This window comes from Cetorhinus maximus, chromosome 16, assembly GCF_964194155.1.
Source record: "Cetorhinus maximus chromosome 16, sCetMax3.hap1.1, whole genome shotgun sequence".
NCBI classification, from domain to species: domain Eukaryota; kingdom Metazoa; phylum Chordata; class Chondrichthyes; order Lamniformes; family Cetorhinidae; genus Cetorhinus; species Cetorhinus maximus.
In genome coordinates, this window is record NC_135894.1 from 85,447,424 (window position 1) to 85,519,512 (window position 72,089).

At 41.2% G+C, this 72,089-nt stretch overlaps 1 protein-coding gene across 1 annotated transcript; it reads left to right on the forward strand.

Annotated features, from left to right (window-relative positions):
* Window positions 1–23,956: 23,956 nt before the first annotated feature.
* On the forward strand, window positions 23,957–56,028 carry LOC144691785 (uncharacterized). Its single transcript, XM_078560250.1, has 7 exons — window positions 23,957–24,713; window positions 35,471–35,541; window positions 39,154–39,379; window positions 41,759–44,502; window positions 49,767–49,988; window positions 51,291–51,415; window positions 55,771–56,028. The coding sequence occupies exons 1-7, from the start codon at window positions 24,281–24,283 to the stop codon at window positions 55,775–55,777; spliced, it is 3,828 nt and encodes a 1,275-aa protein (XP_078416376.1). The 5' UTR covers window positions 23,957–24,280; the 3' UTR covers window positions 55,778–56,028.
* The last annotated feature ends 16,061 nt before the right edge of the window (window positions 56,029–72,089 follow it).

A 72,089-nucleotide genomic window follows, 5' to 3' on the forward strand; every position in this document is an offset into this window, starting at 1 on the left:
AAAGGTGATCTTATTGAAACATATAAGATCCTGAGGGGACTCGAGAGGGCGGAAGCTGAAAGGATGTTTCTCCTTGTGAGAGAGACTAGAACTAGGGGACACAGTTTAAAAATAAGGAGTCTCCCATTTAAGACAGAGATAAGGAGAAATGTTTTCTCTCAGAGAATGGTGAGTCTATGGAACTCTGTTCCCCAGAGTGCCGTGGAGGCAGGGTCATTGAATATTTTTAAGGCTGAGTTAGATTCTTGATTGACAAGTGTATAAGGGGTAGGAAGGAAAGTGGAATTGAGGCCACAAGCAGATTGGCCATGGTCTTATTGATTGGCGGTGGAACATGCTTGAGGGGCTGAATGGCCTACTCCTGTTCCTAATCCATATATTTGTATATTTGTTTGATTCACAACCTGCCCACCCTGGTTGCATTGGAGGTGAACAGCATGAAAGTTTGGTGATCCCATATCATTGCCATGAGAGTAGCGGCTCCCACACTCCTAGCTTCTTTTTCACATTGCTAGCTGCCTCTGTGTTCAGCAGGGGCTTATTCAGCATTGTGCAAAGGACATGTGGTACAGCTATTCTGCTCTTTTTAAAGGAAGTCTGTCCACTTCAAAGGAAAGCTACATTGATTAACAGTGCTGAATTTAAAGCATGGAAAATGAAATACCAGAGCAGAGGGAGCATTCTAGAGAGATAAATGCAGTTCTGGGGGCATTAAAGGTGGGGGTGGGTAGGAAGAAGGGAAGCCTGGTTCCCTGGTGGAAGGGATGCAGGAGGCCCTGAAGAAAATCCTTAGAAAGGAGTGGGAGCAGGCGGTCAGGGAAGTAAACTCCCAGAGTTTGGACGTGAGGAGCTGGCAGCAGCATCACAAGAGATCTAATGAGCTCACATAGGAACATAGGAACAGGAGTAGGCCATTCAGGCCATCGAGCCTGCTCTGCCATTCAATTAGATTGTGGCTAACCATCTACCTCAATGCCACTTTCCCGCACTATCTCCATACAACTTGATGTCATTATTCTCCAGAAATCTATCAATTTCTGTCTTGAACATGCTCAATGATTCAGCTTCCACAGCCCTCTGGGGTACAGAATTCCAAGGATTCACCATCCTCTAAGTGAAGAAATTCCTCCTAATCTCAATCTTAAATGGCCTACCCTTTATTCTGAGACTGTGTCCCTGGTTCTGGACTCATCAGCCAGGGGAATTATCCTATCTACATCCACTCTGTCACGGGTGAAAGAATTTCATAAGTTTCAATGAGATCGCCTCTCCTTCTTCGAAACTCTAGGAAATACAGGCCCATAAATGGTTGGTAAAAGGCAGTGAATGCATCTTCACATGATATCACCTACCTGCCAAACCACCAGCCTCTCACGTTGCTCAATGCACCACACACCCATCACTTACCCAGAAGCATTCCCTGGCACTCAGGACCCATGCCTAAAGCTCAGGTACTCCACTTAACCCTCACACACCTACCAATGCTGCCAGCTTCACTTTCATTGCCTCCAGCTATTCAGCTATGGCATGCAAAACAGAAAATCCAGTACTACATAGTCATTAACATTATGTCTCTCTTGCAGGACAAGCTGGCACACAATAGAAGGGAGCAAAGCAGAACCGGCAGGGGACAAGGACGCCTGCATCTCCTGAGCCCTCTGGGGGAGATGGCTCTCAGCATTATAGGGCCAACTTCAACAGAGTCCATGACAACAGGCATCCCTATGAACATTAAGGAATATAATACGTTTCTGCCTCATGCCTTTTCTCAATTCGCAGAACACCCTCACCCTGCTATCTGGCATGATGAGCAAGCTGCTGATGGTTTGACCTTGGGCATCTTGCTTTACATCCAAATCCTTTTTCCTCACCCTAACCTTCTCCTTCTGATTTTCTTCTTTCAAATACCCAAGAAGTGCCATATGCCCACCCACAGCAGCCCAAGCAGGAAGCGAGAGAGCATCAGCACAGTACTAATGAAGAGGCCCTGTCATTTGATCTGTTAGCTGCAGACACCATCTCAGAAATTAAAACTGCACATACATTGTAGACTACTATCAAGTTGGAATCAGCACGTGGTCAGTTGACTGGAGACAAGCTGGCTGCAGCCACACCTGGGGTAAAGCCTGGTTCATTTGCCAGCTCATTGGCAGGTGCTGTCTTAGAAAATTCTACTGCAGAGGACTTAAATGAGAACCTCAATGGAGCAGCATACTGGAGAATGCTGGTGGGCATGCAAATTTCATCAATTGACTACCCTGTGTGAAAAATGTATTAGATTTGCCTTTCAGTAGTTTGAATCGATGCCCCTTATTCAACTGTTAGTTTAAAGATGTGCTTTGCATTTACATTTTACTATCCCATGCCTCCATAAGGTCATCTTTCAATTGCTTCTTTTCAAAGTATAAATTCTAAATTTCGGCAGAATTTCCCCAGTTATCTGATACTAGGAAGTAGCCCCATTACTCTGCTCAACAATCCTGCAGGACTTGAATATCTCCTCGTATTAGGAACTGGAAACAGTATGCAAGACGTGATCTGACCAAAACTTTGTACAGTTTAAGCATGATTTTGTTTGCGTCGTACTTTACTGTTTACTGTGTTGCTCAGCCAACTGACCCTCTACAGCGATTGAACAAACTGAGTTTTGAATCTAATAAAGCCTTAAAAGATAAATTCCCTGGCCCCAACTGAGATCTATTTATAAAAGAAACACAGGTAAGTGAATCAACCTCATTGTATTGCAGCCCTAACTCTGGCAAGGCAAGGTGCCCAGATAGGGGTGAAGGATCACTGAATTTATCCTCAGGTTTCTTTCAGCTACACCCTTATCTGTTTTGACATTATTGGAATAGTTGTGTTCAAATTATTTCTAAGTATAGCACTTTACACTTGCCTGTATTAAAGTGTATCAGCATTGTTACAACTATAATGGGGAATTAGGAAATGGCAGAGAAACTAAGCAAATACTATGAGCGAGATCCTAACTCATCATAACCTATCAGCTTACACAGAATTAAAATCAAGACCTTTGAATCTGTCTTCAAGGCAAATTGAGCCCTGTCAACCCTGCAAAGTCCTCCTTACCAACATCCAAAATGTGCCAAAATTGGGAGAGCTGTCTCATGACTAGTCAAGCAACGTGACATAGTCATACTCACGGAATCATACCTTACAGATAATGTCCCAGACACCAAGATCACCATTCCTGGGTATGTCCAGTCCCACCAGCAGGTAGACCCAGCAGAGGTGGTGGCACAGTGGTATACAGTCAGAAGGGAGTTGACCTGGGAGCCCTCAGAATCAACTCCAGACCCTATGAAGTCTCATGGCATCGGGTCAAACATGAGCAAGGAAACTTCCTGCTGATGACCACATACCTCACCCCACCTCGCCCTCAGCTGGTGAGTCAGTGCTCCTCCATGTTGAACACCACTTAGAGGAAACACTGAGGGTGACAAGGGTTCAGAATGTACTCTGGTGGGGGGGACTTCAATATCCATCACAAAGAGTGGCTCGGTAGTACCGAGCTGGCCGAGTCGCAAAGGACATAACTACTAGACTGGGTCAGCAGCAGGTGGTGAGGGAACCAACAAGAGGGAAAAACATACTTGACCTTATCCTCACCAATCTGCCTGCCGCAGATGCATCTGTCCATGACAGTATCAGTAGGAGTAACCACTGCACAGTCATTGAGGAGGCAAAATCCAGCCTTTACATTGAGGATACCTTCCATCATGTTGTGTGGCATTGACACCATGCTAAATGGGATATATTTCAAACAGATCTGCCAACTCAAGACTGGGCATCCATGAGGCACTGTGAGCCATCAGCAGCAGTAGAATTGTACTCGAACACAATCCATAGCCTCATGGCCCGGCATATCCTGCACTCTACCATTACCACCAAGCCAGGGGATCAAACCCTGGTTCAATGAAGAAAGCAGGAAGGCATGCCAGGAGCAGCACCAGGCATACCTAAAAATGAGCTGTCAATGTGGTGAAGCTACAACACAGGACTATATGCATGCCAAACAGCATAAGCAACATGCAATTGACAGGGCTAAGCGATCCCACAACCAACGGATCAGACCTAAGCTCTGCAGTCCGGCCACATCAAGTTGTGAATGGTGGTGGAAAATTAAACAACTCACTGGAGCAGGAGGCTCCACAAATATCCCCATCCTCGATGATAGGGGAGCCCAGCACATCAGCGCAAAAGATAAGGCTGAAGTATTTGCAACAGTCTTCAGTGTTACGATCCCAGCTGATGTTACTGCTGGATAAACCTGGTCCCAGGTTGCAACCCGGCTTGAAAGATCCTAACTTTTATTCTTCGTTTAGAAATGTGGAGAGTGGCTACTGAACAGAGTCGCAGAAGTCAGCTGATGAACTTTTGTGAGCAATTTTGGGCCCCGGATCTCAGGAAGAATGTGCTGGCCCTGGAGAGGGTCCAGAGGAGGTTAACGAGAATGATCCCAGGAATGAAAGGCTTAACATATGAGGAATGTTTGAGGACTCTGGGTCTATACTCGATGGAGTTTAGAAGGATGAGGGGGGATCTGATTGAAACTTACAGAATACTGAAAGGCCTGGATAGAGTGGACATGGAGAAGATGTTTCCATTAGTAGGAGAGATTAGGACCTGAGGGCACAGCCTCAGAGTAAAGAGAAGACCTTTTGAACAGAGATGAGGAGAAACTTCTTTAGCCAGAAAGTGGTGAATCTATGGAATTCATTGCCACAGAAGGCTGTGGAGGCCACTCACTGAGTGTATTTAAGACCGAAATAGATAGGTTCTTGATTGGTAAGGGGATCAAAGGTTACGGGGAGAAGGCGGGAGAATGGGGTTGAAAAACTTATCAGCCATGATTGAATGGCAGAGCAGACTCGATCTGCCAACCCTAAAATGACCCATTTATTTCTACTCTCTGTTTTCTGCCCATTTTCCAATATTCAATTCATGCTAATATATTATCCTCAATCCCAGGGGTCATAATTTTGCACAGTAATCTCTCCTGTAGCACCTTATCTAATGCTTTTCTGAAAATCCACACTCTGAAACCAAGTCACAGGCGCCGTTCCAAACAAATGCTATGGATCCCTCATCAGCTCCCCCCAAGATACTTGTCACCGTGAGCCAACCAGTCTCACTGAACTCCGTCTTTCACATGAGAGTTTCCAATCCCTACTCTCCAAGAACTCGCTTTGGAATTTTCTCCCAAATTGATTCTTTCTCTCAGATGCCTTCCACAAGGGTCCACCTCCAAGGTTTCGAACTCTCCTTCCAATGTTCCTCTTCCCATGTGGAGTGAATTGAATTGGCTGAAGACTGCATCTGTGATTCTGGGGACCTCCGGAGGAGGCTGAGATGCATTCCATTACTTTACTGATGATCAAGAGTAGACTGATGGGATGGTAATTGGCCGAGTTGGATACGTCCTGCTTTTTGTGGATAGGAAATACCTGGGCTATTTTCCACATTGCTGGGTAGATGCCAGTGTTGTAGCTGTACTGGAACAATCACATGCATTCAAGCTTTCTTCCACGCACTCTCTCTCACCGACTCAGCCGTTAACAGTACACCACTGCTTCACATTCACAGAATAGAGTTATAGACTTTCAGCTGTCTCTTTGGACCTTCTGGTCTCTTGCTTTAAATCTGCTTCTTGCAGCTTTTCTTCTTTTAAGCTTGAAGTTTGGAGCCTTCCTCTGCTCCTCACTCTTAACTTCACTTAACAGGACCTTTTACAGGCTCCTGACCTTCCTTTGACTAGAAGGTCTTCTTGGGACTTTCTCCTGTTCCACTCCCCTGGATTTTGGGGACTTTCTTCTTTTGCTTGGGACTTACTATCTGCCCCTTTGCTCCAGTCTCTCTCTCGAGCAGCTAATTTCAACTGAACTCAAACTGCTTTCTCTTTAGTTTTTCTGTGTGTGTGCGTGTGTGTTTGGGGTAAGGGGGTGGGGTGGGTCTCCCTCTCTGGATCCCTGTTGTTAGGCAACATCACAGTTTTTTCTATTCTTGTGTTTGATTTAACTTCCCCCCAAGAGTCATAAAACATATTAGAAATGGAAGTATACAAATAGCTTTAGACCTGCTGTCTCCCTCAAAAATGAAACTAACTCCCAGGTTTCACCATTTAAAGTGAAACTAAAAGTCAACCTGACCTTTTCTTAACACACAAATACAGAAAAACAAATCAAACAAAACTTTAAAGCTAAAATTCATTCCTAACACCCACAAATACAAATATAGCTTACTTAAACTGTTTCTATTTCCTAATATCAGCCGGAAGTGCTGAGTAGATAATCCATCTCGGCCTCCCCCCAGCATCACAGATGCCAGTCTTCAGCCAATTCGATTCACTCCACAATGATTTCAAGTAACGGTTCAAGGCACTGTATAGTGCAAAGGCTATAGGCCCTGACAATATTCCGGCAATAGTACTGCAGGCTTGTGCTCCAGAACTTGTCATGCCTCTAGCCAAGCTGTTCCAGTACAGCTACAACACTGGCATCTACCCAGCAATGTGGAAAATTGCCCAGGTACGTCCTGTCCACAAAAAGCAGGACAAATCCAAACTGGCCAATTACCGTCCCAACAGTCTACTCTCGGTCATCAGTAAAGTAATGGAAGGGGTCAACAACAGTGCTATCGAGTGGCACTTAGTCAGCAATAACCTGCTCACTGATGCTCAGTTTTGGTTCCACAGGATCACTCAGCTTCTGATCTCATTACAGCTTTGGTTCAAACATAGTCAAAAGAGCTGAACTCCAGAGATGAGGTGAGAGTGACTGTCCTTGACATCAAAGTCGCATTTAACAGAGCATGGCATCAAGGAGCTCTAGCAAAACTGGAGTAAATGAGAATCAGGGGGAAAACTCCCGCTGGCTGGAGCCATACCTAGCACAAAGATAGATGGTTGTAGTTGTTGGGGGGTCAATCATCTCAGTTCCAGGGCATCACTGCAGGAGTTCCTCAGGGTAGTTCCCTTGGCCCAAGCATCTTCAGCTGCTTCATCAATCACCTTCCTTCCATCATATTTATGGGGGAGGTGGTGGTATAGTTGAATTGTCACTGGACTTGTATTCCAGGAGACCCAGTAATTTTCTGGGGACCTGGATTCAAATCCCACCACAGGAATTAAAATCTGATGATGACCACGAAACCATTGCCAATTGTCGTAAAAACACATCTGGTTCACTAATGTCCTATAGAGAAGGAGATCTGCTGCCCTTACCTGGTCTTGCCTACGTGTGACTCCAGACCCACAGCAATCTGGGTTGACTCTTAAATGCCCTCTGAACAGGACAATTAGGGATGGGCAATAAATGCTGGCCTAGTCAGCAATGCCCACATCCCATGAACAAATTTTTTTTTAAATCAGAATTTGGGATGCTCGCTGAAGATTGCATGATGTTCAGCACCATTTGCAACTCCTCAGATGCCGAAGCAGTCCACACCAAAATGCAGCAAGACCTGGACAATATCCAGGTTTGGGCTGACAAAAGGCAAGTGACATTCACGCCACACAAGTGCCAGGCAATGATCATCTCCAATAAGAGAGGATCTAACCATTACCCTTTGACTTTCAATGGCATCACCATCGTTGAATCCCCTACTATCAGCATCTTAGGGGTTACCATTGACCAGAAACTGAACTGGACTAGCCATATAAATACTGTGGCGACAAGAGCAGGTCAGAGGCTAGGAATCCTGTGGTGAGTAACTCAGCTCCTGACTCCCCAAAGTCTGTCCACCATCTACAAGGCACAAGTCAGGAGTGTGATGGAATACTCTCCACTTGCCTAGATGAATGCAGCTCCAATAACACTCAAAAAGATCGGCACCATCCAGGACAAATCAGCCCATTTGATTGGCATCCCATCCACAAACATTCACTCTCTCCACCACCGACGCACAGTGGCAGCAGTGTGTACCATCTACAAGATGCATTGCAGGAACTCACCATGACTCTTTAGACAGCACCTTCCAAACCTATGACCACTACCATCTAGAAGGACAAGGGCAGCAGATGCATGGGAACACCACCACCTGGAAGTCCCCTCCAAGCCACTCACCATCCTGACTTGGAAATATATCACCATTCCTTCACTGGCGCTGGGTCAAAATCCTGGAACCCCCTCCCTAACAGTGCTGTGGGTGTACCTATGCCACATGGACAGCAGTGGTTCAAGAAGGTAGCTCACCACTACCTTCTCAAGGTCAATTAGGGATGGGTAATAAATGCTGGCCTACACCCACATCCCATGAATGAATGGAAAAAAAGACACAAAAAACATTCTGGAAATAGTGGTGAACCAATGATCTCATTAAAAATAAGGAACTTTGGGATATCATTACTATTGGAGAAATAGTATTGGAGAAGTTATGAGGCTTAAATTTGACAAATCCCCTGGACCTGTTGGCTTGCATTTTAGAGTTTTATAATAAGTAACTACAGAGCTAGTGGATGCATTGTTTTTGATCTTCCAGCATTCACAATGTTTTATAACCCAATGGTTTGGAACATAGCAAACAACACCCCACTATTCAAGAAAGGCTGTGGAGAAAAAACAGGGAACTCTAAGCTGAGCCTGACATAAGTAGTAGTGAAAATGCTAGAATCTATTATCAGGAACTTGGTAACAGGTCACTTGGAAAATCACATTGTGATTAGGCAAAGTCAACAAGTATTTATGAAATGGAAGTGGTGTATGACAAATCTTTTAGGGTATTTTGAGGATGTAACTACCAGGGTAGATGAGGGGGAAGCAGTGGATGTAACGCGTTGGATTTTCAGAAAAGCATTAGATAAGGTGCTACAGGAGAGATTACTGTGCAAAATTATGACCCCTGGGATTGAGGATAATATATTAGCATGGATTGAATATTGGAAAATGGGCAGAAAACAGAGTAGAAATAAATGGGTCATTTTAGGGTTGGCAGATGTACCAAAGCACTTCACAGCCAATTTATGCACAACAAGCTCCCACAAACAGCACAGAGATAATGAGCAGATAATTTTGTTCAGCAGTGTTGCAATAGGGATAAATATAGGACAGGTCACCGAAGGGAAATTCCCCAGCTTTTAAGGACCCGTAGCTATTTACAACCTATATGATTTTGTTGAGAGGATTGACTGTAACATTTGCTAATGATTCAGTGCAAGATGAGAAAGCAGGAGGAAGAAACAAAAGGATTTAGACAGGTGAAGTGCATAGAAGATGGTATATGATGTGGGGAAGTGTGAGGTTATCCAGTTTGGTAGGTAAAATGAAAAAAAGAACATTTTTTAAATGGTGAGAGACTTGGAAACATTGGTAATGTTGTTATTCACCTGGATGTCTTTATGCCTGAATTACAGAAAGTTGACACGCAGGTATAGCAAGACATTAGGGTAGCAAATGGTATGTCAGTCTTTATTACTAAGGGAAATGTTCTGATGTAAGGTCACAACCTGAAACGTTAGCTCTGTTGCTCTCTCCAAAGGTGCTGCCAGATTTGCTGAGTATTTCCAGTATTATCTGTTTTCATTTTATACGAATGGATTGGAATATAAGAATGAAAATATCTTACTACAATTATACATGCTGTACAATGTAGAGTTTTGGTATCCTTACCTAAGGAAGGATATATTTGTTTGAGAGGGAATGCAGTGTAGACTCACTAGGCTAATGCCTGGGTTGACAGGATTGTCCTATGAGGAGAGATTGAGTAGATTAAGCCAATATTTTGCAAAATATAGAAGAGTGTGAGGTTATCTTATTGGAACATAACACTCTTACGCGACTTGATAGAGCCAATGTTTTACCTGGCTGGAGTCTAGAATTCAGGGTCACTGTCTCAGAATAAGGGATCGATCATTAGGATTGAATCAAGGAGAAATTCCTTCACTCAAAGGGTTGTGGATCTGTGGAGTTCTCTACCCAAGAGGACTGTGGACATTCGGTCATTGAGTATATTCAAGATAGATTTTAGAATACTAAGAGAATTAAAGTAAATGTGGGAATGTGGAGTTGAGGCAGAAGATCAGCCATGATCATATTCAACGGTGGAGCAAGTTCAAAAGTTCAAAAGTCCAAATGGCCTACTCCAGCTCCTATTTCTTGTGCTATTTTTGTTTCACCCACCTATGTATTTTGTACCAACCACTAGTTGTTTCAATTTCACTGTCCGAGCTCTGGTTACTAGCAAAGGTTTGACAAGTTTCAGAACCTCAATTCAAACATTTGAATTGAGCATCAAGCATTTGATTTTGATTTTGACAATTTTTTTTCACTTTTACTTTCTTTGTCGTTCTTGCTGGGTAAAAGAAATTTCACTGTTAGCTACAGTTACTAATAAAAGTTTATTTTCTACTAAGGAAAGTCACAGAGACTGAAGGTATCTAATAAAAATATTGGGCAGGATTTTTCGTATGGCAGACGGGCTCGGCGGGAGCGGGCAAGGGCGGGTGCGGAGCCAATCGCCGCCCGTGATTGGCTCTGCACCGCCATCTTACGTGGGCAGGCCAATTAAGGCTTGCCCAGTATAAATCGCGGCTCCCGAGATCAGCGGGAAGGGCCGGGCAGCAGCGGGAGGACAATGACCGTCAGATCCAATGGCGACTCGGCGGCCTATTCAAAAATGGTGCAGGCAGCCGTCCTAAGGCTGCCACTGATTTCGGTCAGGAACATGATGGAAAACATTCTCGGAGAGCAGGCCAGGCAGGAGGGCAGGTCGGCAGGGCAATCGGCCCCGAGGTTCTCGGATGAGTGCCTTGCTGCCCTCCTCGAGGAGATGGCAGCTCGCCGGGAGATCCTGGTACCAAGGGCCGGCAGGAGGAGGCCTCCCCACCTAACAAAACGAGCCTGGGAGGAGATGGCAGTACAGGTCAGCTCCCACAGTGTGGTGAGATGCACCTTGGTGCAGTGCAACAAGTGGTTTAATGACCTCCTGTGATTGAGAAGGGTGAGTACCGTGTTGGCATGGGTCACTTAGCACAGCAGTTAGGTTGGCCCCTCCCTGCGTACCTCAGAATTTTGTTGTTTTATTCATTCATCCACAGGATGTGGGCTTCGCTGGCTAGGCCAGCATTTATTGCCCATCCCTAGTTGCCCTTGAGAAGGTGTTGGTGAGCTGCCTTCTTGAACCGCTGCAGTCCACATGGTGCAGGTACACCCACAGTGCTGTTAGGGAGAGAGTTCCAGGATTTGGACCCAGCAACAGTGCAGGAACGGCGAAACATTTCCAAGTCAGGATCGTGAGTGACTTGGAGGAGAAGTTCCAGGTGGTTGTGTTCCCATGTAGCTGCTGCCCTTATCTTTTTAAGTGGTAGTGCTCATGGGTTTGGACGTTCTTAAGACTGTGAGTGGCAAATGTGATGGAGGCAGCATCTGGGCAAGGGGGTCAACCCTGACTGCTTGGAATGAGTGTATTGCGGCTCTAGGGTCATGAATTGGATGAGCCCTGCAAGGCTTTCCTCAGGTGGGGTTGGACTAATCAATGCTCCTCTCTCCTTTCAGAAGAAGACAGCCCACAACAATGCAGAGCAGCTGCGGACTGGCAGAGGAGTAAGCCCACCTACTCATCATCACCAGGTATGAGCAGGAGGCTCTGGAACTGGAGAGTTGCCATATGCCGAGGTCAAGCGGCTGCGGTGAGGTTGGGGTGCCACTGGGAGGTAAGAGTGCCGTGCACTGAGGTCACAATATCTGTCAGTTGCAAACATTCCACTGTTGACTGTATATTGATTTCAGTCTCCAACATGGGATCCCCATTGATAATGGAAGCAGGAGCACATCCTGATCCAAGTGCCAGGTATGCACATTAACAGTGTAACGACTTCAACTAATCAAATCTCCTTGTTCTTCCTTTCAGCCTCACCAGAGCAGCCCGGTCTCAGGAGGCTGAGGGACTGCCGCTGACCCCTGAGGGCACAGGAGACATTAACACACCAGCATCACACCCTCTCAGCCAGGCAGGCACCAGCGCAGATACCAGCGCCTTGGTGGGAATAAGATCATCGGCTAGTACCTTGGTGCACAGTGGTGAGGGCACTTCACACTCGCTTGAGGTGCAGGCGAAGGCAGAGAGTGCCCAGGGCGCCGGCAGTCAGAGGGCTGCTGGGGACCAGGATGATGCTCAGTCGGTGGCTGATGATGAGCCTCTGGAGTCGTCCCTGAGGCAGCAGATGCTGGAAGTCCATCAGAGTGTGCGGGAGGATCTGGCGGAGATACATGAGGGAATGTATGCCATGGTCTCCGTGATGGATGAGTCCATGCAGAGCATGAGCAATGCAATGACTCTCAATGCCGAGTGCAATGCCTCCGCCATAGAGAGAGTGGCGAAAGAGTGGTGGCTCTCTTGGAGAGGCTAGCCAGGAGAACAATCAAGCCTTCCTGGGGTTGTGCAAGCCCTCACAGCGGCAATGACCTCAGGTGGTCACTGTCAATGTGGGAGATGGATTGGGCACCCACTATCACAGCTAGGTGCCCATCCATCAATGGTGAGCAGGGAGGTCCAAAGCGACCTGACGTTGGCACACAAGCTGCTTGTCGTCTCTGCGGGTTCTTCTCAGGGTGCTGCGGATGATGGCAACAGCTCCTCTGCCACTCTGCCAATGACTCTGGCATCTGATGAGGCTGTGGCGACTGGGGAGATGCCAGCCGTGCCACTGGTCACTCCCTCCTAGTCGGGACTAGCACAGGCTCCACAGGCCAGAGGATGCCTTCCGAGGTCATCAAGGCCAACAGAGTGACCAGGCTGTCAACAATGCTGGTGCCAGTGAGGAGGGAGCACCTGGACGTAGCACCCGCAAGTGTAAGCATAAATCACCTTAGGCACAACACGGGCTTATCACTCGTGGTTTTCTTTTGCTCCACTTTTAAGTTACTTTTAAGATGGTGTCTGCTGTTCAACACTTTTTAGTGTACTTTGATTTCTCTATGTGAAGTTGCCAATCATTAAATGTTTTGGTTCTCAACAAGCCTCTGGGTGCTTCATTAGTTCTGCAGTTGAAGGGGAGCCCATGATGTTATGAGAGACTTGTTTGTTATTGAGTTTTATTGAAATAGCACATGGTACATGTTGCTGACCAAGCAAATGTTGCAGGTATCAAGTATGGAGCCTGCAGCCCTGGCATGTGTTGGTGGTTCATCTTTGGTAGGCTAGTTGAAGGAGCGTTGGATCAAAGCCTCCCGGGTGTCCCTACCTCCCTGGAGGTTGCCCGGGCCTGGGTCTATCCCCTCAGCGTTCTCCTGACCGTGCTCATACTCAGACTCACTACTGGACTCACCGTCTGCTGCCAGAGCAGCTGTGTCTACACCTTCTTCCTCCACTGCGTCCCCCCCTTTCCAGCGCCAGATTGTGGAGAGCGCAGCATGCAACCACTATCAGTGACACACGATCTGGGCGGTATTGCAGTGCGCCCCCTGAATGGTCCAAGCATCGGAAGCACATCTTGAGAAGACTGATGGCTCTCTCTACCACTGCCCTTGTGGTGCCGTGGCTCCTGTTGTACCACTGCTCAGCTTCTGTTCTTGGATGGCGGAGAGGTGTCATGAGCCATCGTCTGAGGGGATAGCCCTTGTCACCCAGCAACCACCCATCCAGTCGGGCTGGAGCACTGAAGAGCCCCGACACCTGGGAGTGTCTCAGGATGAATGCATCATAGGAGCTGCCTGGGTACCTTGCACGGACTTGTAGAATCTGCATCCTGTGATCACACACTATCTGCACGTTCATGGAGTGGAAGCCCTTCCTGTTGACGAAGGCACCGGGTTCACCTGCTGGCACCTTGATGGTCACATGTGTACAGTCTATTGCATCCTGGACGCGGGGGAAGCCAGCAATCGCCGCAAAGCCTCTGTCTCGTTCTGCCTGGCTGGCCTCATCTGAGCGGTAGTGAATGAAAGTCAATGCACGCCTGAACAGAGCGTCTGTCACCAGCTTGACACAAGTGTGGACAGCTGACTGGGACACTCCACAAAGATCACCCACCGACACCTGGAAAGAGCCAGAGGCATAGAAGTTGAGGGTCACTGTGCCCTTCAGAGCCACTGGCATGGGGTGTCCACCCACACAGCTGGAGCTGATCTCAGGGCCGATCATCTGACAGATGGAGGTCACTGTTTCCTTGAGATACGGGGCCTCCTTCGGCACTGTACCTCAGACATATTGAGGTAGCTGCATCGCTGCCTGTATAACCTGGCAGCAGGATAGTGGCGTCTTCTGCGGCCCCTTCCAGCTTGGACTCCCTGTTGGCCTTGCGCCCCTTGTGCCTGCGCCTGACCTCCCACAGGTGGCTCCCCTGGAGACTGAGTATGGACTCCTCCCCCTTCTACCCCTCTCTTCCTCCTCAGAGGAGGTGCCTCCAGCGGAGAGCACAATCCCAATTCCCAGGGTAAGGGAAGGCTGTCTGATACCTGGAAGGCTCCAAGTGTTATGATTCCTCCGGAGTCCTGAACTGAAGCTTGCTCTTTCTGCCAAAGCAGCCCTGAAGCGAAACAAAGTTGTCCTGTTCACACAAGCAAGTAGCAGCAAGTAATAGACTAAAGTCCTAACAACTCGTGTTAGCAAACCCACTCACCCCTCTTATCCCACCTTTGGATGACGTTTTTAAAAATGTGGCCTACCCACCTGCCCGTTGTGCCCGTGCGACGCACTGAAAAATCGTCTTCAATTGCTGCCTCAAGGGCCTTAACTAGCCCGTTAATTAATGGCAGGTACGCCTTGGAATTCATGGAGCACCTGCCTTCCGAAATATCACAATGGCGCGCGGTGACGTCAGGACGCACACCCGACATCATCGCACGTCATTTTACACGTTGGCGTGTCAGGCCCGCCCCCACACACCAACCGGAAAATTCTGCCCATTGAATTGAGAGGTGTTTATGCTGGTAATCCAATTATTATCCATCGAGAAACACGGATATGCAGCTTATTTCACCCCTATTTTATTTTAATATGTTTGCAAATATATTTTTATCGAATATGTCAATTTGTTGAAATGCGCATTTAAATGTTTGTTTAGAATGGACTAACAAACATCACTGCAAGTGTGGACTATTTTCTGTTAATCCCTTCAGAAATGCGGTAGCAGTGTTATAGTACTATATGGTGCAATGATTTGTGTGTATGCAGGCAATATAACAGCAATTTTTATTGAACATCTAATAGTTGGTCAAGAAAGGTAATGCTTGAATTAGGAAATGTGCCCAAATTGTGACCCTTGAACTGCAGTAATTTTATAAACTCCTAACTGAAATCTACATTAAAACAGACTTATAGAAAATATAATCCTTGATTTAAAAAAAATCAGTTTATCATTCACAGATATATGGTGGTGTGGTAATATTTGAAAATTTGACTAATTGGGGTGAAGTTTATTTTTCAAAAAGGGTTACATATTTAAAGCAGTAACATAAGAACATGAGAGCAAAAGAAATAAAAGCAGGTGTAAAACATTAGGCTCTTTGAGTCTGCTCAAACATTCAACAAGATGATATTTGATCTTCTACCTCAACTTTCCACATTATCCCCATAGACTGGCCTTAGTACCCAAAAACCTATCTACCTCTGTCTTAAATATATTCGATGATTGAGCATCCTCACAGCTCTCTAGGGTAGAGAATTTCACACATTCACAACTCTAGAATAAATTTCTCCTCACCTCAGTCCTAAATAGCTGACTCCCTTAGACTGAGACGGGGACCCCGTGTTCTAGATTGCCCAGTCAGGGGAAACATTTTTTCAGCATCTACCCAGTCAAGCCCCTTGAGAATAAGGTCACTTCTTAATCTTCAAAACTCCAGGGGATGTAGGCTTAAGCTACTCAATCTCTCCTCTTAGAACCTCATTCCACAAACTAGACTAGTGAAAGAGAAACAGAAAATGCTGGAAACACTCAGCAGGTCAGGCAGCATTTGTGGAGAGACAAACAGAGTTAATGTTTCAGGTCGATAGTCATTCATCAGAAATGAGAAAATTTAGAAATCTAATAGGTTTTAAGCAAGTGAAAGGGGGAGAGTGTGGAAAAATAATAATAGGGAAGGTCTGTGATAGGGTGCAATGCAAGAGAGATTAGATAACAAAGATTTGATGGTGCAGGACCAAAGGGAATGATAATGGGACAAGTGAAGAAACAAAAGATGTGTCTAGAAGATGTGCAAATGGCAGAATGATGAACTGCTGCTATCAAAAGCCAAAAACAAGGGAAAAACAAGTCTAAAACAGGAGTGAGCAAAGAAAAAGGAAACAAACTGGGATCATAGGTTATGGTCTGAAATTGTTGAACTCAGTCTTGAGTCCGGAAGGCTGTAGAGTGCCTAATCAAAAGATGAGGTACTGCTCCTTGAGCTTATGCTGAGCTTCATTTGAACCATGCAGGAGGCCAAGGACAGAGAGGTTAGTGGGGGAGCAACGTGAGGAATTAAAATGACAGGTGACTGGGAGTTCAGGATCATGATTGCAGACTGAATGGAGATGTTCCACAAATGGCGTCACCCAATCTGCATTTGGTTTCCCCAGTGTAGAGCAGACCACATCGTGATCTATGATTACAGTATACTAAATTGAAAGAAATACAAGTAACCTGCTGTTTCATTTTGAAGCAGAATTTGGGGCCTTGGAAGGGAGGAGGTAAAAGGTCAGGTATTACATCTCCTGCACTTGCATGGAAAGGTGCCAAGGGAAGTGGAGGGGCTGTTGAGGATGATTGAGGAGTGTACCAAAGTGTTGATGAGGGAAAGATCGTTTCGGAATGCTGGAAGGGAGGGGAGAGGAAGATGAATATGGAAGCTGATTGGATGGAAGGTGAGGAAAAGGGGAACCCTATCACCATTCTGGGAGGGAGGGATGAAAGCACGTGCTGGGAATGTGTTGGACATGGTTAAGATCCCTATCATCCACAGTGGGTGGAGCATCCTTGGTTGTGGGAAAAGGAAGACATATTAGAAGTGTTAATATGGAAAGTTCTTCTTTGAACTTAGACCACCCTTCTTTGTCTGGCTGAACTTGTTCTCACAATGAACAACTTCTCATTTAACATCATTCCCTTCTTCCAATCAAAATGTATTGATATGGGTACCCATATGGGTGCTGGCTATGCCTACCTTTTCGTGGAGCATATGGAACATTGTTTGTTCCAGTATTTTTCAGGGCCCCTTGCTCACCATTTTTCTGGTACATTGGTGAGTGTAATGGTGCTCTTTCCTGCTCTTGCTTTGAACTGAAAACTTTCAGCAACTTGGCTTCCAATTTCCTCCCTTCTCTCATGGTCCATCCCTGACTCTTTCCTTCCCTTCCTCAACTTCTCTGTCTTCATTTCCGGGGATAGACAATCAATAAATATTCACTATTATCCCACTGACCCCCACAGCTACCTTGACTACACATCCTCACGCCCAAGAAACGCTACATTCCATTCTTCCAGTTTCTCTGTCTCTGTCACATTTGTTCTGATGATGCAACCTTTCCATAGGAAAATATCCCATTAGTTACTTATAACACTGTGCAGATGATAAAGCTGATTTCAGTGACTGCTTCAATCCTCATTAACATGTTTTTCACATTGCACCATATGGAGACGATGACAGTAAATGTATATTTGGAGGAAAGATTCAATACTTGCAAACCAGATAAATTGCACAAGATCTTTTCCATTCTGTAGAAATCAAGAAGACTTTCTTTTGCCTTGGTGCATAATATTATTCAATATAATTATTTCATACAAGGGGTGTAATTGGATTCTATTTTATAGTAATCTCACAGGGTAGAAAGATCAAATGACCCCTGAGCAACAAAGTGGAATGATTGAACAACATAGGCCTTTACTGTCAGTGAGCAACATTGGAGCCCTCAGGTTTCTCTGTGTGACACAACTTTTAAGAGGCCAGAGGCCAAAGATGGAATGGTTCACAATTGTATTTGTGTTTTCTTGATCAGCAAGTCTGAAGATTCTGCTGATTGCTGCTTCTCGCTACAATATATTTTAATATCTACTATGTGACACAACTTTATCAATATATTTTCAATACCTCAAAAAACGAATTAAAAGCACCAAGATAGAGTGGTATAATAGTTAAGTAGACAAAAGTAGACAAAAATTAGAGTCAACGGACTCTTGAAAATCATGTGCATTGTAAAATAGGTTACTGATTCACTATTACGCACTTCTGCCCATAGAGCCTGCTCACAGTAAACTTTCATTAGCAACAAAATAAACAGGACTCCAGCCATGTTTCCACCTTCTATTTCCACCCTCCATTATGGATGACAAAGGCCATCTACCCCAATTCATTTCATCCATCCCAGAATGACTTGTAAACATACGCAGGAGTAGGCCATTTGGCCCCTTGAGCCTGCTCTGCCATTTGATAACATTGCATGTACCACTGACTATAACTCAAAAATACTTAATTGGCTGTAAAGCAATAGGGATATCATGAAAGGTGCTGTATAAAAGTAAGCTTTGTCTTTCTTACATAACACCTGCATGCAGTAGACAGATTGACTGTAGCAATGGTGAAATTGGAGACCCAATGCTGATTCTCTAAGGATAATTAATCACAGAGCAATCAACTGATGTTAGGGAAATGGCTACAAAGAAATCACAACTTTTACAAAATAATTCAACTCTGTAGCTAATATCCCCTTCAAACCCCCTCCAACCTCCCCACAACACCCGCCCTAACCTCCCCCAACAACCCCTAACCTCCCCCAATCCACACTCCAACCTCCCTCAACCTCCCCCCAACCACCTCTAAGCTCCCCTCCAACCTCCCCCCCAACCCACCCTCTTACCTTCTCTTCGACCTCCCCCAAAGCCCCTCCCCGCTTCACACCCGACCCCCTCTATACCCCCTCCAACCTTGCCCAATCCCCTTCCAAACCCCCTAACCCACCCCACACCCACCCCACACACACATGCACATGCATACACACATAGCATCGAATTGGTTCTAAAATTGCAGGGATATCACTTGCCATTTTTCAAACAAGAGCACGCTCATGACAGTTTCTGCGCTGCTGTTGACCTTCGAGCGGCTCCTGTTTTCTGGCAGCCTTTCAAAAACAAAAATGGACCCATGAAGTTACCCAAAGGTCAGAAGCAGCAGTGCAGCAACTCAGTTGAATTCACACTGACACTGACAGACCAGCTTTAAAAAGATCAGAACTTTCTGGTTCCAATGTTTTTTAAAGCTGGTCTGTGGCTCTGGCTGCTCAGTCTGGACAATGAGAAGCTCAGTTTAAAACACAGAACCACCCCCCCACCCCAACCCCCATAGTCCTGGGCCCCAATGTTTGGCAAAGTCTACACACCCCTCTCCCAGGCCCTGCATGGTTGACAGGGCTCACAACCATGTCCTTACATTTCCTCTCACTCCTTCCCTTCCCTCCCAGACCATGACGTGGTTCTCCTGGTCCTCACCTTCCATCCAAAAGTCTCAATAGTCAACAGATCATCTCCCATCATTTCCACTACCTCCAGCATTATTTCACCATCAAACATGTCTTCCCCTCCTGATCAGCATTCTAAAGGGACACCCTGGTCCATTCCTCAATCACCCCCAACAATCCCTTTCCATGCAAGCGGAGGAGGTGCAACACCTGCCCTTTTAACTCATCCCCTCACACAGCTTAAGGCTCCAAACACCCCTTCCAGGTGACACAGTGATTTACTTGCACATTTTTCAAATTAGTTTACTGTATTTGCTGCTAACAACACGTTCTGCTCTGAGGAGACCAAATTCAGATTGGGTGACCACTTTGAGGAACATCTCCATTTAGTTTGCAGTCATGACCAAAGCTTCCAGTTGGCTGTCATTTTACTTCTCCACCTTGGTGTCAAGCTCACCTCCCTGTCCTTGGCTTCTTGCAGTGTTCCAGTGAAACTCAACATATGCTTGAGGAACGGCATAAGAACATAAGGATGTAAGAAATAGGAGCAGGAGTAGACCACATGGCTCACCAAGCCTGCTCTGCCATTCAGTGCGATTGTGGCTGACCTTCAGCTTCAACTCCATTTGCCCACCCATTTGCTATATCCCCACTTCTCTGAGAGACCAAAAATCTATATATCTCATCCTTAAATATATTCAATGATGGAGCATCCACAACCCTGTGGGGTAGAGGATTCTAAAGATTCACAACCCTTTACATGAAGAAATATCTCATCTCAATTCTAAATGATTGCCTCCTTGTCCTGTAACTGTACCACTGCATTTTAGGTTTTCCAGCCAGGGGAAACAACCTCGTATGTACTTTGTCAATCCCCTTCACAATCTTGTATATTTCAATGAGATCACCTCTTAATCTTCTAAGCTGTAGAGAATATACACCCAATTTACTCAACCTCTCCTCATAGGACAGCCCCCTCATCCCAGGGACCAATCAAGTGAACCTTTACTTTATTGCCTCCAATGCAAGTATATACTTCCTTAAATATGGATACCAAAACTGCACACGGTATTCTAGGTATTGTCTCTTTAAAGCCCTGTACAATTGTAACAAGACATCCTCATTCTTGTACTCCAACCCCATTGCAATAAAACCCAACATGCCTTCCTAATTTCTTGCTGTACCTGCATGCTAACTTTCTTTGTTCCTTGTACAAATACACCCAAGTCCTTCTCAACATCAACATTGGCAAGTTTCATATCGTTAAAAAAAAATTCAGATTTTCCATTCTTTTGACGAAAGTAAGTAACCTCACATCTCCCCACATCATACTCCATCTTGTTTCCCACTCATATAACCTGTCTATAACCCTTTGCATCCTCCTCACAGCATACATTCCCATTAGCTTTGTATCATCAACAAATTTAGATAAATTTTGTCTAGGTCATGAATACAGATTGTAAATAACTGAGGCTGCAGTACTAATCCTTGTGGCAATCCGCTTGTCACAGCCTGCCAACTCGAAAATGCCCAATTTATCCTTACCCTTTGCTTCCTGTCTGTTAACCAATCCTCTATCTATGCTAATACATTATCCCCAGCTCCAAGAACCCTTATTTTGTGTATTAATCTTCTGTGCGGCACTTCATCAAATGCCTTTTGGAATTCCATGTATACTACTTCTACTGGTTTCTACTGAAGGTAATTGTTAAAACTTCCTTAATAATAGATTCCAGCACTTTCCTGGTGATTGATGTCAGGTTAACTGGCTTGTAGTTTCCTGTTTTTTCTCTCCCTCCTTTCCTGAATAATGGTGTTACATTTGTTAACATCCAAATTGCTGGGACCCTTCCAGAATCTAGGGAATTTTGGAAAATCATAACCAGCGCATCCACTATCTCTGCAGCCTCCTCTTTTAGAACCCTAGGATTGTAGACCATCAGGTCCCAGGGATTTGTCGGATTTTAGTCCCTTGAGCTTCTCCAATACTTTTTCTCTACTAATATTAATTATTTTAACTTCCTTTTTTTAGCCCCTAGGTTACCCTCTACTTCTGGTATGTAACTTTTGTTTCTACTCTGAAGACAGACACAAAATATTTAATAATAAATAATAATAATAAATATAAATATAACCATTTTCTCATTTTCCCATGTCTTTGCTTCAAAGGGAACATTTACATGAACTCTTCTCTTCATTTCTATATACTTGTAAAAGCTCTTAAGTGTCACGACGCCTTAAAAGGTGTTTCAACAAAGTTGCCTGTGAACAATGTATTTGTATGTGTGTGTGTATATTCTTACCCATGGAGTGAGAAATTCAATTTTAAAATAACCTAGCAGCAAGCCTTTTTACTTAAAAAAGGAAAGGTTAGTTGATTTCACTCAATTGCTCTGGAAATTACCTAAGAAAAGATAAAGTTACTAACACATACACAAAGATTAGTTACAAATAAAGATAAAATGATACTTATAAATGTAAATCAAGGTAAGTCGAAATTAGGCGCAGGCCTGATATGATTTGAAGTTGAGGTATGTTGTTTGAAGTGCAGGTCTTGAGGTTGTAGAGTTGTCTCTGCAGCTGCGATGGTTTCCAATGTCGAATTGCCAGAAGTAGCTTTAGCAGGTGAGTTTAGTGGGTGGAATCGAGATTCACAGGGAGGAGAGAAAGTTCATTTCTTCTGGCGTGGCATTTTCAAACTGCCTAATTATTTACTGCAGAAGCTGTGGCTGTTTCTAGATGCCTTTCTGTCTCTCTCTGGGTTGAAGCTTCTTCAAGATGGTTCTCTATGGATCTCTCATAGCTTCCTGCCCTTTTCAACACTTTATGCAGGTAAGCTAAGATGGCCACTGTTATCATGTGACCTACACAAAATGCCAAGTCAATTCCCAAATAAGGCATTGACAGTTCAAACAACCCTTCTCCCACCCGTGGTTCTTAGCTTTTATCCTGGTCAAAGCACAATTTGGAATATATTGTAAACTAGAGTAATAATGGAGTCTGTGTCTATGAGTCTATGTGTGTGTGTGACTTAACTGAATTAAAGGCAGCTGGTCTGAAGGCTTTGATGTAATAGAAGATAACCTAGGTTTGAAATGTTAAGTAGGTAAAAATAGGTTCTTTACCTTTTTAGGTGGGAAGGTTGAACATTTAAGTCTTGTCAATTATTCAGATCGTGGAAAATATGTTGTTTTCCAAATTAAGGGCTTGATCTTTTAGGAATATTTGTTATTCTTTTACTAACATGTAACTTTTCCAATGACATTATTTGAAACAGAGTCAGCCATGGCTCAGTTGTTCGAACTCAAGTCCTACTCCAGAAACTTGTGCACAAAAATCTAGGCTGCGGTGCAGTGTCAGAGGTGCTGTCTTTCAAATTAAACCAAGGTCCTGCCTGCTCTCTCAGGTGGGCTCAGCAGATCTCATGTGAATATTTTGAAGAGCCCAGGACTTGTCCGTGGTGTCCTGCCAAGATTGATCCCTCAACCAATGTCACTAAAACAGATTATCTGGTCACAATCACATTGCTGCTTGTGGGAGCTTGCTGTACACCAATCCACTGCCATGTTTCCTACATTACAGCAGTGATTTCCTTCAAAAGTACTCAATTGGCTGTAAGGGCTTTGGGACATCTTAAAGTCAGAAAAGACACCAAATAAACGCAGGTCCTTCCTTCTTCAAACAGTTGAAGGATGGAAAGCCAGTGTATCTTCACTTTAACCTACATTTATTTGACAAAGCCTGTATTTGAAAGGCTAAACCACCTTTTACCAGCTGCTGAGATTTCAGCATTTCTGCTTTTATTACATGACTGATGGTCTCCAATTATCTTTAGACGGGTTTATGTTGCCCTTGCATGTGCGTTGGTTGTCTTCATTTAAGCTTTTCTTCAGGCTGAAAATGTTTATTTGGCAATGCACGACTGCCCTACTAAAAACAACCTTTCCTGCTGGAAACGCTCATCTGCTCCCCCCATGCCACTTCAAAAAAAACACTGTTGGTTTGCTCCCCTCACGTACAGATCTGCAAAAATCTCGAACAGTTAACGGTCCTTTCAGTGCAGAAACCTTTCCTTCCTTCTTATGTGAAATAACGAAACAACCAATGGATTAAATACTTTAAAAAAAAACTCTTCTACTTCAAGTAGTTTCTTTTGGTAAACAAAAACATATATGTGTACATTATTGAGGATGGGGTGTTGGGAAGTTAAGAGCAAACACAAGAAAAATGTGAAAGTTTTCCTTTTAATTTGCAGCATGGACAATACATTGAAGACTCAAGTCTACTTGACTCTTTAGCTGGCGCGTGGCGCCTTGTACCAAAGCAACCGGGACGAGTGCTCGACCAACCGACCTTGATAGTGGAGTGACGCTCGTCATTGATTTTTTTTTAAACCATTGGCCACGCCCCGTTTCTTCCTCCTCCCCCCCCCCACCTTCCCCTCACAGCCAATCGAAACGTGCAAACACCGAGGACGGTCCAATAGCCTCCTCGGAAAGGCGCGATTGGCTGGCGACCATCAAGCTAGGGTGATTCCCGAGGTTATATAAAGGAGTCGGTGGACCGGCGGCGGGGCGGCCGAGAGAGAGAAAAAAAAATAAGCATCAGAGTTGCCGAGGCCGAGTTGTCTCCGCGTCTTTTGGCCAGTGAGGGAGGTATTGAGTAAATTAATCATATATAAAAAAGAGAGAGACGGCGAGCGGCCGGGGTAGGGGGGGTTAGGGAGTGACCGGCGACATTAATAACTCCGAGGAGAAAGAGAGAGAGGGGGGGGGGAGAAACATTTTTTTTAATTTAATTTAAAAAAAAAAAATTTTTTGAAAAAAAAAAATAAAACACACCAAAGAAAGAAGGGGAATCGACTAATTTATTTAAAGTAGAAATAGGGGCCTGGAAAATGGCCGGCGACAGCGGCACGTACGAGGTGGTGACCGGCCGGTATTTAAAGGACAGGGATGAGCCGCCTTTCCCCGGCTCCGAGAGAGAGAGAAGAGGCGGCGGCGGCGGAGAGCTGGGGAAGGGCGACGAGGATGAGGAGGAGGAGGAGGAGGAGGAAGAACATTCTGGAAGGAAGCTCCTCGCCGCCTCTTCCACCACCACCGCTACCACCACCTCCTGGGCGGCCTCCGGCTACGAGCTGATCGACGGCACCTGGTACCGCAAGAGGCTGGAGAGAGGGGCGACCAGTTACACCGAGGTGCTGCTGGGCGCCGCCGACGAGCAGAGGCGGGCTGTCATCGCCGCCTTCCACCAGCAGCCAGCCCCCGGGCACCGCCACTGCACCATGGAGGAGACCTACAAAAATGTTTCAGAGAACTACTGGTGGGAAGGTGGGTGCACCCTCCCCTCCCCCCTTCGGACTCCAGTTCTTTTATTTGCCCACCTCCCTTGGCCGGGGTGGGGGGGGGAGGCTGATTAGTGGTGAAAATATCTGTGCTTTAATGTGACTTTTCTTTTAGAAAACATCCCCCTTTCCTGATGAATGGATCCCTGTGTTGGAATGCAAAGTCAAAATCTTCACCAGTGTTTCTTTATGGAACTTTTTCTTTCCAGAGGACCTGACTCTCCCTCTGCTGACTAGATCTGATGTTTTTGTCATGTGACTTTTTTTTGGTTGGTGGGTGGCTGGGTGGGGGGGAGGGCTTGGTTCCAACCTTGAAAGGTGGGGGAGGGGAGGGGGGGGGAGTGGGGGGTGGAATCATAATGTTTGTGCCCAACTTATGAAATTGGTTTGATGTTTTAAAATGCTTAGAAAAGTCACGGTGCGGAAGGAGGCCATTCAGCCCATCGGGTCTGCTTCTTGGCAGTCATGGCAACGCCGAGATTTTCTTTATTCGCTCCCCCCTCCCCTGATTTTTCAGCAAAGGAAGTGTTAAAGCGCCCAAGTCAGGTGTGAACGAATATTGTTTAGCACTATTTCAAAATTTGTTACCATAAACTTTAAAGTTACCAATTTTCTGGACTTTGACTTTAAATTCCAAGCACACTGTTAAACCGCTTGTCTTGCCTGTTTCCCCCCCCCCCCCCGGTCTCTAGTTTCCTTAACGTTTTTCAGACCTAGAGAATGAAGGACCAGGAAGATACCCATGCAGTGAACATGGGGCCATTGAACTGACTGCTAGAAATTGAACCAGAGAGATTTGAGCTGAGGCTGTTCCCCAGCTTGTTTCTGGGAAACTAGGCACTTCTCCTGAAGGCCTAGAAAGATAGAGAACTCAGTGGGGGCTGGTAGGAGAATGTATTGAATTGTAAACATTATGAAAATACACAAACAAGCTGAAAAACACAAAACTCTAAAATTCTGTGATGGAGGATATTTAGATTATTTTACAGCATTGAGTTGACCTTCCTGTGGTATGAAGGAAGTGATGTAGCTAGAGTTTGTGTGGGCAACTTGGGTTCATGGTGCCATGTTTGTTTGGAAGTCTGAGCCATCTCCTGTTCAAATAATACTTGCTCAATTTCATAATACCAATTGAATTCAGCTCTATTTCTGAAGTTCTGAATTGACTCAACTACGTTTATGTTGTAGAACTCTTGGCATTAATGACGTAATGTGAAGTTATCCAAATTTCAGTTCCTTTTTTATATAGTTGGCTTATTGCTTAGAAAAGAAAGTTTGCAGAATGTTTAAAAAGTCCATAGTTGTAGTACCTACTTCAGTATTTTTCATTGCTCGGGGGTTCTACTATTTGGGTAGCTCATTAAGAGCATCTAGTGGCAGAAAACCATTATTGCAGTATGATGGTAAAAGCTAGTTTCTTGTACAATTTCAATATTCATTGGAGCATGCCCATAGCACAAATTTTCAGGCTGCAATTTATTGCCCAAGGAGTTTGTGACCAGAAATATGCTGTGGAATGGTAAGTAGCACTTGAGTTGATCTACGATTATATGGAACCTGCATCCTTCAAACTTTTTGATTACCAACTTTTCTTTCCACTAAATAGCATGATAATCTGTAATACTAAATTTAGAAAATATTGAATATATACCATCCCATTTCATGTGAAAAACAGATATGAATGATCTTGGATTTGATTGTTTGACAAGTCTTCCAAGTAGGAGTCAGCACTGAGAATGAGTTGCCAGTAATGGTTCATGTAGAGAAATGGGCCATACATGCATCCCCCAAATTTCAGCACTTGCTGCAAAGTTTTGGAACTTAATTCCAAGATCGTGTTTGAGTGGGAACTCATTGATCATCAGTTGAGATACCATGTATTTAACTTTATTAATGCAAATCTCCAAGCAAATAACAAGCATGCAACAAATATTACATAACGCTTGGAGCATTTTACTTGGTGACAGCAAAAGATCTTAAAGTTGGAGAATGCAGGGAGAATTGCAGGAAAACCAAATAAAATCAGACCTAGATAGGTAAGCTGATAAGTGGCTAATGGCATTTAACATGGGCAACTGTAATGAAACTTGGGAGCGAATAAAACAATGACAGTTAAATCTAGATGGCCATAGGATTCAGGACATAACAGAGGATTTAAAGATATTAGTTGATTACTTCCTGAAACCAACATTACTATTGCTAATAACAGCAACAAAATCTAACTGGATGTTCAGATTTATAGCCAGAGCGATAGAGCACAAAATATTGGAGGTGATGAAGAATCTGTGCAAGGTGCTAGTATGACCACACCTGGATTAATGTATAGAGTTCTGGCCAACATATGACAGCAAATATATTCTGATATTCAAAACAACAGAGAAGACACCCAAAGTGAAAATTAATGTAAGACACGGATCTCTGAGGAACAGTTGAAGAGTCTGAGGTTCTTTGGTGGGGTGGAGGCCTGGGGAGATTTTTACCTATTTAAGATTCTTGAACATATTTACTAATATGTTTTTAGTTTGCTGTAGACCCCTAAAGCAAAGGACAGGAGATCAGCTTGGAAAAGTTTAAAATTAGTTAATTTATGCAGAGAGTGAGGAAAGGAGGAATGGACTCCTTTTGGTAGGAGAAAGATGGTATAGAAGCATAAAGAATTGGAAAGCTATGAGGGAGTGGCTTGCCCTCTCTTTTCCTATATTGTTATGAACAGTAAAGGCCAAGTAACTTTGGAGGCTGAAGCTTCTCTACAAAAAATATCTTAATTATCCACAAACTCCTACCATGAATTTACCACACTTGAAGGTGAAAAGGAGACGATTGCTCAGGCAAGACAACTTCAGAGTTACCAATGGAAGATGATGACCATGACAAATATTTCTGTTGTATAAAGAGAGCAAAGTCTTAAAAGAAATAGCAACAGAAGGATGAGAGAAAAGTTATAATCAATTCAAAGGCACGAGAAACACAAAATTCCAAGCTGAGTTATTTTGAAGTTCTGACCACCTAAGTAGGGATGGCAAACCTATTGAGTCACTCAGAAGACAACTATAGAATTGAAGTCAGGAATTGTGGGAAACAACATCATAAGCTTGAGTTAATGTAGAGAAGGATTGAAACAACCACTACAAAAACTGTTAAGAGGCTCCAAATCTGTAATTCTGCATTTGAAAGCCTGACATAAGTTTGATTCCAAATTGCATTGGGCCTAGATAAGTATTAGTCTGATGGAGTAAACTGACTGAATAGCAATGGCCTTTTTTCTGCTGTGTTGTAAAAGCAGAGTAAACTTTAGTATTGCTGAAAAAGAGACATCGATGTTTGTACGCTTTGTACTCAACAGGACAAAATCGCAAGAATACCAAATCTCAAAAGGAACAACAATTTATATCAAAGGCTGGTGGATTGGATCAAACAGCACATCTCTTTGACTGTTTACAACAAGCAAAGTACTGATTGTACTCAACCAACCCATGCTTGCAAAACTCAAAGCAGTGTCCAATATTAGATGTGATTCAGCAATCGGACAGCATTTACTAAACGGTCTCGATTGTGCGAAGAATTACACTAACAGCCGTTTTAGGATTATCAGTCGGGCTCATGGTATGGCTCATTTGTGTGTGCTAGAAGCTGCATATATTCACACACACAGCCCTGCCCTTTGCAAGCAGAAAAAAACCTGTCCACGCATCTTTCTGTGAAACATAAAGCTTGGGGGAGAGCCATTCCCTGGTTCATTCCCCATGGCAATGCCTTGACCAACCAGTTGACTTTGAATTTAAACAAAAGCTTGGCAGTTAACTGTTCCCAAGTGCGTTCTCCATGACAACGTCTCTATCAATCAGAGTCCACTTTCCGATCAATCAGCACCCTCTTCTCATGCAGTATAAATTACTGTTCCCTTTGAGATTTGGTATTCTTGCAATTCTATCCCGATTAATGAAAGATGAAAAGCTTCAACAGCATATCTTTTTTTTTCAGCAATACTCAAGTTCTCTACTACCAAGGGACTAAGGGTAACTTTGTTTCAAAAACCTGTGAATGCAGTCCTGATCAAATGGTGATGGAGTTTGAGATTAATGCTTGTTTTGAATAGTGTGGCAAAGGTCATATCACTGAATGTGTCCATATGCAGCAACACCTGTAAAACATTCGGGCTTGGGCTGATAAGTGGCAAGTAACATTGTGCATGGCACTTGTGTGGCACATCTCCAGCTTTCCAACAAGAGAAAATCTGACCATCTCCCCTTGATGTTCAAGGGCATTATCATCACTGAATCCCCCATTATCAATATCCTGGGGGTTGCCATTGACTAGAAATAGAACTGGACCAGCTAGCTGCAAGAGCAGAACAGTGGCTGGGAATTCTGCAATGAGTAACTCACCTGCTGACTCCCCAAAGCTTGTCCACCATCTGCAAGGCGCAAATCTAGAGAGTGATGGGATGTTTTCCATTTATCTGGATGAGTGCAGTTCCAGCCACACTCAAGAAACTCAACACCATATATGACAAAGTAGTCCACTTGATCATCACTCCACCTACCACTTCAAACATTCGCTCCCTCCACTACTGACCAGCAAACTGTGTACCATCTACAAGATGCATTGCAGTAACTAGTCGGAGCTCCTTCGGCATCGCTTTCCAAACCTGTGACCTCTACCGCCTAGAAGGACGAGGGCAGAAGATGTGGTAACGCTACCACCTGCAAGTTCCACTCCCAGTCGTACACCATCCTGACTTGGAGCTATATAGCTGTATCTTCACTTGGTCAAAACCCTGGATCATCACTATGGGTGTACCTACACCACATTGACTGCAACAGATCAAGAATATGACTCATTACCATCTTCCCAAGGGCAATTAAGGGTGGACAACAAATGCTGCCCTTGCCAGCTGCATTCGCATCCCATGAGAATATCTGGAGACTATCTTTTATGTATTTGAAACATGATGTTTTGAAGCTCACTGATGTCTGTTGAAATCCCAGAGTCATGGTTTAAGAAATTTCATAAGTTTGTGCATATTTCATTTCAAAGTCCCGTTCAATTTTAGCAACATTAAAGGATGCTTTAGGAACTCACACAAAACACGATATCTCGGATCTTGGATGTTGCGAATTTCGTCATTGGCACCTGTTGCTTGCGCTTGAGAGATTAGTCGAAGGACTGTTTCTGTTTTGATCAGACGCTCCTCTTTGGCAAAAAGTTTATATTGTGAAATTGTATTTTTCTTCCTGGGTTCCTTACTTCTGGAATTTTTTAATGCTCCTGAAATATGTAATCTACTGGAAATATGGAGCATGCAGCAACTGTTAAAATGAAAACTGTCCAATGAGGTGTGTTTGCTGCTATATTGTGATAGCTGCAGATTGAGTTTTCCGTTTTATTAGGGGTTCATTCATCTGCAGGTGCTGGGGAAGGGGTGAACCTCTGTATGACTCAGAAGTTCCAACTGTTTCATCTGAAATAATGTTATCTTTTAACCGTGCTCTCAGAAACATTTAACTTCAAAAAAGCTTTTATCTGAAATTTAAGGCTGTCTCCTGAAGGATTGGCTGATTAGAGGAAATATTCTCTAACCACTGATAGGATTGAAGATCAAATTCATCATTTTGTGTACAAGAAATTGTTGCTGTTGTAGGCCAGGATAAACCTACTGCTGGGATTCACAAATATGTATATATAAAACATGCTCACATGCAATGGATCTGTTTTGGAAAGTGAAATATCCAAGGTCGCTTATGCATAGGAATTTTAAGATTGACTAAATTGATCTTATGGAATCTTACAGCTACCAAAATGTGGAAATATTTGTATAGGTGATTAATACTGAATGTGTTGGTAATATAGTTAGGAAAATCAGGAAAGGAAACACCCTATTTCATAGTAAATTGTTCCAGGAGGCGCATTACCATCATACAGATTATAGTGTAAACAGTACATTTTTTAATAAACAAAAGGAACTTCAATGATGTGGGAAAGGAACACAATGAAGTATTATGATCTTTTGGGAGTTTTCTGCATAGCTGCAACCTTGAGGACCACAATATTACCAGTAAAAGCCATCACGATTATGTAGATAAATCCAGTAATGTATAAGTCCTGAAATAGCAATTGAGCTTTTAGCACAAATCAATATGAAGTGAAGAATATTTTTAAAAATAAGAACTTTTAGAAGTAAATGTAGAGAATCAAACAAAAAACATTGTAATTTACAAAAAAAAAATCAAATATGCAAAAATATGAGAGATGGAAAACCAGGAATGCTGTAAAATCTGTGGGAAATTGTAAAAGTGAAGAGAGGGACAGTAACTTGTGCCTAATTTTAGCTTTATCAAATAAAGCTTGATTGCAATACCAAGAATAATTTTACTAGAAACAGATTAAAAACTAATAATACGTAATGGAACACTGAAAATCCATAGTGCCAATCCACTGAACAATGCAATGGTTTTAGACATCTAAAGTATGCAATTGAGAATGCACAGATTTGAGCTGTTTTGCTGTTCTGTTTGTAAATTTCTTGACTTTACAGTCATCAGACAGAACCTCAAAGGTAATAATCTCTGGATTATTACCTGAACCACATGCAAATTGGCATAGGGCAAATAAGATTAGAGAGGCAAATGTGTGGCTCAAAGACTGGTGTGGGAGAAGTGGGTTCTGGTTTGTGGGGCACTGGCATCAGTACTGGGGAAAGTGGGGGCTGTACCGTTGGGATGGTTTATACCTGAACCATGTTGGGACAAGTGTGCTTGCAAATCGCATAACTGGGGAAGTAGGGGGACTTTAATCGAGAAGTGAAGTATCAAATTTGGGTGGAGGTAGCAATTCAAGGTGTAGAGTCAAGACAGTAGAGCAAAATGAGAACTGAGGATCAGAGAATAGCAGGGACAGAGGAAAAAACTAAGAATCCATCGACTTTTTACAAAGGTAACAAAGACACAACTGAAGGCTCTATCTGAATGCACGTAGTATTCATAACAAAGCAAATGAATTGATGGCCCACATTGAAGTCAATAAATATGATCTGATAGCAATTACGGCTGCAGGACAACAAAGGTCGGGTCCTTAATATTGAAGGGTACATGACATTCAAGAAGAACAGGAAGCTAGGTAAAGGTGGAGGGGTAGCACTGTTAATCAAGGAGAGCATTGGTGCAATAGTTAGAGATGACCTTGATTTAGGAGATCAGGATGTAGAATAGGTTTGGGTGGAGATGAGCAATAGTAGGGGGGAAAAGTCATTCGTGGGAGTGGTCTACAGTCCCCCCTAACAGAAGCCACAGTGTAGGACAAAGTATTCAAGAGAAAATATTGTGTGCTTGTGATAAAGGGATGGCAATAATCATGGGTGATTTTAATCTACACACAAACTGGAAAAATCAGATTGGCAGTAGTAGCCTGGATGAGGAGTTCTTAGAATGCTTTCGAGATAGTTTCTTAGAGCAGCATGTTCTGGAACCGGAGCAGGTTATATTAGACTTGGTATTGTGTAACATGACAGGATTAATTAATGACCTCAGAGTAAAGGCACTCGTAGGTAGCAGTGACCACAATATGATTGAATTTTACATCCAGCTTGAAAGGGAGAGGAGTGGGTCTAAGACTGGTATCTTAAATAAGGGTAGCTATGTGGGGATGCAAGCTGAGCTAGCTGAAGTGAACTGGGAAACTAAGTTAGAGGATAGATCAATAGGGAAGCAGTGGCAGACATTTAAAGGGATATTTCAGAGTATTCAGAATAAGTACATTCCTACTATAAAGAAAAATTCTAAGCAAAGGACCCACCATCCGTGGTTAACTAAAGATATTAAGGAAATATAATAGATAATAAGGAAATGGCAGAAGAAATGAACAAATGTTTTGTTTCTGTGCTCACTATAAAGGATACAAAAAACATTCCAGTAAGAGCAGCAAATCAGGTGAGCAGGAGAAAGAAATTAGTGAAATTGAAATCACTAGGGAAACGGTACTGAGCAAATTGATAGAGCTGCAGGCTGACAAGTCTCTGGGTCCCAATGGACTACATCCTAGTGTCTTAAAAGAGGTGGCTAATGAGGTAGGTGATGCGCTGGTGTTAATTTTCCAAAATTCGCTAGATTCTGGAAAGGTTCCACCAGATTGGAAGGTAGCAAATATTCCCTCTATTCAAGAAGGGAGGGAGACAGAAAACAGGAAACTATAGGCCAGTTAGCTTGACATCTGTTGTGGGAAGTTATTAGAATTGATCATTAAGGAAGTTATAGCTGGGCACTTAGAAGAGCTCAAGACAATTGGGAAGAGTCAGCATACTTTTGTGAAAAGAAAATCATGTTTAACCAATTTATTGGAGTTTTTTGAAGGAGTAACGTGCAGTGGATAAAGGGGAGCCTGTAGATGTACTGTACTTGGATTTCCAGAAGGCATTCGATAAAGTGCCACATCAAAGATTATTATGGAAAATAAAAGCACATGGTGTAGTGGGTAACATATTAGCATGGATGGCAGATTGGCTGGCTGGCAGAAAGCAGAGAGTATGCATAAATGGGTCTTTTTTGATTGACAGGATGTGACGAGTGGAGTCCCACAGGAGCCTGTACTCAACTTTTTATGATTTACGTCAGTGCATTAGATAAGGGAAGTGAAGACATGGTAGCTAAATTTGCAGATGAGACAAAGATATGTAGGAAAGTATGTTGTGAAGAGGACATGAGGTTGCAGATGGATACAGATAGGTTGAGTGAGTGGACAAAGATCTCACAAATGGAGTTTAATGTGGGATAATGTGAAGTTGTTCACTTTGGCAGGAAGAACAAAAATGCAGGGTGTTACTTAAATGGAGATGGCTGCATAATTCTGAGGTGCCGAAGGATCCAGGTGTTCCAGTACATGGGTCACAAAAAGTTAGCATGCAGGTACAGCAAATAATTAAGATGGCTAATGGAATGCTATCCTTTATTACAAGAGGGATTGAACATAAAAGTTAAGGAAGTTATGCCTCAGTTATACAGGGCATTGGTGAGACTGCACCTCGAATACTGTGTGCAGCTTTGGTATCCTTTTTTAAGGAAGGATGTAAATGCATTGGAGGCAGTTCAAAGGAGGTTTACTAGATTGATACCTGGAATTAGTGGGTTATCTTATGAGGAAAGGTTGGACAGACTGGGCTTCTTTCCTTTCCACTGGAGTTTAGAAGAGAGAGGAGTGGTTTGATTGAAGTATACAAGACCCTGAATGGCTTTGACCCTGAATGGCTTTGACAAGGTGGATGTCGAAAAGATGTTTCCTCTTGTGGGTGAGTCCAGAACTATGGGACATTGTTTTAAAATTAGGGGTTGCCCTTTAAGGACAGAGATGAGGAGAAATCTTTTCTGAGGGTTGTGCGACTTTGGAATTCTCTGCCTCGGAAGGTGGTGGAGGAGGGGCCATTGAATATTTTTAAGGCAGAGGTAGATAGATTCTTGTTAGGCAAGGATCAAAGGTTATCGGGGTTAGATGAGAATGTGGAAATCGAACAACAAGGAGGTCAGCCATGACCTTATTGAATGGTAGAGCAGGCTCCTGTTCCTATTTATTATGTTCTTATGTCATTTGGTTGTATAGGACTTGAATGTTGCTGAAAATAGAGACGTGTTGCTGAAGCTTTTCATCTTGCACTCATCAAGACAAATGCAAGAATGCCAAATTTCAAACCATCACAACAGTTTATAATACAGGAGAAAAGGGTGCTGATTGGTCCGCAAGTCAATTCTGGCCAAGGTGTTGCCATGGAGAAAGCAACTGGGAACTATAAGCACCAGGGTGCTTCAAAAAAGGTGCAAGGCTAGAACATATTCCTTTTGTTTGCAGAGAACGGGTCCCTGTGTCTGAATGTATGTCGCTTCTAGCATGTATAAATGGGCCATGTTACGAGCTTGACTGGTTATCTTAAATTGGTTTTTAATGTAGTTCTAAGTGCACTCAGGACTGTTGAGCAAGGGCTACCCAATTGCGGAATCCCATCTAACAAAAGTTTTGTTTTGGGTTTTGTAAGCACAGGCTTGTTGAATGCAGGCTGTACTCTGCCCATTATGAGCAACTGAAGCAACATGGTATTTGATTTGGTCAGCCAATCACATGGATATACGGACTACATACCTGGTATTCCACCAGCACTGAAATTCATACAAGATGTTGCTCAATTGTTGGCAAGCAGAATTCTGTTAGTGGAAAATATCATTCCCTGAAAAGTGCTCGGTCTATCTGAAATTACCCTGGAAAGGTGAAGTATTTCAAAGATTTGAACAACAGACTAAGCAAGGCTGCTACAATATAGTGGCAAGTATAGTATAAATTGTTGTGATCATTTGAAATTTGGTATTCCTGTGTTTGTCTTGATGAGTGCAACCCTTGTTTTTCAATAACATTAACTTTATTTTGTTCATTTAAGAATATTGGCATCCCATTGAGAAGATTATAGCAATCAAAAGTGTATGTTCACTATAACTTACACAATGATGTGATCTGGAGAATGAACAGACACAGTCTAGAAGAGTGGAATAACTTAATATGGGCTCAAAAGTTCTAGGAAATTCTTGTTCGTTGTGTGATTTTATTTCCCCTATAATACCATCAGAAGCTGCATGTAGTGTATGCGGATGTTTGACAATAAGACCCAAAGGAAGTAGTGTAACAGCAATTGTAACCTGATGCAGCTTCCTGTAGTGTAATTTGTTTAATAGTGTATATCACTGCTCATGCAACTTTATTAATCTATTTCAGGAATGTTTCCAGACATCAGAGACTACGTCCAGGGATGCAGTCAGTGTAAAGATGGGAAAGCGCATCCTCTAGTAAGTGTTGTGGAAATAAGCAGATATTAGATTTGATTATAAGAATTATTGCTGAAGGATTGGAAAGGCTATAATGCAGTATGATCATGTAAGTTTGTTTTTCTTAACCAATCATAAAAAATTTCCTCATGGTTAGATTGTGAGGCTGTTTAGTTCATAGTGTCTGTGTTAGTGTTAGATCTCAAGTTGCAGCTAAATATTTTTAATTCCGTTTCCCTGCTCTTCTATTTTCAAATATTTATCAGTTCTGTTTTAAATGAAGCTGTAATCTTTGCAATTACCACTTATGGTGAAGCAACCCATCTCTAATAACCAACAATAACTTGCATTTATATAGCACCTTTAATGTAGTAAAATGTTCCAAGGTGCTTCATAAGACTTGTCAAACAAAATTTGACAACGAGCCACATAAGGAGATATTAGATAGGCGGTCAAAGGTTTGGTCATAGAGGTAAGTTTTAAAGAAAAGGAGAAAGCAATGGAGAGATGGAGGTTTAGGGATGGAATTTCAGAGCCCAGGGCCCAGATAATTGAAAACATGACCGTCAATGATGGAGTGATTCATATCAGGAATGCTCCTAAGTCAGAACTGGAGGAGTTCAGAGATTTCAAAAGGTTGCAGGGCTAGAGAATGTTAGAGATAATGTGGGGAGAAGCCATGGAGGGATTTGAAAACAAGGATAAGAATTTTAAAATTGAAGCATTGTTGGAACATGAGACACTGTAAGACATTGAGGACAGAGTTGATAGGTGAATAGAACTTGGAAAGAGTTAGAATGGAACTGGGCAGCAGAGTTTTGGATGAGCTCCAGTTTATGGGGGGGAGGAAGGCAGTCAGATAAGACAGCATCAGCATATTCCAGTCTAGAGGTAATTCTGTAGGTACACAGCTCTTCTAATTTTCCCTTTTCCATGTCCAATGATAATCCTGAATCTAATGCATATTAGTGCAGATTTAATGGTTAGAGAAAGCATTCTTTCACTATCAACCCCTTCAGTAGTTTTTGACAGCTTCTATTGAGCCACCCCTTGACCTCTTTTCCAGAGGCAGAAGATCTCATTTTTGAACTATTCATCTGAACCAGAACCCCTTATTCTTGATACCTGCCACCTTATTTGCCTGTTCCACTAACCTAACTGTGATCTAAAATCTTCTGCATTCTCCCTTATAGCTTCTGAACAACTTAATTTGATTTCAGCAAAATTTTCTGCTGTCCCTGTCCCAGTCAGTATTTATGTAAATGGAAGCCTAAGAGGGAGTTTCAAATTAGATCCAAGTACATCGCTACCAATACCCAACAACCTGCAAAACATTTATTTACTCTTGCAGTCTGTTTTCTGATCACCAGCCATCATCATATTGTAACAAGTATTTTATGTCCCACCCTATCAAATATGTTCTAAAGATTCACATGCACATCCACCACATTCTCTTTAATCACTAATTTCTTTGAACTTTAACTCAATTAGTTAAGTGCAACTTGTCATTTGTAAGTCCATATCTTTCTAATTGTTAATTTTGTCTTGCACCAGTTTTGCCAAGATGAAACTATAACAGCCTGTAATTTCCTGATCTATCCTTTAAATCTTTGTTAAAGTGGTATATAACATTGTCACCCTCCAGTTCTTTGGCACAATTCCAGTTTCCAAAGATTACTTGGAAATTTATGATTAATTCTTCCTCCCTAACATCTTATCAGTATTCTGGGATGTGTGCTATCTGCCTGGTGATTTTCTAAGCAAGAAACTTCAGAGTTACAGGGAGAAAGCGGGAGAATGGTAATCAGTGAACTACTCATTTGAAGAGCTGGTGCAGACACAATGGGCTGAATGGCCGCCTCCTGTGCTGTAACAGTTCTGTGATTTTTTCTTTTGCTCATCAACTTCTTTAATAGTTTCTTTAGAATGTTTACACACAGTGATAGTTACATCCTTTTCAGATAATTGTAAAGCTTCATTTGTGTAAACTGAGGTGATTTAATTATAAAACACTTCTGTCCTGTCCTCATTCACATGCAAGGTATCAGTGCAATATCTGAAGGGCACATGTCAGATGATTGTGCGTTCAAGTACCACTCCAGAGACTTGAGCACTTAATGGAGGCTGACATTTCAGTGCAGTAATAAGTAAGTGCTGTAAAGTCCGAGGTTTTTGGATTTCGGATGAGACATTAATCCACAGTCTATGCACTCAGGTGGTCATAAAATAACCCAAAGCACTATTCAAAAGAAAAACTAGGGAGTTTATCCCTAGTTCCAACATTTGACCCTCAACTAAATAACTAGATTATCTGTTTTAATCATCATTGCAATGATGTTGGAACCTTGCTGCATGCAAATTGACTTCCATATTTTCTAGAGATAATGTTGACTACAGTACAAAAATTCTTAATTTGCAGTAAAGCTAAAGTGCTTTGAGATGTTCTAGGGTTGTGAAAAGCACTATATAAAATAGGGATTCTTTCTTTCCAAGTAGCCCCACTCATTCTTTGTGCATTTTACACATCTTAATAAATTGTCAAAGATTTTTAGAAGAACTATTGAAGGCACAACCACCAATGGTGGACCAATTAAAATTAGGGGTACTCGACCAGAATTAGAGGAGCACAAAGATCTTGGAGTAGTTGCAGGGGTCATGGAGGTTATAGAAATAGGGAGGGGCAAGATCATAGAGGTATTTGGAAATAAGGATGAGAATTTTAAAATTTTGATGTTGCCGGATCAGAAGCCAGTGTAAGATAGCAAGCACAGGGATGAAGAATAAATGAGATTTGTCATAAATCACCAAAATTCTGCAATGCTTTCTTAGTCTATACTAGAGAATTTAAAAATTTTAATTAGTGCAATGCTGTATTGAAGGGCTCCCATTATTGGAGACAGATTTGCATTTTTAGTGTCAAAATTGAGTCAAATCAAATCAATTCAGATATCCCTCAGCTTCAGGTGAAAAGAATTTCAGGAACATGTTTATTTTTACTTTGAAATTTTACTTTGAAGAACATAATGATCAAACCAGTTGAAACAAAAGGCTGATCATTAACATTCCTACAGAACTTTTATAGAATTGTTTACTTGACAAGCATTTCTTTTTATTAGGTTACAATAGTTGTATTGGTGACGCAAGCGGTGAATTTTTTAGATGTATCGCGTGTTTATATCATTTAGAGCTCAGTAAATATTAAAATTCAAAAACAATATCCAACAATTATCATAAGTTGCATCCATTGTAGATCATAAATTATACCAGGTAGCAATATCCTTGTTCCATTTGCACGTATTAACATGCTTCACCACAAAATGACATGAGGTTAGTTTGCGATTGTGATTTTTCAGTTGTGTTTGAGGCATTCTGGGAAGGCTGCTAGCAGAGATTTGATGATTTCTCAGATGGGAAGAACAGAGGGAAAATCTGTGGAAAAGTCAGTCAAACCCACTATTGTGTAGTATTAGACAAGTTGGAGCACCTGTGCAGGGGCTGTCAATGTATTACCTGCTCCCATGACTGGTGAATGATATTCTTGGAATTGGGAAAAGGAAGATGAAAGCAAAAGTGGCTCAGAATAGGGAAAAAAATTGTTGTGAACAGTTAAATTTATGTACCTTTTTTTGGCAGATTTCAGAAGAAAAGCATATAACTCGTGAATTGCCTACACACTGTACCAAAGTGCTTGAGAGATTGAACAGTCAACGCTCTAAAGGCCTTTTTTGTGATGTAACTTTGATAGTGGAGAAAACATCCTATCCAGCTCATCGTGCTGTGTTAGCAGCTGTTAGTGAATACTTCCAGGATCTGTTTTCAGAGAAAGGATCTACTTCTAATAAAATTGTGGATTTGAAAGGTGAAGAACTTTGAAATAATTTTCTTAGCTTGTTTTATTTCTAGTCTCAGCTTAACCCAGTGAACTAATGAGTTTGAAGGTCATGGATTCAAGTTCATGCTACGGAGTTGTCCGTGTAATCTATGCTGACACTTCAGTACAAAACTGATGGGACGTTGCACTGTCAGAGGGGAATTCTTTTGAATGAGACTTGGTTTAAAGTCTCTGTCTGCCATCAAGCGGATGTAAAAGATCACATTGCACTATTTGGAGAAGAGCAGAGGGTTCCTCCAGTATTCTGCTTAACATTTATTCTTCAGTTATCACCTTTAAGAGTAAAACAGATTAACCAGTCATTTATTTCATTGCCTTTTGTGAGACCTTGCTGTGGACAAATTGGCTGTTATATGCAAGATAAAACAGTGACTATGCTTCAAAAATATCAATTAATTTGCTATGAAGTATTTTGAAGCATCCTGAGGACATGAAAGGCACTACATAAATGCAAGTTCTCTCCTTTCTTTCTAGCACTTGTGCAAGTGTTACAAAGTGAAGCTTCAGTATACTGTGGCAACTGGTCAAAGCATAATTGCTGTTGTATAGCTATAGACTGGCAGTAGAATCGCCTGTTTTTAGTATTTCAGATTGTACTGATTAACCAAGGTTGACACCAAGGCTTTTGAGGTTTGACATTTTTTTCATCTTGGGTTGTAAAGGGCATATTACTTGTGCTGTTTGCCAAGCCAAGTATGGCTCGTGCAACCCTTATACTTGTAAGTTTGACTGTTGAAGGCCACCTAAGCCGATTTAACAAATACTAATTCAACCAATAATTTTAATTGGAAATTCATGGGAGACTTCTTTACTCGAGTGGTTAAAATGTGGAACTTGGTACTGCAAATGGTGGTTGAGGCAAATAACACAGATGCATTTGGGGGAAGCTAGATAAACATACGAGGGAGAAAGGAATAGAAGAATATGTTGATATGATAAGATTAATTAGGTTGGTAGGAGGCTCGAGTGAAGCATAAACACTGCATCGACCTGCAGTTGAATGGCCTGTTTCTTTGCTGTAAAATATCATGTGATATATACATAATTCAATTTGTGCTTGTATTTGTTTCTCACATATGTTTGAATTTCATGGGCCTGAGAAGTGCTGTTCTGAGCACTGTTGCCTCACTGGTGGATGAAGCCTGAATTAGAACATCAAGATCTGTTGGCATCAGCAACTTGAGAAAAATGTAAATTAATGAAAACATAAATTTGAACCTTTTTGTGTGACCTAAGGCACCATGTTGTGTGCACCTTTGTGGCTCTTCGTTATAAGCGAACTTGTTCTTTCAGTTGATTGTTTAGATTTGTTTAGAATGCCTTTTCTTATATTGGAAGGCCAGCAACTATGGATTTGTATTGTTTCTATAGTTGCTAAATCAAGACCGGTGTAGTGGGTTCCCCCAATTTGGAAGCTTTAGATTAAATAAAAGTGTACAAAAAACGATGAAAAACGTGTTTAATAACCAATGCCATGAAATCCTTTTTTGTGACTGAAGTATTGCTGTACAAAATTCATATTAATGAGACAATTAGTATTCTCGATGATTAATGCAGGAAATGATTTTCATAATTTTATTTTCTATACTGAATTGATTGCTTATGGTTTAACAACTATTAAGTCACAGTACTTTCCTTGTGATAAAGTAGTTCAACTGCTTTCATTGTTTAAACATTTCATTTAGTTTTGCATATAATGTTAGTAATTTGTATCTTGATACTTAAGTTTATGATTTGAACAAGGTACATAGTGAAAATCAATTGTGAAAGAATAGTAGCTCCCTTAGATGTATGCACAAGCTTAATGAAATGGAAACTGGATTGTGAAATGCAATCATTGGATGGGATAAGTTGTTACCTTAGATTCTACAGAACACCCGAAATGCACTGGAAACATAGATGAGAGCAAAGACTTTGAAGCTTTAAAAATAAGCTCAGTAATGAAATAAGGGCAAATTAGTACAAATTTTGCAGGAAAGAGTTAGTGTTGAAGAAGTCTTTAAATTGCACAGTGAGTGGGGGGGGGTCCTGAAACCACTTTGAGGTCACCTGCATATGTTTGAATGCTTGTCAAGCTACTGGATGAAGTCAAAATTTGTTGCTTGCTAATGGTGCCATCAAAACATTTTGGGCTATTTATAGCTTCTGCAGTTCAAGGGTGAAAAAGCTTTCCTTTGCCATTTTTTTTGCCTCCAGTGTTAATGAAAATTCAAACCTTAAATGGGAAAAGGTATTGCTTGTGGAAGCATCATTTGACAAACAGAGTGCCAAGGAATTCACTATTACAATGACGCAACTCACTGGACCAATTCTGCTTTTTAAATATTTTTATTTTTTGTGTTCTAGGTTTCAGCAGCAAGAGTTTCCTTCCACTATTGGAGTTTTCCTACACATCTTCGTTGTCACTAAAACCAGATTATTTTGCTGAGACATCTGCTCTAGCCAGGCACCTGCGGATTTGGGAAGTGGTTGAGATGTGTGCAGCATTGTACCAATTGCATGGAACAGGGAACAGTAAAGCACATAAGGAGGAAGGTAGCAAAGAAGAAAAAAAGGAATTTCCTTCGTTTGAAGTTTTTATTGATCATTCTTTAACTGGACCTAGACAGCATGTTTCAGATATTTGCTATAAGTTTGGTCAGTTAGAAGATGGTACAACACAACAGAAACTGGATGTTTTTACTGCAAGACCGCATTCAGCAGTGAGTCAAGGAGAAACAAAAGTCTCAGATTTTACTATTAAACTTCAAGAAATGCAGCCAAGACTTTTCAAAGACAAAGTGATACCAGTGCATTCTGAAACTTCTGTCGATAGCCTTGGAATGGAGACATTGGAAAGTCCAAGTAGACGATTTAAATTATTAGGCTTTTATGATAAAACTCCATCTAAAATCCTCTCAAAAGTTAAAACTCTCGTCCCACAAAGATGTTCATCTGCAAAAACGGCATTGAGTAATATTCCTAATTCGTTAGACCTGAAAGTTTCTGGCATGTCAAGAAATGCTGGCCATCAAAGAAAATACAACTTTGAGAAAACTCCTGTAAAGTCTAAACCGCGTACAAGAATGTCAAAGCATTTGGATCATAACATTGTAAGCACTCAGGACAACTCTGGTTGTAAAGGAGTGAGCACACTTCTCCGATCACCTGTTAGACAAATGACCACTGAAGAAGAACTTTATTCTCCTAACACAACCGAGAAGTACAAACTGCTTAGCGTATTAGGGTTGCGGAGAAAAACTTCTGTTACTGATGGTGAAGAACAGGCTGGTTGGAAACAAAAAAGGAGACTTCGACAGGCTAAAATAAAAAATTATTCACTGCTTACTGGAACAAAGAGAAGAAAAATAGACATTGCAAAGACTCAATTGCAAGAAGACCAGGTTAAAGCAAAAGCACTTACCAATTGCTTTGTTGTCATTGAAAAGATTCTACCACCAGTACAGAAACAAAAAGGAGACAATCAAAACTTAAACAAAAAATTGCTTGCACTAAACAAATCTTCAAGTCATAAAAATAGTGTGTCTCAGGGTCATACCAAAAAGAAAATGGTTTGCATTCCACCTAAAACACAAATAAGAAATCCTAAAACTCGAGGGCGATTCAGTTGTCTTGACAAGAAAACCCAACAAGGAAATAAATGTACTAAAGGCAGTAGCAGGAGAAACGGTCCTTTAGCAAAAAATTCACAACCGTGCAAAACAAATCCCCATATTTCCACAAAAGTTTCAAAAAATGGCGAAAAGCTTTCTGTCATTTCTGCAGAGCAAAAAGCAGTGTTATCAAAATCTCAGGCAAGTGACAACAAGGATACAGAAGGGAGCCCACTGACTAGAAGAAGCAGAAGATGTGCCACATATAAATGTGTAAAAAGTTCTTCCTTACTAGGAAGCACAACATGTAAGGTGTCACCTTGCCTGACAGATCATGGGCAAAGTGGCAGGCGGAAGACCAGACAGTCGTGTGATTCAACTATGAATTGTAGAAAGTGTAAGTTAATGATGCAAAGTTGTCCAAAAAATACTGCTCTTAGAAGATGTGTATCTAAAAGAACACTACCAAGGGATTTTATATCATTAGCACAGACTGAAAAACCAATTAAGTCATTTTCTGATGACACTTGTGTAGCTGTGTCATCCAAAAGTAATATGGGACAAGTTCTAGATGAAAATCCTTTAAACCAATTATCTGCAAAAACATGGGTAGATAATGCTGGAAAGTGTGAAGTGAAAAAACTAGTTCCAAATGTTTACCAAAATACTCCTGGAGTAGGAGACGAGCAGAAGGCAACAACTCGACTAGATAGGAAGCCAATAGGAAATGACCAGCCTATTTCATCACACTTGAGGTCTAAACAAGAGACAAAGAATCAAGAACAGTTAACTGCATTCAAGGATCCAGTGAAGCAGACTAGGACCTCTATAGGTGAAGCACAGCAAACCAGAAGAAAAGTAAAAAACACAGGTTGCCGATCTTTAGATGCTGAAAACCAAAATTTGGGTGCTTTTTTGCACAGTATACAAACAGTTGGAAGTATTCCTGTACTGGGTAAAAGGAAACGCATACCTACACAAAAACTGATTGAAGCTGGATTCTCGTTTGGATTTTTTATGTCCCCTCAACGTAAGGAAAAAACTGACAAGCTACCCCACCGAACTAACAGTAAACAATTTGATTTGTCTCCTAGTCGTACACTAAAGAGCAACCGTGCAGCTAAAGCAAAGGTGGTTGTGGAAGCAAATTCTAAAATGGCCATTTCTGCCAAACGCACACCGGTCAATAGAAGACTGAATTGTTGCTCAACTGAACCTAGCTTTGGAAGAAAGTCATCATGCTCAGAAATTTCAGAGAGGATGAAAAGAAGTGCAGCAGCAAAAATAAAGAAATTTAAACCTGTTGGCTTGTATGGAAAGAAGCTAATAAATTTGAACATTAAGAGCACACTGGGGAAAAAAAAGGCAAGATATCATGATGCTCATGTTAACACTATAAAGAAAGATAAACAACTGTCTACCTCGCAGAAGGCAATAAAGTTGCAAAGAGTAACCAGTGCTAGTTTGAAGCTCATAGGCTCCACGGACCTACCAAAGGTATGCTTCCTTTGTTATAGAGAATTAAGGGCAGTGTTTTCAATCTAAAGAGTTGGATGACAGGATAAACTGTGAAGTGAAAATTGAATGGTTAGTCATTTTATACCCAAGTTGATGGGGATCATAGTTAATTGAAAGCTTTATAAATAGAAACAGAGTTCCAAAGCCAAGGAAGTTATGCTAAATCTTTATAAATACAGATTAGACCTCAGCTAGAATATGGTGTCCAATTCTGGGTACCACACTTTAGGAAAGGTGTTAATACTTTGACAATGGTGCAGAGGAAATTTACTAGAATGATACTAGAGTTGAGGGACTTCAGTTAGATGAAGAGAACAGAGAAGCTGCGCTTGTCCTCCTTAGAGTAGAGAAGGTTAAAGGGAAATTTAATAAGGGTGTTAAAAACCCTGAAGGGTTTTGATGGACTAAATTAGCAGAAACTGTTTCCATTGGCTGAAGAAGTGGCAAACAGAGGATATAAATTTAAGGTCGTTGACAAGAGCCAGAAATGAAATGAGAATTTTCATAATTTAGTGCATTTCAGGTCCTGGCTTGCTATCTGACAGTGTAGTGGAAGCAGTTTCAAGAAAAGGGAATTGGATAAATATTTGTGGAGAAAATTGCAGAGTTAGGGGGTGCAAAGGAGTGGGAGTAATTGGATAATTCTTTCGAAAATCAAGTATGGTGAACTGAATAGCCTCCTGAGCTGTAATAGTCTATGTTTTTGTGTTTGCTTTAAAGTAGCGATCTGCAAAACCATTCTTTTAGCAACCTATAAGAACTAATCAATATCAGGTCAAGTATTGAAAAGGCTAAATGTAGAATAAATCTTGGTTCAGTGGCACAGCCACTTTCATATTAAAAAAACTGCTTATGTTGATATCAATAAACTTAAGGGTTAAGTAAAGCCCTGATGTGTCTTTTAACAGTCTGGATGGGCAGACCACTTCACAGTTCAGCTTGACACTGTGAGGGGCGTAGTTCTGTGCAGTCTAAAGTTGTATTAGAAAATGTTCAAATAGTCCTTTCGATCTTGGAGCTTTATAAACTTATTGCAGCTTACTAACCTTATGATGTAGATGCTCCTGTCCACTCTCCCTAACTAACAACGGGTAATGGGAGTTTGCAAGCATGTAAGGGAAATCGTGTTTAACAACCTGTTGGACTTTCTGAGGATACAACTAGCAGAATCGATGAGGTTCCAGTGGTTGTAGTATATTTGGATTTTCAGAAAGTTTTTGATTAAGTCCTGCACAAGAGGTTAGTAAACAAAATTAGAGCACATGGAATTGGGGAAAATATACTGGCATGGATTGAGGACTGGTTAGCGGACAGAAAGCAGAGTAGGAATAAATGGATCATTTTCAGGTTGGCAGGCTGCAACTAGTGGGATACCGCAAGAATCAGGGTTTGGGCCCCAGCTATTCACAATCTATATCAATGATTTGGATGTGGGGATTAAATGTAATATTCCCAAGCTTGCAGATGACACAAAGCTAGGTGGAAGTGAGTTATGAGGAGGATGCAAATATGCTTCAAGAGGATTTGGAAAGGCTAAGTGAGTGGGCAGAAATTTGGCAGCTGGAATATAATGTGGAGAAATGAGGTTAAGAGAAACAGATCTACAGAATATTGTGGAACTGCGCCAACCATATAAATACTGTGGCTACAAGAGCAGGTCAGAGGTTAGGAACCCTGTGGTGAGTAACTCACCACCTGACTCCCCAAAGTGTGTCCACCATCTACAGGGCAAAAGTCATGAATATGATGGTACACTCTCCCCTTGCCTGGATGAGTGCAGCTCCAAAACCTCTCAAGAAGCTTGACACCGTCCAGGACGAAGCAGCCCACTTGATTGGCAGCCCATCCACACAATCATTCACTCTCTCCTCCACCGACACACAATAGCAGCAGTGTATACCATCTACAAGAAGCACTGCAGGAACTCATCAAGGTGCCTTAGACAACACCTTCCAAACCCGTGACATCTACCACCTAGAAGGACAAGGGCAGCAGATACATGGGAACTCCACCACTTGGAAGCTCCCCTCCAAGCCACTCACCATCCTGACTGGGAAATAAATCACCATTGCTTCACTGTTGCTGGGTCAAAATCCAGGAACTCCCTCCCTAACAGCACTGTGGGTGTACCTACACTACATGGACTGCAGGTTCAAGAAGGCAGCTCACCACCACCTTAAGGGCAGCTAGCGATGGGCAGTAAATTCTGGCCTAGTCAGCCATGCCCACATCCCAAGAATGGATTAAAAAAAAAGATGCAAGAACGATGTTTCCGCTGGCTGGGGAGTCAGAACCAGGGCACGCACACTCAGAATAAGAGGCAGCTATTTAGGACTGAGATGAGGAGGAATTTCTCCACTCAGAGGTTGATAAATCTTTGGCATTCTCTGTCCCTGAGGGCAGTGGGGGCTCAGCTATTGAGTATGTTCAAGACTGAGAGCGATACATTTCTACATATTAAATGCATCAAAGGATATTGTGATAGTGCAGAAAAATGGTGGTGAAGAAGAAGTTCAGGCATGATCTCTTTGAATGGTGGAGCAGGCTTGAAGGTCTGAATGACCTACTTCTCCTATTTCTTATTTTCTTATGTAAGCTTGCACAGGTGAAATCCCTCTTGGCAGGCGGAGTATAGTTTTGAGCCAGAAGCAAGCCTGTAGCATAACTAGTGTTGCTAACTGCACTTTTCACTTTACAGCTGGCGTATCCTAATTTGTCAACTCAGTAGGCCTTTTCTGGCTTTGGCACAACCTAGTGGTACTGCGACAGTGTGCTTTCTCTGGAGAGTATAGTTCTTAAGTTGCTGTTCCCTATTCAGTACAACTTCCTACAATGTAATATTGATTGTTTCAAGCCAATGATTAGCTATAAGAAGTCACTTCTGTTAAATACTGTAACTTGAACCTTGTTTTTGAATATGACCTATGTGGGCTTTGCAACAATGAGATTTTACAATGTCTATTATCTTTAAAATCTTTCAATATTCTTAAACAACTGCGTATGCCAAGTGACACTCCTTGGGAATTTAAATGATTTGCAGGATTAATTTTTACCACATCAATTGAACTGATAATTCCTATTGGATTGACCTTATTTAGAGAACAAATTTTCAGAGGGTTCCAAGATCCAATCTTACCAGGATTTCTCAAGGGGACTCAAATACAAAGTGCAGGAAATTATGCTTCAAAACCTTGGTCATACCCCATCTGGAGTGCTGTGTTCAGCTTTGGACATTGCACCTTGGGAAGGATTTTCGAGGCACAAATAAATCAACGTTACCAGGGTTTAAAGGATTAAATTATGAGGACAGGTTGCATTTGTGTTAACTTGAGTATAGCAGGTTGAAGATTGATTTTATTGAGGTGTTTAAGATAGGTTAGATAGGCTTTATTTCCCTTGGTGTGGAACCCAGAATGAAATAACACAATCTTAAAATAAGAGCAAGGTTTTATAGAGGAACAACAACAACTTGTATTTATATAGCACCTTGAACATAGCATTCCTGTGAAGCGCCTTAGAATGTTTTATGAAGCAGAATTTGAGCCACATAAGGAAATATTAGGACAAATGAGAGTTTTCTTGGAGTGTATTAAAGGAGGAAGGAGAGACTGAGAAGGATTTGGGAGGGAATTTCAAAGCTTTGAAGCAGTTGGTGTGCCCCCAGTGATACAGCAATTAGGGAATGCTCAAATTCGAGGAGCACAGATATCAAAGAATTGTGGGGCTGGAGAAGATTACAGAGATAGGGAGGGTGACCCCATGGAGGAATTTGAAAACAAGAATGCAAATTTTTAAATTGAGGCTTTAATTAACCAGTAGCCTTTGTAGGTCAGCGAACATAAGGGTGATGGATGAACAGGACTCGGAGTGAGTAAGGATACAGGCAGCTGAGTTTTGAATGGGAAAGTTTATGGAGGGTAGAATGTGAAAGGATGGTGAGCAGTGCTCAGCAGCAAACGAGCTGATACAGTGAATAGGGTTGGGTAATGTTATAGAGGTAGAAATAGGCAGTGTTAGTGATGCTGAAGATATATGGCCGGAAGCTCATCATGGGGTCATAATATGATTTTAGTATATTAAATGCTAAAATTCCCAATATGCCCTCACTCCAGTATGCCTTTGAACTCCAAAGTTTATGATGTGATCCGAGATTTGCAGTTTGGCTCTGAAATCCTTTGGTCATGGAGTCTGCGTGGAGGAGTTTGAGATATTGGGTTGTCTACCTCACCATAGTATTGGCCTCCTTTGCAAGTGCTGTCCAGATGTTTGGGTGATATCACAGGAAATAAAATTGTTCCCTGACTGAACTCAACCCCAATGGAAATCCAACAGAGTTTTGCTATGTTCCTTTTTCATATATGTTACTGCCTTGAGAAAATGAAACCCTAAAGTTAGTTAGCACATGTTGGTCTGTATGAAAAATTTCTTGGAAAATATTTACAGCCTACTATTGTACGTTTCATAGCATGTGAAACTGTCTAGCTTTCATGCTGCTTGATGGCAGGAGTTCTGCTTGTTGAAGGCAAATACTGTAAGTAGATTTCTTGACCAACAGGTTAGGTATTGCTTAAGCTAAAATTTAGCTACTGCCATCATCTATGCTCAATATAGCTGACCCTTTGAGTAAAGTTAGTCCACTCAGAATATGTTTTAACTTGGGTGAAGCAATCTTGGCTTCAAATCGGTGCTATGATTATGCAGTCTGAATTGGCTTTCAAGGACTGAATTTACCTTTTGCCTTCTCCAGGAAACAGTTTTGTACCAATATTACTGTTGTGTTGTGAATGTATCCTTGGTGTTTAGAATAGCAGCTAAGACGGAGTTACAAGGCTACAAACAAATTCAAACCTCGTGTATAAAATGCAAGTGCTAAGCATTGTGTTAAGTTTTTAATTTCCTTTTAGCTGGATATATCAAATGGCAAGTTAGCCTGCTGAGCAATCTGTAAGTGATCTCTCTATTATACAGAAGCCCATCTGCTGCAACACCAGTATAAATTTGGTACTGAGGAAAATTGTCTTGTGAAAGCAGATACGAATAACATCATGGAATGGGCAAAATAATCATTTGCTATTTATGTCTTTAGATTCACTCTGAGATGCTGTTCATATAATGAAATTATAAATCTTTTAGCACAGTACATCCTTGAAAGGGTATATGCCTTAAGTTAGTGAAAGTGACATGCCCATGTGATCACATGATACCACAAATATATATATAGAAACATATATTTTCTTCTTTAGAATTTACGGGGAGCTGCAAAAATCCTGAAGAAAATACAGCCAAAAGTTAATGCAACATTAAAACTGACAACAAGAAGAGAATCAGTTGCTGGACAAAAAGTGAAAAAGACCAAAGCTTCAGAATCTCATACCTGCTATGAATGTAGCACAACATTCACAAATTGTGACTCTCTGTTTGTGCACAGAGTGAAACACCTTAAGGGAAAGAACTGGCGGTGTCTGGTAAGTACTAAGAACATTATCTGAACTTGCATAAATAGGATTAGTAAAAATATTTTGCTTTAAAGGGGAAAGAACCAATGAGAGTATTTTAATTCCAAGAACTCTCCCTTTATGCAAGAAAGGTAACCTCAGGAGAATTTTTCATGGTTTGGATGCACTTGCATTATGCGTTCTTCTTTGCTAGGCTGCCCTGAGGTCATCAACTGGATTATCTTGAAATAGTTCTTTAGTAAACACTAAACAACATGACTTTGGACCAGCTTCGCAGTTGCTATCAAAATCCTGACTTTCCTTTATAAGTGATGTGGTTGTCTTGAAAATCTACAGCCCCAGCTAGTAATGTAGTTTACTGCGTTACAGTTCCTTGTGGAGCTGCACAGAAATGCTCTAACATCCTAAAGCAGGCAAAGAAGGGAGACTCAACTCATGGGACTCCATACTGGCAATAACATTGAAATTATGATAAAATAAGAATTCTGAAACTTACTGTAGAAATTGGAGCTTTTGGAATAAGGAAAAGACAATGTCTGCTTTAAGAAAATTCATACAACTTTTAAATAATACTTTATAAATGTAATAAGTTACTTAACAGGTTTGAGGGACCAGCCATTTCCCAAAGGTTGGGATAGTTTTGTAATTTTTAAGCTCATGCATTGATTCCTAAAGAACTAATACAGTAATAGAGCTATGTCAGAAATAGTGTTATAAAATGCGCATTTTTTTAAAAATGAAGAGTATTTTAAATATGCAGTTCTATCCTCATCTATTTTTTTCGCAATTTGTTTTGCTATCAGTTCTTATCCCATAAAAATGTCTGTAACCAGATGAATGCCCAGGTATTGGTATGGTTGTGTCATGTTGTTTTCAATGATCTGAATTAAAATACATTTCATTGTTTTCCATTATAATGTAGATTCCCACATTATAGTCTTTAACTTAATCAGTTACTGTACACCATAAGCCCTGATTGCCTTAAATCACATCTCAGCACAAATTTTGTTTTGTCCATTACTCCTCTAATTTCTAAAAGCATTGCTTAAAAAAGAGACATGCTATTGCAGTTTTTATTCTTGCACTCAACAGGACAGATACGCAAGAATACCAATTGTAAAGGGAACAATAATTTATACTGCATAAATTTATATTTATGTTCTCGTTACAATTGGTATTCTTGCGTATCTGTCCTGATAAATGCAAGACGAAAAGCTTTGACAGTACGTCTCTTTTTTCAGCAATACTCAAGTACTGTACTACCAAACAGCAATTTCTAAAAGGTAACCTGTGGAAAATGTTTGTTTTTAGTTGTGTGATAAATCGTTCTTTCGCCAGAAGAATATCCAAGTTCATCTTCGTTGTCATAGTGAGAAGCTGTACAAATGTAAACAATGCATTACAGAATCAAAGAAAACAAAGTCATTTCAGTCCAAGTAAGTGTTAATATCTCTTGCTGTCTCCCTGGCTGTAGCTGTAGCATGCCAGATTAAATCACAATGAAATTAATCCACAGAAGGACAGTTCCATTGTGCAATACATAATATAAATCTATAACATCACAAGTTACAAGGCCTTTTGGCTAATGCTTGAAATTTTGGATTTTGTTTCTTTTATCTATCTTCAATTAAAGACACCCCCCCACCCCGACCCACCACCAGAACACTTCCTCCTTATTGGGTAAGTGGCAGAGCATTTTCTGCTCAGCAGTGAGATGAAGCTGAAGAATTTGCATTTATCCTAGTCAGTGCAATAACTTGGAATCATAGAATGCTTTAGCACAAGAGGCCATTCGACTCTTCAAGTCTGTGCCAGCTGCAATTCAGCTAGTCCCGCTCTCCCACTCTTTCCCCATAGCCCTGCAAACTTACTCTCCAAGTGCTTTTCCAATTCTCTTTTGAAAGTCAAGATCGACTTCTCCACACACACATGCAGTGAATTCCAGATCTTAATTACTCACTGCATTAAAAAAAATTCTTCATGTTGCCTTTAGTACTTTTGCCAATTACTTTAAAGCTTCTGATTCTTGCCTTTTCTGCCAATGGGAACAGTTTGTCTCTATCTACTCCTTCCACACCCCTCATGGTTTTTGAATGAGTCTATCAAATTCCCTCTCAACCTTCTCTAAGGAGAACAACACCAGCTTCTCCAATCTATGCAAGTAACTGAAGTCCCTTATCCTTGACGCCATTCTTGTAAATCTTTTCTGCATCCTCTCAAGCTTTCACATCCTTCCTAAGGTGTGCTGACCAGAATTGAACACAGTATTCCACTTGAGACCAGACCATTGTTTTGTAATAGTTCATCGTAAATGCCTTGCTTTTGTGCTCTGTCTCTAATTATAAAGGCCACGATCCTTAATGCCTTTTTAGCTACTATTCAACCTGCTTTGCCATCCTCAGTGATTTGTACAATATACCCCAAGGCCTCTTCTTTCCTGCACCCCATTTGGAATTGTACCCTTCAGCTTATATTGCCTCTTCTCGTTCTTCTTTTCAAAATATATCACATTACACTTTGCTGCATTAAAATTCATCTGCCACTTGTTTACCCATTCCATCAACCTGTCTATGTCCTCTTGAAATCTGTCTCTATCCTGCTCCAGATTATTTCCAGGTTTTCGGCCATCTTCAAATTTTGAAATTGTGGCCTGTGCACCCGAATCTAGGTGATTATTATATACCTAGAAAAACAATTCTCCAAGTACTAGCCCCCCCAAGGAACTCCACTTTATACCACCTACCTCCAGTCTGAAAAATAACCATTCGCCAATACTGTCTGCATCCTGCCACTCAGTCAACTTTATATCCAGGCTGCCACTTTCCCTTTTATTCCTTGGGCTTTAACTTTGCTGGCAAGTTTTTTATGTGGGACTTTCTCAAACGGCTTTTGGAAGCCCATTTCCATCACATCAGCTACATTACCCTTACCAACTCTTGTTGTTACTTCGTCAAAATAAAAACTCAAATCGAGTTAGTTAAACATGATTTACATGTGCTTTGTAACTGGAGCAGTGTTAGGACCCCTGTGGGGGAACCCTAAACCAAAATAACCAAATTTACAGAATGAGCCCAAATGAAGTACCAACAAGTTTCTACTTTTTGTAGTTTGTACTTTAACACAAATCAGAACCAATGCAAATTAACAGGCAAACGATAGTTAAAATAAAAAGATAAATTTTACTTTAAATAACCAATGCATCAAAGATGCATCTTATACAACATAGTGATTGCATGTGCATCACTCCCTGCACAAATGTGGCACTACATTGCTACACAGTTCCACAATATACTGTTCCTTATTCGTGCAGTGTATGTCAGGGTCCTGTTTGACAACAGCTTTCAATTTCGAGTTTCACAGTTACAATTCTTGTCAGCAAGACACACTTTGGCGAACCTTCTTTACCTTGGATCACCACAGTCCTGATGGTGTAGCTTTCCAGAGTTCCTTTTCAACCACCAACCAGTAACACTCTGGTTCACAGTTTGGCCACTTCTGGGAAATCGCCCAATTCTTCAGCGTCTCTGAGCTATCCACACAGCTTATCAAGTTTTAGACCTTTTTAGCCAGCCTGTACAAAACTGCCAAACAGAAAAACTGAAGTCTTCCTGAGAATGATTTACTGCTTCTCATCACAAGAATTCTGTGTTTTTCTCTTTCTCTGTCTGCTTTCATTCTGTGTCTGGAATTGTGTGCTGATTACCTTCACCTTCAAGCTCCTCTGCTTGAAGCTCTCCTTGTGTCTGCAGCTTTCCATTGCGTCTGCCAGCCACATGGCTTCTTTCTTAACTTCCTTCCTGGTGGTACTGCTTTCAGATCACCATCTCACGTAGACCAGTATTTCCTATTCAAGAAAATTACAGTTTATCCCTTACACTTGATGTAAACCCTTAAAAGTCCTTTTCAAACATTCTTAAAAACAATTATAGATTCCACAGACCTTTTAAAGAAAGTACAAATTTTCCTTACTGTACTGATTCCAGATCAAAGGTCGTCACAGCAGTGTGTTAATATTTGTGTAAATTAGAGCCACACCTTTTACCAAAAAAGAAGTGTTGATCTCAGCTAATAAGCTGCATTACTTCACAGCAGGGATATTAATAAAAAGCCTTATTATTCAGGTAATGTTTTAAAATAGGTCAAAAAAGGGGACAAACTATCCTGGTGATTTTAAAGCCACGATTGACCTTTGTCCTTTTATTACTCTCTCTCTATTTCTCCTGCTGACTTAGTCTCTTGCTTTATATCTAGAACAGGATAAAGGATTACTAGTGTAAATAAAGTGACATCTCTATTTAATAAATTAGTTAGCCAGTGATGTAGCTTTTTAATGAGTAGTGGATGATATTGTACCAGTCATTGAATTACATATTTATCAATAAAATAAAGATGCTGGAAATCTGAAATTAAAAAAAATGTTGGAAATACTCAGGCCTGGCAGCATTTGTGGAGAGAGGAGGAGTTAACATTTTGAGTTGAACATGACTTCTTCCCGTTCTAAAGAAGTCATATTTGACTCAAAATGTTGAGATGCTGCCAGACCTGCTGAGTATTTCCAGGACTTTCTGTTTTTATTACATAGAAATCAGTGTTGTTTATTCTTGTCCTGGTCTGCTCTGTTCCTAACTCATTATCTCCCTTTCCTTCAAATCTGTCCTTAAATGTTGATGTGGTCTCTGCTTCACTCACATTCAAGAAATACCTTCCACAGTTGCACAACCCTAACGAGTCTGCCCAATACCATCTCAATTGCATCAGCACTTCCTATAGTATGGAGCCCAAAAGTTTGCATAAATACAACTATTACAACTTCACTGGAGCTTGGAAACTGGTAACTTGATAGAATAGGAATCCTATTTGGCGTTGATCTGGAGATAATTACTGTTGTAAATATTATAGAAAAATGTATGTTCAGTCTCCAGTTAAAAGAATGTGGTTACCCATTTAACTGTCTACACTTAACTCCTAACTAGTGAACAATTGTATTTCGTTTAGTTTCAGGCAAACAATTGTATTTTGTTCAATTTCAGCCAAATTATCTGGGTACATGAAACTGATGTTCTTCTACTTTGAAAATTAGAAAACGTGTAGGTGAATCATTGGGGTGGTTCCTCCTGGCACCAAGAAACTAATTGCAGATACATGCAAATAAGTTGCTGGAAAGAAAAGTGTACTTTCATGTTAAATAAACTGTCCCATTTACATTGTGACTGGAAAAGTACAAATGAAACTTTGTACTTCCAAGTATCACTGATAGATGGTGCTGTTATTTCAAAAATTCAATGTAGCCTAAACCAATTTCTCTTGAAACCAAATGATTTAAGCAATGTGGAAACTTAAAACCCTATTTTCCAAGCAGTTTAAGAAGTGTTTCATGCAAGTATTTTTTTAATTCAAAATACACTAGTAGTTCGGAGTAAGAAAGAAAATTATGATTTTAATACAATGAAAATAGTAGGATAATGTATATTTATTTTTCTATCAATCTTATGTTTTGCTAATTTATATTATAAATTAGCATAGTTAATAGAAGGTGAAATAGTTTGCAATGTTTAACAGAAGCATGAAATTGTGTTCATGTAAAATTATTTTCCAGGTATAAGTTGAACAAAATAGTCTATGCTTGCTTGCATTGGTTAAGAATGTTTCTCCCCCCCTGCACCCCCGCTGTTTTTAGATTTAAATAAATAACAAAATTGAAAGTATGTGAAATAGTTAGAACTTTAACTGGAAAAATTCTGCTGTAAATAGAATCTGCTAAGATATGTAATTTGTTTTCCATTTCTTGCAGGCGATGAGAATTACTGGAATGGAGTATGGGCCAGGAGTTCTAATGGCAATAGTTGTGAGCTGGAGACTGAAACTAATTCATTTTAATACATCCAAATTTATTCCACCATTCAAAAATACAGGAATTATGAGAAGATGGGCTGAATTTCATGTACATCCTGGTGCTTACATTTCCATGAGTAGATAAAATTGAACCTCGATTAACTTAATCATCCCTCAATGAGCAAAACTGTTTGTGAAGCAAAATACTCCCCCTCCCAAAAAAAATTCAAGCCATTTTAAAATTATGTACTTAACTCTTAGCGTGCTATCTTCTGAAAGTAGGGTGATCAATTCCCAAAAGTGAAATCTCGTTTGACTGTACATACCTTGACTACAGCACTCTTTTTTTTACCCTGTGGTCAAGTTAATCTGGGATGGATTAAAACTGTGCCTTTGCGATTAATTGTGTACAATATAAGAAATATGGTGGTTACTAAAGTCCCTCAGTGGGCATAAAACAAAAACACAAATGATTTCTATGCACTGGAACTTGGAAACTAGTAACTTGGTAGAATAGGAATTTTATTTGGTGTTTATCTGTGGTTATAGTCATGTACTTGCTGATGTAACCATTACTGCTACAATGAAGCAATTGTGCAAAACACTGTAATGTTTTGTAGATAACTGGAGATAATTACTGTTGTAAATATTACAGAAAAATGTATGTTCAGTCTATATTTAAAAGAATGTGGTTGCCCAATCAACTGTCTACACTTAACTCCTAAATAGTGAACAATCTTATTTCATTCATGCTATAAATTTATATTTATGAAACTTAATGTATAACTGTAGTTTTCACTACTTGAATATTTTTAAGACATGTCTTTGATGTATATGAAACCGATGCATGTTTTGTCTCAAATAGAAGTGTACCAGCTATTTTTAATAAGCGAACTTTTTGAATTTTTGCAAAAGGGTGCTTACTGTTTTAAGCCGTGAACAGAAGTTTTAAACAGAAAAGGCCAGTTAAGGTTTTGGGAAGCTTTTTCATCCAATCTAACCAGTTCAGTAGTATCTGATATAAGTATTTTGAAAATGTATTCCCAGCCCTCTGAGCCTACGCGCAAGCACACGTCTGTGTGCGCACACGCGCACACACACTTTCTCTCCCACTCAGGTTTTGTTCAGCTGGATGCATTTTAGAAAATACATTAAGATGCAAGTTCGAATTTTTGTAACATTTCCACCTGCATAATTTCTTACAATTTTTTGAATAGCAGGTTAGCAATTTTTAATATTTTAATTGAGGTTAAAAATCATTGCTTGTCTGGAACAATCCCCTCATCTCAGTGTCATCTTGATTTTTAAGATGTTGAAACTAGCTAGGAAACTTGAACCATTTGTACTGAGGAATGGGGGTTAATTCTAAATAAAGTCTTTGCACCATATAATAAAAACAAGAAATGCTGGAAATCCTCAACAGATTAGGCAGTATCTGTGAAGAGAGAGCTGATGTTTCAACTGATAAAAGGTAATCTGGACCTGAAATGTCAACTTTGTTTCTCTCCACAGATGCTGCCCGACTTGCTTGCTGAGCATTTCCAGCATTTTTTTGCTTTTATTCCTGATTTCTGACATCTGCAGTGTTTTACCTTTGTATTAAAGTCTTTACACCATTGCTCACTCATGTGGGTCTAGTTTCCAGCCAGTTATATTATCTTGAACATCATTTGCTGTGCCCCTTTTTGCATTGTTCTAGTTTCTAATTAGACCACACTCTAAATCAACTTATTTGCGCAACAGGCAGTCTTGTGAAGGGGGAAATGAGATTGAGCCTCATAGAAATTGGACCTGTATCAACAATTTGTTTAAAAATAGCCACAGCTGAAGTTATATTAAATCAAAATGATTTTAGAGTCTATATAGTTTGCTTTTAAAGAAAATAATGCATTTTTAGCTTTTACTTTGTCAAGCTACGGGTAGCTGCTTAGACCATTAAAAGGGGATAGGATGGCCTTTTAATTTGAAATCTTTAATTCCAATTGATTGGATTAATTGAGCAAAAGAAAACTTAGTGGCATAAGTTACTTTTTGGTTCCAAAGGCTATATTAGAAACCCTCCTGACATAATGTGTTGGTTGTACTTTAAGCTAAATTTTATTTGAAGGGAAAGTTACCTGAATACTCAAAACACAAATGCTGAACAAAGTGACATATGTGCTTTTTAACATGATAAATATACCTCCAGTTTATCGTGTTTTTTTCTCCTTTAGTCTCAGGTTCAGTATATTCTGTTACAGGGCTTTATAATAAAAAAAACCTTAAATTTAAGCCACAATTTATGTAAAAATTGTTCTTAATGTAACTGGTGTGTTCCTAATGCACTATGCTTTCTTTTAACTTTTTTCTGGGAATAATGAGTACATTATTCTTGTATGTAACGATGTGCTACTGTATGGTGGCTTAGTTCCTTACAAAAAATAACTCCCTTGAACTGAGATTGAATTTGGTTCCCATTCCAAATATTTTAAACTTTCTAGGAATGTAAATTTTGTATGAACGTTAACATCTGAAATTTTGTACATAAAAAATTTTAAGGAGTTTTACAGAGTTGAGGTTTTTAGAATATAGATTTGAAAACCCCAATGAAAGATGAATGAAATGGTTTTTATTTTACTATTTTGTAATTTAACTTTTGGCAGGTAGATTCAGAATAGATTTTTAAGTAATGAAAAATTTTGATCTAATAAGGTACTTGTTACTATGTATGTTTCACAGATTTATGTATGTGATTTTCACCATTTTTAATAAAGGTATATATGTAATGGTGTATTTACCTGTTGCACACACTGTTCAAGTGCTATTTGCTACTTTTCGTAAAATAATATGGGACTTCACTTTTACCTCCACTACATCTTTGTTCATACTTATGCAATTATATAACAGCTGTAAAATATGAAAATGGAATTGTAATTTTTTAACTTTGCTTTACATTTGCTGAGTAGTATAAAAACACCTTGTAAATACAAACATAATGTGAAGGTATCCATAGAGTAATGTAAGACTTCAGTTAAATATTTGCATATAGTTTCTGTAGCTACAGTTTCAGTGAAGTGAAAATTGCCATATCCTCATAACGGCAGAATATATTTTGACCTATTTGTGAACTTGGTTTCCAGATGGAAGCTGATCCCTGTCTAGTTGTTTACTTTGTTCATTTTGTTGAGTGTATAGAACCAATAAACATTTTCCTGAAGTAATCTGTCTGTGGTTCTAGTTAGCTAGCAAATGGAGCTCTCAAATCACTTACTTTTTATCCTTTGTGCCCTGTCTCCCAAAATTGGACTATCATTATGACTGGCACCCATAACAGTCTCCCTGTCACAGATGCATCTGTCCATGACAGTACTGGTAGGAGTGACCATCACACAGTCCTGGTGGAGACAAATTCTCATCTTCACGTTGAGGCTACCCTCCATCGTGTTGTGTGGCAGTACCACTGTGCTAAACAGGATAGATTTAGAACAGATCTAGCAACTCAAAACTAGGCATCCATGAGGCACTGTGGGCCATCAGCAGCAGCAGAATTGTATACAACAGCAACCTGTAACCTTGTGGCCAGGCACCACCAAGCCAGGGGATCAATCCTGGTTCAATGAAAAGTGCAGGAGGGCATGGCAGGAGCAAAGCCATACCTAAAAATGAGGTGTCAACCTGGTGAAGCTAGAACATGGCTACTTGCATGTCAAAGAAAGGAAGCAGCATATGATAGACAGCCAAGCAATCCTACAACCAACAGATCACCTCTAGGTTCTGAAGTCCTGATACATCCAGTCACAAATGTTGGTGGACAATTAAACAACTAACTGGAGGAGGAGGCTCCACAAATATCCCCATCCTCAAATATGGGGGAGCCCAGCACATCAGTGCAAAAGACAAGGCTGAAGTATTTACAGCCATCTTCAGCCAGAAGTGCAGAGTGGATCATCCATCTCGGCCTCCTCCTGAGGTCCCCAACATCATAGATGCTAATTAATGCTAGCTAATTTGATTCACTCCTTATATCAAGAAACGGCTGAAGGCACTGGGCACTGCAAAAGCTATGGGCCCGGACAACATTCCAGCAATAGAAATGAAGACTAGTGCTCAGAACTAACCATGCCGCTAGCCGAGCAGTTTCAGTATAGCTACAACACTGGTATCTACCTGGCAATGTGGTAAATTGCCCAGGTATGTCCTGTCCAGAAAGACCAGGACAAATCCCACCTGGCCAATTACCGCCCTCTTGATCATCAGCAAAGTGATGGAAAGTGTTGACAGTGCAATCAAGCGGCACTTAATCAGCAATAATCTGCTCACTGACACTCACTTTGGTTTCTGCCAGGGCCACTCAACTCCAGACCTCATTACAGCCTTAGTCCAAACATGGCCCAAAGAGCTGAACTCGAGGTGGGGTGAGAGTGACTGCACTTGACATCAAGATAGCACTTGACCGAGTGTGGCATCACGGAGCCCTGGCAAAACTGAAGTCAAAAGGAATCCGGGGAAAACTCTCTAATGATTGGAACCATACCCAGCAAAATGAAAGATGGTTCCGGTCGTTGGAGGTCAATCATCTCAATCCCAGGACGTCGCTGCAGGAGTTCCTCAGCTTAGTGTCCTAGGTCCAATTATCTTAGCTGCTTCAACGATGACCCTCCCTCCATCATAAGGTCAGAAGTAGAGATTGTTGCCATCAGATGAAGAGGAGTGAGCTGGCTCCCCTTCTATTCAGCCACTTTGGTTGGTCACAACTGAGGTTTCAAAGCTTCTTTTCGCTTAAATGCCTTTTCCAATCCAAATGTATTTATTTGTTAATGAGGAGCCAATTGAACTAGGTTTTCTTGAGCTAAAGAGTAAGTTTATTATTTACTAAACCCAAGAAAAAAATAATAAATGTGCAATGACACAAAAATATCGGAAGTGGGAAACTTAGACTCCAATAAAAGGTCATATGAGTATATATGCTTAAGTCCTTTGCTTGTCTTTGGGGCGTAGATTGTTGATCTTTGCAGCCATATGAAGTTAGTTGGTTCCCTGTAGAATCCTGCAGCTGAGTTGATTCAGGTCTGCACTCTGCTGAAGACACTCTTTTAACTTGAGAGAGAGATCTTTTCTGCTGTCTTTCAGCAATGTTTTTAGATGACTGTGATGTTTTTCCTCCTCCCTTCTTCTATGTCTGCTTGGCAGAACTAGCTTTTAAAACTCCTGTCTGTATAGTCCCAGAAAGGAATTCGATTAGCATGGCCTACAACAATGACTGCAAGACAAGTAATCCCATTTTTAGATCTTTTCATCTCCAAAACTTTCGATACATTTCAAGATGGAAATCAACAGGAGATGGAGTTATTTCATCCTCCACAGGGGGTTTTGAATGTCTGTTGAGTATCTGGCTGGTTGGCAGTTCCCATTGTCTTGTTAGAGCTACAGCTTATCAAAGTGCAGCACTTGGCACTTTTAATACATTCCTTTTAAGGGAGTCCCTGTTTGAAGTGAACCTTGACTCTGATCCCCCCGCGAATGAAATTCCATGCAACAGGTCTGTAGTGCAATCAATTTGGAATCTTCCAGTGAAGTAGTCAACTTACAGAATCAGACATCAGGTGACTCAAGGCAGCCATTTTTGATCAGTGTCTTTTCTTGCAGTTGTTTTTAAAACAGGTCGTCTTTAAACAGTTCAATATGTCTCTAGTTAGCTGGCGAAGTAGATAGGTATCAATCAGTCACAGGTTCCTCTCGTTGTGATACCTGCCTCTGATGAAGAATGAAATAAGGTTCACTCACTACAAAGAGAAAAAAAAATATGTAAAACAAATACACTCGATCCCATTCATTCTCTTAGCCTTGGTCTGGGCTATACCCTCAGTTCTAACTGGATTCCTTTAAGCTCTAAACAAGGCGTCTGCAATCACATTCGATTTCCCTGCAACGTGGATGATTTTTAGGTGATACGGTTGGAGAGATAAACTCCAGCAGAATAGCCTTGCATTCTAAATTTTTTATTTTTCCACAAAGGTTAAAGGGTTGTGTTTGTATAGACTGTGGTCTCTCTCTATCCATTTCAGACATATATCTCAAAGTGAAATATATGTTTTCCCTACATGTGTCCTAGGTAGGTCACCTGAACCTTAGCGAACTTGCCTCTTTGCGAGATTGACCACTAGGCCAACTGACTGTACTTTCTGGAATAGGGCTTCCAGTTGCTCTGAGTTTCCCACGTGTCACTGTATATTTGGAGGTCATCTAGATACACTACGCAATTGGATAAGCCCGCCACTACCTGGCTAATCAGTCTTTGGAAGGTGGCGGGGGCATTTTGCAGTCCAAATGGCATGACTCGACACTGGTATAACCCATCCAGAGTGATGAAGGTGGAGATTTCCTTCGTATGTGCAGTCAAGGGAATCTACCAGTATCCCTTGAGTAAATCTATCTTTGTAATGTGGGCTGCTATGCTATCTATGCGGTCTTCCAGACAGGAAATCGAGTAGGGGTTGGCTCTGGTCACTGTGTTAACTTTTTGGTTGTTAATGCAGAGCCTTGTAGAGCCATCCGGCTTGGGTACGAGTACAACTGGGGAGCTCCAGTTACTGCTGCTAGGCTCTATTAGTTGGTGCTCCAGTATGTAGTTAATCTCCTCCTGAACCTGGGCCCAGCTTTTCTGGGCCGAGATGATAGGGATGTTGCCTTATGGTAGGGGCCTCTCCCACATCCACATCATGTAGAGCTAATGTGGTACAGCCTGGCTTGTCTCTACATAAGCTTTTAAATGCAATGAACAGTCTTGTCAGGTCTGCTCGCTGCTCTGCACTTAGTTGGGTGAATAAGGAGTCCAAGTTCGCAAATATTTCTGTACTTGTTAGCTGGATAGTAGGGGATTCAATGTGAGCCTCACCCACGTCTCCTTCTAGTTTATCCTCATTGTTACCCTCGTCCTCTAGATCGGCAGCTATAGGACAGACCTGACAGGTGTGGCAAGTGCTGCAAAACCTTACTTCGTCCCTGTGGAGGTATGGCCAGTAAAAATGCTGGCTGATGCGGGCTTGCGTTTTGCAATTACCAACATGCCCAGCCATCGGAATTTCGTGTGCTACCTGTAATATTTCCCCATAGTACCTCGGCGGCACCACTACCTAGTGCATCACTGTCCAATCCTCGTTTGCAGATCTGTGATGGGGTCCCCATTTCCTCATCAGCACCTCATTTTTAATGCAGCAACGTTCCGGGTTTGCCTCTGCCTCAGCTTTGGTTTGGGCAGTCTGAGCTAATGTTTTTTAACAGTGGGTCAGCTTGCTGAGCTGCCACCAAAGAAGATCTATTTATTAACTCCTTAGGGTCTTCTAGGCTCCTGAAAAAGTTTTCAGCTAATCAGGCATTCGAGCTATCTGTCGGCAGTGCCACTTCAGACGGAGCTTGTCTGGCCATAGACCACATTACCACAGTCAGGGAAAATGCCCGGCACTTCCTCCTGCAGCTGTTCTGTCTCTCTGACCTTGCTCGGCTCCTCAGAGACCACTGGAGATGCTATCACTTTTGATCCCACCAGGTCATTGTCAATGAGCATGTCGACCCCGTCCACAGGCAAACTGGCGACGACTGTCATGGTCACCGGTCCTGAAACAAGGTTGTACTCTAGGTGCACCCAGTATAAGGGGATGGGCATGTACGTTCCTTCAATATCCTTCAACACCGTGGCACTTTCTGGACTCTCTGGTGGAAAGGTCATGCCTTTTCCCAGCAGTAGTGTTTGGTTGGCCACTGTCTCCCTCAGTATCACGATAGGCTTACTCACCTCACCCTGAGGAAATGTGGCCACTCTTCCTTCTGATACAAAATCCTTTTAACTCTCAGGGATTTGTTTAAACTCACCCACACGCTCGGTAGTGCACCTATGGGGATTTGCTGCGCAGTCAGAGCCATAGCCTGGTTTGCAATGCTCTCTGACTGACTCCTATCCTCTGTGCATGGTTTATATGCCCTAATAAATCACACAGGTTTTTCCTGTAACCTCCACCAGTCAGCACGGAGGTGTCCCACCTGTCAGCAGTTAAAACACACAGGCTTCCTGGCCTTGCTTTTCTTCTCAGCACCACCCTTTCTGGCCTGAGGAGGGCCTGATGCATTTCCAGCTGTCCCTTCTCTCCCATGGGTGCTCTGTTTCCTATCACTCTCCCACCTTCTATCCTTTCCAGTTGGTCAGGAGTGACTAGGGAATGGTTTCCTTTAGGATGAGGGTTTGTGGATCAGCTCATAACCATCAGCCAGCATTGCTGCCTAACTTACCCCTGTTACTCTCTGTTCCTCTTACTGAGAAAGGTATGGAGTTTATAAACTCCTCAAGGAGAATTATTTCACAAAGGTTTTTGTAGGTGGCTTCTGTTTTAAGTGCCCATACCCACTGGTGGAAAACAAGCTCCTTAAGCCTTTCAAATTCCAGGTACGTCTGGTCAGGCTGTTTCCAGAGGGTACAGAATCTCTGACCGTACACCTCCAGCACTAACTGATACACACTTAAAATAACCCTTTGTGCTGCAGTGGCACTTTCCTTAGGCAAGAAGGAGTAAACCTCGTGGAGTTTTCCTGAAAGCTTACTTTGCAATAGCAGGGACCAGTGTTGAACTGGCCACTTTAACTGCTGTGCTGACCACGCGAAAGAAGGGAAGAAGGTGCTCACCTCTGCTTCATCAAACTTAGGGATTAAATGGGCAAACTTGATTGTCTCAGCCCTTAAGCCTAAACTAGTGGTGTCTTCAAGGGACAGAGTGGGATCCCTTCTTCCCAGTTCGAGCTGTTTTAAATTAAACTCGCTTTCCCTTTCCTGGAATTGTCTCTCTTCTCTCTCTTTCTTTTTCCCTTTCCTGAAATTCCAGTTCCAATTTCCACTACTCCAATCTTAATTTCTCTTCTGCTAATTTATCTGTTTCAGAATCCTCAATTTCCACCTCTAGGTGTTTGGCCACTCCTCTTAAAATATCTGATTTTCTAGCTCTGAGGAAAAATTCTAATCCGAAGTGCCTAGCTAGCCCTTTTAGCTGTTCGAGGGATAGAACTTTTAAATACTCATTAGTAATCTCCCTCTCTTCTAGAAAAACACTGGCACCAAATGTGGACCGTTTTGCAGTTTAATATTACAGGCCCAAGAAAACCTTTTACGGTTTTTAAATTGTTTTCGGAGGAACAATTTATTTTCCCCACTTGAATTGTTTTGCTAGTTTGTGGGAACAAATCTCAGAATCGAGTCCCCAATTTTGTTACAAGCAGGTGAGGAGGAGTGAGCTGACTCCTACTTCTATTCAGCCCCCTAGCTTGGAGGCACCAAAGGTTTTAAAATTTCTTTTCCTTCATAAATGAACTTTTCCAATCCAAATATATTTATTTGTTAATAAGGAGTGATCAAATCAGGTTTTCTTGAGACAAAGAAAGAGTAAGTTTAATAGTTACTAAACGCAAGGAAAATAATAAAAACACGACACACGCACACAGATCTCAGGAGTAAGAAAGCTAGAGTCCAATGGAAAGTTAAAAAGAATTTATAATTAAGCTGTTTGCTTGTCTTTGCGGTGTAGATTGTTGAACATTGCGGCAGTTTGAAGTTAATTAGTTCCCTGTAGAATCCTGGAGTTGACTTGGCTTAGGTCTGCACTTTGTTGAAGACATTCTCTTAGCTTCAGAGAGTGAGAAAGACAAATCTTTTCTGCTCTCTTACAGCATTGTTTTTAGATGACAGTGATGTTTCTTTCCCCTCCTCCCTTCTTCTCATCCTGCTTGGCAGAATCTTTTTTAAGATTCCTGCCTGTATATTCCCAGAAAGGAATTTGATGAGCCTGTCTTGCAGTCATTATTGGCATTTTTTGATTTTTAAATCTCAGAAAATTTTGACGCATTTCAAGATAGAAATCAATAAGAGACGCAGCTATTTCATCCACCACAGGGGTTTTGAATGAGTATCTGGTGAGTATTTGGCTGGTTAGCAGTTTCCATTGTTTTGAAAGAGCTACAGATTATCAAAGTTCAGCACTTGGCATTTTTAATGCCTTCCTTTCAACAGAGTCCCTGTTTGAAGTGGACATTGACACCTACCCGCACTGCGCCCACAGCCCCGCACAACCCCAGGGTACGAAATTCAATGCAACACGTCTGCAGTGCCATTCAAAAAGAAATTTTCCAGAGAAGTGGTCAGCTTACAGTATCAGATATCAGATAGTTCATGGCAGCCATTTTTAGATCAGTGTCTTTTCTTGTATTTGTTTAAAAACAAGTCTTATTTAAACAGTTCAATATATCTCTGGTTAGCTGGTGAATTTGCAGGTAGACCTCACTCAGTCACAGCTTCCTGTCATCATGCCAAGATATTCGCTGATGATTGCACAATGTTCAACACCATTCACAACTCAGATACTGTAGCAGTCCATGTCCAAATGCAGCAAGACCTGGACAATATCTAGGCCTGGGTTGACAAGTGGCAAGTAACATTAACACAAGTGCCAGGCAATGACCACCTCCAACAAGAGAGAATCTAACCACCTCCCCTTGATGTTCAATGGCATTATCTTCACTGAATCCCCCACGATCAACTTCTTGACCAAACACTGAACTGGACCCGCCATATAAATACTGTGGTAGCAAGAACAGGTGCCAGGCTGGGAATTCTGTAGGAGTAACTCAACTCCTGACTTCCCAAAGCCTGTTCACCATCTCCAAGGCACAAGTCAGGACTGTGATGGAATACTTTCCACTTGCCTGGATGAGTGTAGCTCCAACAATGCTTAAGAAACTTGAAACCATCCAGGGCAAAGCAGCCCACTTGATTGGCACCACATCCACCACTTTGAACAGGTCACCAAGGTTCCTTCGACAGCACCTTTCAATTTGCAACCTCTACCACCTGGAAGCACAAGGGCAGCAGGTGCATGGAAACGCTGCCACCTGCAAGTTCCCCTCTAAGCCACTCACCATCCTGACTTGGAAATATATCGCCGTTCCTTCACTGTCGCTGGGGCAAAACCCTGGAACCCCTAAAAGCACTGAGGGTGTACCTACACCACATGGACTGCAACAGTTCAAGAAGGCAGCTCACCACCACCTCCTCATGGGCAATTAGGGATGGGTAATAAATGCTGGCCTTGCCAGTGACACCCGCATTCCATGAAAAAAAAAATCTCACCATACCCTTCTGTGCTTCTTCTCCATTTAGCCGATGTCTCTCATCCCTGGTATCTGACAAATATCTATACCCTCTCCAATGCCTCCTTCCTGAAGTCTAGAATTGGGCACAGTACTCCAGCAGAATCCTAACCCGTGATTTATAAAGGTTTAACATAACTGCCTTGTAGAAGATTGTGGGCAGAGGTTCAGTCCACAATCTCAAATTTCCTTAAGTATGGAAATCATGCCAGAGGACATGAGGGCTGCCTTTCAAAAATGCTTAAAGCAGGTAACTATAGACTAGTCAGCTTAACATTGGTAGTGATTAAGTTGCTACAGGCCATCATATGGATCAACAAATAACCAGAAAGGCATGGGTTAGTTAAGGACTGCAGCATCTAGATATAAAATGCAAGTTGTGTCTAACAAATCTAATAGTCTTTTGAAATAGGGAGTGTAATGACAAAAGGAACTGCATTGGATGTGTATGAATTCTTGAAGCCATCAGTGACTCAGTTGGCAGCACACTCACCTGAGGGTCAGGCGGTTGTGGGTTCAAGCCCCACCCCAGGGCTTAAGCACAAAAATCAAGGTTAATGCAGTACTGAGGGCATGCTGCACTGTTGCAGATGACTTTTTTGGGGTGAGATATTAAACTAAGACCTCAGGTGAGCATAGAAGATCCCAAGGCACTACTTCAAAGAGGAGCAGTAGAATTATCCCTGGTGTAATAAAAGCAAAGTGCTGGAACTACTCAGCAATCTGGCAGCATCTGTAGAGGGAGAAAGAGAGCTAACACTTTGAGTCAATATGGCTCTTCAGAATCGGATCTGTGTCCAGAATTAGTCATAGTCACTCCTGCTGAGTCCTAACCAGTGATTTATAAAGGAACTAGTAATGTATAAAAGAACTCCAGTTCTGAAGAAGGGTCATAATCCCTGGTGCCTTGGCCAATATTTATCCCTTAAATCAACATCACAAAAACAGATTACCTGGTCATTATCACATTTATATTTGTGGGAGCTTGCAGGGTGAAAATTGCCTGCACTCATTGCATTGGTGACAACACTTCAAAAGTACTTTATTGGCTGTAAAGCACTTAGAGACATCCTGTGGTCCTGTCAAATACCAAAAAGATGCTACCAAAGGAGGCTCATTGATAAGATTAGGACGCAGGTATTAAAGGGATATGGAAGGTCTGGATGAATTTTGATCTTGAGTGATGTAAATAATGGAATCCTACAGGGATCAATGTTGGGATTAGTGCTGTTGGCCTTTGATTATCGGAGTACAATACTGATATTTGCAAATGACCAACAATATGAAGTGTGAAGATCTGTGAAGAAAATTGAATTATTTCAGGAAGATATAGAATAGAAGATGGATGCCAGCTAAAATTTAAGACATAGGAACGGAAGTAGGCCATTCAGCCCCTCAAGCCTGTTCAACCATTCAATGTGATCTGGTTGATCCATAGTCTAACTGCATCCATTCCTTCATACTGTATCCTTTAATGTTATTGGCTACCAAAAATATAATAATCTCATTTAAAACTCTTACATGAGCTAGAATCTGCTTTTTGTGGGAGAGCGTTTAGAACTTCTATCACTCTATGTAGAAGTGTTTTCTAACTATCTCCTGAATAACTTAGCTTGGACTTTAAGGTTAGGTCCCCTTGTCTTAGACTTCCCCCACCAGTGGAAAATATTTCTACCTAGAAATGTGAGATGTTGCATTTTAGGAAGAAGAATGAGACAAATACACTGAATGGCAAAACTTCTTAAAGATGTAGAGGGCCAGAGGAATGTAGTGGCTCAGATACACATGTTGTCAGATGTGGAAGGATAAGCTGATAGCTTTGAGACAACCTAATCTGGTTTGAGTAAAGTGAAGTGTTATGCGACGCAACCTAGAAGCAAATGCATTAACAACTTCATCCTCTATCCATTTGAACTACAGTACTACATCCATTTTGAATCCTCTTACTTTTGAATTGCCTTGTTACATGACCTCCAGCATCCATTTCAGACTATCCATAAGAAGGAAACTTGATCTTGTATTCTGTGTTAGATAAGGTGCTCATAGCCATTACTATGTAAATCAATCATATTACCGAGGGCAAGTTCAGTACCCAAAAATGCAATTAAGAATTCTGGTTCGATTGGTAGCGTCCCTGTCACCAAAAAAAGCTTTGCTTCTGTTCCATTCTGCTATACATATAGGTATTATATTGCACATTACTGTATTCAACAGAAAATTATACTTTTATAGATGGTTTAATATAGAACAATATCCAGAGTCACTTCCCAGAGATATAGTCAGGCAAAAGTGGACATTGAGACAAATAAGATAGCCTGAAATACTAGAAAGCATGATCAAATATGTAAGTTTTAAGTGGGCCTTCAAGAAAAGAGGAGGCGAAGGGATTTAGAGAGTTAATCCTGGACCATTGAACATACAGACACAAAAAGAGTGAAGTTGTGCAAAAGGCTGGTCAGAAGAACAGAAAGTCGGGGTGAGAGATTGTGGGGCTGAAGAAGGTTATAGAGGTAGGGAGGCGCAAGGCCATGGTAGGATTTAAATGTGACGAAAATATTTTTTAATTTGCCATTAGGGGATCGGGAGTCAATTTAGATCAATGAGAAAATGGAGATGCATGAGCAGAACTTGGTGCAGGATAGGGTATGGGCAGATCACCTTTGGAATAGCTGAAGTTTACAGAAGATGGAAATAAGAGGTTGTCCAGAGGAGCATGGGAATAGTTGATGCTGGAGGTTACATAATTATGGATGATGATTTTAGCAGCAATTGTGCTGAGGCAGGAGCAGAAAAAAGTTGAACGATTACAGTTATAATTGCATGATAGGATGTTCGCATTGGATAATCTCGAGTAATGATTTTGTTAGCTGTGTAGTCAAATCAATAATCTCAATAAACCAAGCTCATCTTACCAACAGTGATAAATATCTAGTTCATTGTTCATGGTGATATTTTAGGGGTAAGTTGGACTCTATTACACTTAAATGGTTGGGGCCATGTTGACTTAAGGGGCTAACAGCTCGTCAGATAAGAGCCATAAAACAGCAGGTGGACTTACTTAGCAGGAGAACTGGAGACATGATGTCTGCATTGCTTGCAAAGAAGTGCAGTTCAGAGAGAGGTTTTTCTTTGGGTGTTAGAACTAGATTAGTTTAAAAGTATTCAGTGAACTCTGAAACACTATGTCATCATGGAGATGGGTGGAGCTTAAGAAGGTTCTCTGGTTTCAATTTATCTCTGTGCTTGCTGGGAGAGGGGGTTAGTTGCAGTTTGGGCCTTGTGCAGTTTGCAGCTCACAGAGATGCCTTGGGGAGTCATGGGGAGCTGAGAAGGTGGTGGAAAGTCATTAGTTCCATGCTAGTTCCAGGTAGTTAGGTTCACTGAAGCCCCAGGAGCCATTTATATGTCAGTGCAGCCGGGAGACTTGAGTTCAGAGGAACTCAGGGCAGTGCCAGCTTAGTGAAGCTAGCAGCCTGAAAAAGAATTGGAATTGTGCCAGTAATTAGAGCTGGGAGTGCAGCATTGTGAATCCTGTGGAACAGAAGAGATTAAATTATCGGGAGGTGAGCTGCTGTTGAGGCAGTGCAAGTCAAAGTAGTTTTTGAGGGAATTCAGAGGCTATATCTTTGAAAGTGAGGAGTTGAAAACTCTTGTGAGAGAGACAGAGTTTTAACAAGATTTTGTGACCCACAGTGATCACTGATGCCTGGGTGGGTTGTTGAGAAATCTGTGAGATCTGTCGTGGTCGCATCTGACATTTAACATGCAGTGTGGTGTGTTATACCACAGCTTGCCTGTTAATTCATATTTATCTCATGCTAATTCTGAATGTTAGATTATATGATAGATATTGTAAATTGTTTTACTTTTCTTACTTTGTATAATAAAGTTTATTTTGTTTGTTTAAAACTGTGGAATCTTGTAGCTTTATTCTCCTAGTGGGTAACTGGGACTTCAAAAGACGAATATGGGTGCTCTGATTTGTGTGGGTTAAAGCTGATAAGATTTTCACAGTGAATTTTACTATATTTATTGAAAATCACAATGGCTCTGTCAGATACTGTGACTTTTCTGGAGACTGAAGATTTGTCCCTGAGTGAGTTGCAACAATTGACCAAGTTTAGTTTAATCACATTAGAAGAAAAGTTGAAGTTAGAGTTAAAAGCAAAGGCTAAGAACGCAGACATAGTTGAGGTAATAGCACAGTATTTGGAATTCGAGGAAAATTCTGACATAGGTATAACACAGTTTGAGTTAACTAGAATTCAGTTGCAGATGAAGCAGCTTGAGATAAAAAGACAGAGAAAAGCAAAGACCTAAACTTGAAAAAGAGAAAGATAGGGAAATGAGACAGCTTGAATTTCAATTCCAGAGAGAGAAGTTAGCAAAGGAAGAAAGAGATAAGGAAAGAGAGTTTCAAAGAGAGAGAGGAATCAGACAGCATGAACTGGCTAAAGAAAAGCTTAGGTTATGGGGTGAAAGAGATTCTAATACTTCAGATGATGAGTTGAGTCCCAAACCGAACTTTGATATAGCAAAGAATCTCTGTCTATTGCCTAAATTAACTGAGGACGGAATTGAGAGATTTGTGCCAAGCACTTTCTTTCGGGAAAGCTATGGATATGCATTCTCGTCTTTCCACAGGATAATCCTCGGATTACGAGACAGTTAAAACTGTGGTACTTAATGTTTACAAGCTTGGTCCCGAAGAATATCAATTGAAATTTAAGACTCTAAAGCAAAGACCAAATGAAACATTTGTAGAATTTGCTAGGGAAAAAGATATGTTGTGGGGTTGCTGATATTGGGCACTGAAACTTGAACAATATTTTGAGAATGTGAGTGAGTTGATGGTAATGGAAGAATTTTGAAACAACATCCTAATAGCTATCAGGTAACACGTGGAGGACTGCAAGATTTCTAATATAAGGGAAGAGGCAGTTCTGGCAGATGGGTATGATGTATTACATAGGCAGCTAGGGAGCAGAAGATCTCCATTTGTAAACCCACAGGGAAGCTGGAGAATAGAAAAGAGTCTAGCTTTGGGGGGAAGCTGAGAATGATAGTATAGAGGATAAAAGTGATGTAAAGAAACCAGTATATTTGTATTGCCAT

What these genes read in the sequence shown, in the direction of transcription:
- LOC144691785 (XM_078560250.1), top strand. Translation starts at nt 24,281, where the DNA reads ATGGCCGGCGACAGCGGCACGTACGAGGTGGTGACCGGCCGGTATTTA. An exon ending in AGAGAACTACTGGTGGGAAG is followed by an intron (nt 24,714 to 35,470) that starts GTGGGTGCACCC and finishes AATCTATTTCAG; the next exon opens with GAATGTTTCCAGACATCAGA. An exon ending in GCTCCACGGACCTACCAAAG is followed by an intron (nt 44,503 to 49,766) that starts GTATGCTTCCTT and finishes TTTCTTCTTTAG; the next exon opens with AATTTACGGGGAGCTGCAAA.